The following is a 70282-nucleotide window of genomic DNA, read 5'->3' as shown; positions in this document are numbered from 1 at the left end:
CATTTCAATGGACAATTAAAATATGTCCGCCTTCATCAGGAATATATTAGCTGTCTTCCCAGAAACTTCTGAAATTCAAACAAGGTTTGTTTTAGATTCCAGAAATAATTCATTTAGAACAAATGAAAACCATGTACAAACATTCTGAACCTAAAAAAGAAACAGAAATCATTGCTGTCTATACATTGCTCCAAAATCCGCACATCACATAATACTGCACTGCAAAAAGTTCCTACAGAACATCACAACAATACATTTGTATTACTCATGTATCAACAGATATTCATTAACTGACTATTTACAATGATTGATGTAAATTTGTACATCCGGATCCAATAGTCATGAATATTTCAAATGATATGTTATAATCTATACAAAACATAGCCATATGTATCCACTACTTTCAGTAATTTTATCTGGTTCATACTGGCTATTGGTTTATTCCAGCAAAAGTCCCACTATGTGAACTATTATTCATATCACACACATACCTTTGAAGAAACTTACTTTAGGGATGGGGAATATAGCCTCCTTCCTTGAACTAGTAGTCCGCTTTTAGTGAGACAAACAGTATCTGACTCGATCGTAGAATAATCACTGCAATACATAATATAAAGGGCGTAAGCATGTATGTGTCCATTAGCCCACATCATACATAAGAAGGGTAATATAAGGATATCTATATATAAATATACCTTATTGAGATATCCCATCGGTCATCTCTCCATATGTGGTTAGCCTAATGTAGATAAATTTGATGGACTAAAGTCATAATGGAAAGATCAAGCATTAGTCGCGACTCTCTTTATTTCTCAAACGATGTTCTTAATAATTCATCAAAAGATGTAGTACTTACATCCTTGTTAAGTCTCACTCCTTGTAGTTAAGAGTTCTGATAAATTTCCCAATGTGTTATATTATGTCGAGTTCAAAATCTACAAGAAAACGTATATATTCTCTTAGTTCTTCACAGTCGCCACACTTAATCACAAAGTTCAAATGAGGCCAAATAGTAATACTCACTTAAGAAGGCATACGAACATGATTAAAATACACGCGGTACGATGGCCACTTCTGAAAATCATGGACGTGTAGAGAATATCTACATCCGTTTCGTCATTTAAGAAACCTTTGGGGTATAAAAATAGATACCCATTAATCATTATTCTATCTTTGTTGTCGATCTACAAGTAGAGTAAGATAATGAGCCGCTCTACTTACTATTCAACTACGTTTTCGTTTATTCGAGGACTAAAGGCTTGAGAGCAATGTCCAGTCTCTCCTAGTTACTTCTATTTCGATATACAGCCTGTGTGAAAAAAAGTGTATCACAGGCTAGAATCACACGTGATATATAAACGGGTTCTATACTATAGTTACGCTATTTTTCTAGGGCCCAACCTTACCTCGAGTAAAACCTGTCTCAGCTTCCCGCGTGCCGATCCGGTGTTCAAGCGAGAAGAAACGCGTAACCGACGGAAAACGCGACTTAAGTACTAAAGTCGCGTACCGCCCAAGATCTCCAGCATAATGCGGAAGTAAACGTTTCATCGACAGCGTCGAAAGACAAAATTCGTCTACGTAGTAAAAAGAGGAAAGGGAACGCAAGATCGCATCTGCTCACCGTCCATTCAACATAGAAGAAAGACTCTCTCTATCCCCATAATGGCAAAACAAACCAAATTTGCAGACCAGTAATGATAGTGTCGGACATTAATTACATCATAAATAACGCCTACGTATGTTTCTGGAGAGAAATCTATCAAGACATTACTTTATTTAAGCAGCGGAGAATTACGAAAAAAACAGTTAAGATATTAATTACATAACGATAGCGCGATAAAGTGGACCAAAATAAGTACTGTGACTATGACCATTATATTCGGTCAACACAGTATTATGAATCCCTATACGTCCTATTGTTAATATTATCCTCAATAAATGAAAAAAACCTTATAAAAGGACAGATGGGAGCCGATCTCTCACTGGCAGATGTCTTTCTGCACCCTAATATAATGTGAATTCAAACAGGAACAAATATATCCCGAATATTAAAAACTATATCTAGATAAGGCTATATTTAGCAGTAAGGATCCCTTACTAGCAAGAAATAAACTAGTTTCCACCAATAATGCGTTCTCACTCTTCTCGTGAATTAAGTCCGTTTCTTACTGTATTTAAATAGGAAATATACCACTGCTCTCTGTTTTTGCGAACACTAACAATGTTGCCACCTCTCTTACCAATCTTAACCCTCTCCAGGATGAACCATTTAAAATCACATTCACCATGTTTCATCTCCAAAAAATGAGCAACAATAGGAGCGGTTATCTTTTTAGTTTTAATCGCTGACATGTGCTCCTGATATCTAATTTGTGCTTCTCTACCAGTTTCACCAACATAACAAAGCCCACAGGGGCACACAAGGAGATAGATATAAATGTTAATCCTACAGTTGTTATGGGTCTTACATTTTACAGTCATGTTGTTACAAGTAAATTCCGGTGCCACCCCACATTGATCACAGATATTACACATTCCACACTTGGTGGTTCCCACTACCTTTGTGTTATCCAATGTTCTTTGATGATCAACCACCTCATCTTTATATGTGTGTACTAGTAGGTCACGTAAGTTCTTATTCTTTTTGAATGCGAATAAAGGTTTCTCTAGGGCAGTCTCCTCATCATGATTCAAAATGTGGCAATGTCTATTGACCACATTTTTTATTTGATTACTTATGTGAGAAAATTTGCTCACAAAAACCAATTTATTAAGTGGGCTTTTCTCTTTCTTTGTTTTTTGAATCAGAGCTTCACCGTCATAAAATCTGGCCATCTTTAATGAGTGAGATAATAGTTTTTTCGGATATCCCCTATCCTTAAATTACTCTTTGAGTGTCTCCGCATGTTTATAGTAGTCGTTAATATCTGAACAATTCCTCCGTAAACGGAGGAATTGACTGAATGGGATGCTCTCTTTTTGGGATTTGGGGTGAAAACTTGAAAAATGAAGAAGGGTGTTTTTTGCCATGGGTATTGTTAATATTACGACTAATAGTACCCCATCAGAATTTCTAATAGAGATGTCAAGAAAGTCCACTTTGGTAGTGCTGTAACAGGAGGTAAATCTGAGATTCTGATCTCCCAAGTTAATCCATCTAAGGAACTCCTCTAACAACTTGATGGACCCCTCCCAAATAAAAAAGATATCATCAATGTAGCAGTACCAGCCCGCTAAATTTTCAAAAAATGGGGCCATCTCATTGTCTATATGCTTTGTCTCAAAATTCCCTACATACAAACAAGCCAGACTTGGGGCACATGTAGCTTCCATACTGGTCCCTTTCAGTTGTTTGAAATATTCATTTTTAAAAAGGAAGACATTATTTGTTAAAATTAGTCATACACACTCCACTATAAAGTCTTTGTTCGCACCTCCTAACTCTTGGTTAGACAGAAGATCATCAATGACCCTTACTGTATCAGCCTGGGGAATGTTCGTGTAAAGGGACTCAATGTACAGAGTAACCAGACACTTAGTCTCTTCACAGAACGGCAACCCCTCCACCATTGAAATAATGTGTGCAGAATCTCTTACATATGACTTTAGATTACACACCAAAGGCCTAAGGAAATGATTAATATATTTACTGATTGGCCTCATAGGAGGATCTAGTTTGTGTTTGTCTACTTTTGGAAGGCCATAAATGGCCGGGGTTTTGGGTTCTCGAATATTGGGGAATTTAAACTCCTCATCCCAAATATAACCATCATATCTAGCATTTGTTAAAAAGGTCAAACACTCTCGTGATATCCTTTTGAGGCAGCTAACATTAGTGTGAACATAATGTTCTTTTACCTCCAACAACTTAAGAATCCTTTCCTCATTTATGGCCTTCCAAAAGTACACAAACACAAACTAGATCCTCCCATGAGGCCAATTGTAAGCAGCATCGACTCATTGTTAGAGCCAATCAGTAAATATGTTGATCATTTCCTTAGGCCTTTGGTGTGTAATCTAAAGTCATATGTAAGAGATTCTGCACACATTATTTCAATGGTGGAGGGGTTGCCGTTCTGTGAAGAGACTCAGTGTCTGGTTACTCTGGGCATTGAGTCCCTTTACATGAACTTTCCCCAGGCTGATACAGTAAGGGTCATTGATGACCTTCTGTCTAACCAAGAGTTAGGAGGTGCGAACAAAGACTTTATAGTGGAGTGTGTATGACTAATTTTAACAAATAATGTCTTCCTTTTTAAAAATGAATATTTCAAACAACTGAAAGGGACCAGTATAGGGGCTACATTGTTCCCCAAGTCTGGCTTGTTTGTATGTAGGGAATTTTGAGACAAAGCATATAGACAATGAGATGGCCCCATTTTTTGAAAATGTAGCGGGCTGGTGCCGCTACATTGATGATATCTTTTTTATTTGGGAGGGGTCCATCGAATTGTTAGAGGAGTTCCTTAGTTGGATTAACTTGGGAGATTCAAATCTCAGATTTACCTCCTGTTACAGCACTACCAAAGTGGACTTTCTTGACATCTCTATTAGAAATTCTGAGGGGGTCCTATCAGTCGAACTATTCACAAAACCCATGGCAAAAAACACCCTTCTTCATTTTTCAAGTTTTCACCCCAAATCCCAAAAAGAGAGCATCCCATTCAGTCAATTCCTCCGTTTACGGAGGAATTGTTCAGATAATAACGACTACTATAAACATGCGGAGACACTCAAAGAGAAGTTTATGGATAGGGGATATCCGAAAAAACTATTATCTCACTCATTAAAGAGGGCCAAATTTTATGACCGTGAAGCTCTGATTCAAAAAACAAAGAAAGAGAAAAGCCCACTTAATAAAGTGGTTTTCGTGAGCAAATTTTCTCACATAAGTAATCAAATAAAAAATGAGGTCAATAGACATTGGCACATTTTGAATCATGATGAGGAGACTGCCCTAGAGAAACCTTTATTCGCATTCAAAAAGAATAAGAACTTACGTGACCTACTAGTACACACATATAAAGATGAGGTGGTTGATCATCAAAGAACATTGGATAACACAAAGGTAGTGGGAACCACCAAGTGTGGAATGTGTAATATCTGTGATCAATGTGTGGTGGCACCGGAATTTACTTGTAACAACATGACTGTAAAATGTATGACCCATAACAACTGTAGGAGTAAAAATGTTATCTATCTCCTTGTGTGCCCCTGTGGGCTTTGTTATGTGGGTGAAACTGGTAGAGAAGCACGAATTAGATTTCAGGAGCACAGGTCAGCGATTAAAACTAAAAAGATAACCGCTCCTATTGTTGCTCATTTTTTGGAGATGAAACAGGGTGAATGTGATTTTAAATGGTTCATCGTGGAGAGGGTTAAGATTGGTAAGAGAGGTGGCAACATTGTTAGTGTTCGCAAAAGCAGAGAGCAGTGGTATATTTCCTATTTAAATACAGTAAGAAACGGACTTAATTCACGAGAAGAGTGGGAACGCATTATTGGTGGAAACTAGAGTATTTCTTGCTAGTAAGAGATCCTTACTGCTAAATATATCCTTATCTAGATGTAGTTTTTAATATTCGGGATATATTTGTTCCTGTTTGAATTCACATTATATTAGGGTGCAGAAAGACATCTGCCAGTGAGAGATCGGCTCCCATCTGTCCTTTTATAAGGTTTTTTTTCATTTATTGAGGATAATATTAACAATAGGACGTATAGGGATTCATAATACTGTGTTGACCGAATATAATGGTAATAGTCACAGTACTTATTTTGGTCCGCTTTATCGCGCTATCGTTATGTAATTAATATCTTAACTGGTTTTTTCGTAATTCTCCGCTGCCTAAATAAATTAATGTCTAGATAGATTTCTCGCCAGAAACATACGTAGGCGTTATTTATGATGTAATTAATGTCCGACACTATGATTAGTGGTCTGAAAATTTGGTTTGTTTTGCCATTATGGGGATAGAGAGAGTCTTTCTTCTATGTTGAAGGGGCAGTGAGCAGATGCGATCTTGCGTTCCCTTTCCTCTTTTTACTACGTAGACGAATTTTGTCTTTCGTCGCTGTTGATGAAACGCTTACTTCCGCATTATGCTGGAGATTTTGGGCGGTACGCGACTTTAGTATTTAAGTCGCGTTTTCCGTCGGTTACGTGTTTCTTCTCGCTTGAACACCGGTTCTGTACGCGGGAAGCTGAGACAGGTTTTACTCGAGGTAAGGTTGGGCCCTAGAAAAATAGTGTAACTATAGTATAGAACCCGTTTATATATCACTTGTGATTCTAGCCTGTGATACACTATTTTTCACAGAGGCTGTATATCGAAATAGAAGTAACTAGGAGAGACTGGACATTGCTCTCAAGCCTTTAGTCCTCGAATAAACGAAAACGTAGTTGAATAGTAAGTAGAGCGGCTCGATATCTTACTCTACTTGTAGATCGACAACAAAGATAGAATAATGATTAATGGGTATCTATTTTTATACCCCAAAGGTTTCTTAAATGACGAAACGGATGTAGATATTCTCTACACGTCCATGATTTTCGGAAGTGGCCATCGTACCGCGTGTATTTTAATCATGTTCGTATGCCATCTTAAGTGAGTATTACTATTTGGCCTCATTTGAACTTTGTGATTAAGTGTGGCGACTGTGAAGAACTAAGAGAATATATACGTTTTCTTGTAGATTTTGATCTCGACATAATATAACACATTGGGAAAATTATCAGAACTCTTAACTACAAGGAGTGAGACTTAACAAGGATGTAAGTACTACATTTTTTGATGAATTATTGAGAACATCGTTTGAGAAATAAAGAGTGTCGCGACTAATGCTTGATCTTTCCATTATGACTTTAGTCCATCAAATTTATCTACATGAGGCTAACCACATTTGGAGAGATGACCGATGGGATATCTCACTAAGGTATATTTATATATAGATATCCTTATATTACCCTTCTTATGTATGATGTGGGCTAATGGACACATACTTGCTTACACCCTTTATATTATGTATTTCAGTGATTATTCTGTGATCGAGTCAGATACTGTTTGTCTCGCTAAAAGCGGACTACTAGTTCAAGGAAGGAGGCTATATTCCCCATCCCTTAAGTCAGTTTCTTCAAAGGTATGTGTGTGATATGAATAATAGTTCACATAGTGGGACTTTTGCTGGAATAAACCCATAGCCAGTATGAACCAGATAAAATTACTGAAAGTAGTGGATACATATGGCTATGTTTTGTATAGATTATAACATATCATTTGAAATATTCATGACTATTGGATCCGGATGTACAAATTTACGTCAATCATTGTAAATAGTCAGTTAATGAATATCTGTTGATACATGAGTAATACAAATGTATTGTTGTGATGTTCTGTAGGAGCTTTTTGCAGTGCAGTATTATGTGATATGCGGATTTTGGAGCAATGTATAGACAGCAATGATTTCTGTTTCTTTTTTAGGTTCAGAATTTTTGTACATGGTTTTAATTTGTTCTAAATGAATTATTCCTGGAATCTAAAACAAACCTTGTTTGAATTTCAGAAGTTTCTGGGAAGACAGCTAATATATTCCTGATGAAGGCGGCCATATTTAAATTGTCCGTTGAAACGTGTTGAAACAAAGGGAGAAGTACAATACACATTGATTAAGGATTATTCTGACTGTTGTGGAATATTAACCCTTTTTGTACCTCCTTTTTAGGGCTCCGCCTACGTCAAACCCTGCGTCAGCAGGGGAGGCGGAGCTCCGAGCTCTTATGTTATAAAAAAAAAAAAGTTTCTTTAGGGGTCCTGGAAAGACACATTCCTTAGTTTTTTGTTATCTGAATGTTCATTGGTCGTCGCGGTGCTGTTTTTGTAGTAGTCTTGATGCCATAGGGCATTAGGCGGCCATGTTGGCATATTCTCGGCGTTTTCACGCACGGCCGTCATAAATATCAATTAGGAGCTGTCAGGGAGGTGCTTTAATGGAATCCAGATGCTGTGTGCGCGTTCACGATTCTGCAGTGCAGATGCCGCCTCCGGGCGGGCTTCGTGTAACCTTGTTCTTAAGTGCTGCTTTGAAAAGGAACGATTAATGTATAACTAGTAAAGTTCACATTCAACCTCAAGATGATTAAAGAGGTGAACATGTCCTTGCAAGTAGGTTTACGTTTAGAAATTTTTACTAGATGTTGCATTCGAAATAAAAGAATGTGTTTAATCCATTCCTCCTCGCTGGTCCTTATGCTCTAGTTCACATAGTTTGACCTTCAAACGACACAGTGTGTCTCTTTTGGCCCTATTGTACATGTTCAGCCTCTACCCAGATTCCCCTCCGTCCCCAGCATAAATCTGCATTCATTTGCATATTTTCAGAAGTAAAAAGGTTAGGATCCTAATAAAAATCTGCATGCTGCCTACTGCCCTTTATCTATAGCTGCAGAATGAAATCACACACCAGAGAAAGACATCCAACTGTACTAAGCTGCAATAGCTCAGTGGGTAGGGGGGCAGTAACAGGGGAATGTGCTGCCGGTAGTTTAGAGGCTGACTTCGAGTTAGGGTTGTGTTAGACTTTAATCCTACCCCAGGCTGTTATTGAGCTAACGGAAAACATCCGTTTGCACCCCTGATGGACTGCGTGACTGGCTGGGCCAATCAAAGACCTATGAAATGCGTGCATTAACTGTTGTCTGCATGTATAAGGGGCATTCCTGGGGCGCGGAAGTGCAGAGCAGGGACATTATGCAGACAAGGCAGTGGGAATGTGTGCCGTGTGGCAATGAACAGAACGATTGTTGTGACCCTCACAGCTCAGAGTCTGCTGGACATAACAGCCTAGGCTAATAGACTTGCACGCCCATCACTCGCCTTCGCCTTTCGTTCTGGGTGCAAGGGAGCAATTATCGGGAGTTAACGCCCACAGCAGAGCTCAATAACACTGTCTGTCCCAGAGCGTCAATTCAGTGGTAGGTGTCCACGATATATATGTTTAATATGTATGCTGCTCAGCGTCATCTCCGGGATTTTTGTAGCCCTGGGCAACTAAGTTATATTTTGAGGCGCTCTGTTCGGAACAATGTTGAATTTAGGACTCATTTGGTGCAAACTGAAATGAGCAGAATGATAAAAAAATATTCAACTATTTTCAACTTTCAGAAATGGAATCACATAAAAACTGATGTTATATACATTGCCATATGTCCCAAAAATCCTAAAGATTCCACTAGAGCAGGAGAGAAGTTGAGAGAAATAAACAGAGAGCGAGAGAGCAAGAGAGAGAGAGAAAGAAAGAGAGAGATCGATCACCATCCCAGAGGGGGATTCATAACTGGGGGCCCAGGGCAAGTGTCCATTTTGCCTATGCCTTACAACGCCTCGGCAGCTTGCCTCGGTTTTTCTGTCGTCATGATCGAGGACATCATGCCATTTGAGTGTGCTCTCTCTAAATGTAGCGTGCATCGACAACCTGCTAGGGGGCGCACATGAGCAGTCTGCCTCCCTACTAGCAACGAATGCACAATATGCCTATTGTTGAAGCCTGCATAACGTGCTCAACAGCTGATTGCTCCCGATGCACACTGCAGCAACATTCTGCAAACTGCATTGGCAGCAGCTGACTGACGAAACTGCTTTATGTCGGCCCTCTTTGCAAAGTAGTCTTTAATTAGTGTTTGAAAATGTAACAATGCGGTTCCTAACTCACTATTTGCCAATTAATTTGCAAAGAAATCCTTGCTGAGAGAAACCGCAACACCCTCTGTAAAGTAGTCCGTACATCCCACAGAGTAGTGAGTGCAGAGTAGTGAGTGCAGAGTAGTGAGTGCAGAGTAGTGAGTAGTGAGTGCAGAGTAGTGAGTAGTGAGTGCAGAGTAGTGAGTGCAGAGTAGTGAGTAGTGAGTGCAGAGTAGTGAGTGCAGAGTAGTGAGTGCAGAGTAGTGAGTAGTGAGTAGTGAGTGCAGAGTAGTGAGTGCAGAGTAGTGAGTAGTGAGTGCAGAGTAGTGAGTAGTGAGTGCAGAGTAGTGAGTGCAGAGTAGTGAGTAGTGAGTGCAGAGTAGTGAGTGCAGAGTAGTGAGTGCAGAGTAGTGAGTGCAGAGTAGTGAGTAGTGAGTAGTGAGTGCAGAGTAGTGAGTAGTGAGTGCAGAGTAGTGAGTGCAGAGTAGTGAGTAGTGAGTGCAGAGTAGTGAGTGCAGAGTAGTGAGTGCAGAGTAGTGAGTAGTGAGTGCAGAGTAGTGAGTGCAGAGTAGTGAGTAGTGAGTGCAGAGTAGTGAGTAGTGAGTGCAGAGTAGTGAGTGCAGAGTAGTGAGTAGTGAGTGCAGAGTAGTGAGTGCAGAGTAGTGAGTGCAGAGTAGTGAGTGCAGAGTAGCGAGTGCAGAGCAGTGAGTAGTGAGTAGTGAGTGCAGAGTAGTGAGTGCAGAGTAGTGAGTAGTGAGTGCAGAGTAGTGAGTGCAGAGTAGTGAGTGCAGAGTAGTGAGTAGTGAGTGCAGAGTAGTGAGTAGTGAGTGCAGAGTAGTGAGTAGTGAGTGCAGAGTAGTGAGTGCAGAGTAGTGAGTAGTGAGTAGTGAGTGCACAGTAGTGAGTAGTGAGTGCAGAGTAGTGAGTAGTGAGTGCAGAGTAGTGAGTGCAGAGTAGTGAGTGCAGAGTAGTGAGTGCAGAGTAGTGAGTGCAGAGTAGTGAGTAGTGAGTAGTGAGTGCAGAGTAGTGAGTGCAGAGTAGTGAGTAGTGAGTAGTGAGTGCAGAGTAGTGAGTAGTGAGTGCAGAGTAGTGAGTGCAGAGTAGTGAGTAGTGAGTGCAGAGTAGTGAGTGCAGAGTAGTGAGTGCAGAGTAGTGAGTGCAGAGTAGTGAGTAGTGAGTGCAGAGTAGTGAGTACAGAGTAGTGAGTGCAGAGTAGTGAGTAGTGAGTAGTGAGTGCAGAGTAGTGAGTAGTGAGTGCAGAGTAGTGAGTGCAGAGTAGTGAGTAGTGAGTGCAGAGTAGTGAGTGCAGAGTAGTGAGTGCAGAGTAGTGAGTAGTGAGTAGTGAGTGCAGAGTAGTGAGTAGTGAGTGCAGAGTAGTGAGTGCAGAGTAGTGAGTGCAGAGTAGTGAGTAGTGAGTGCAGAGTAGTGAGTGCAGTGTAGTGAGTAGTGAGTTCAGAGTAGTGAGTGCAGAGTAGTGAGTGCAGAGTAGTGAGGGCAGAGTAGTGAGGGCAGAGTAGTGAGGGCAGAGTAGTGAGGGCAGAGTAGTGAGGGCAGAGTAGTGAGGGCAGAGTAGTGAGTAGTGAGTGCAGAGTAGTGAGTAGTGAGTGCAGAGTAGTGAGTAGTGAGTGCAGAGTAGTGAGTGCAGAGTAGTGAGTGCAGGGTAGTGAGTAGTGAGTGCAGAGTAGTGAGTGCAGAGTAGTGAGTAGTGAGTGCAGAGTAGTGAGTGCAGAGTAGTGAGTAGTGAGTGCAGAGTAGTGAGTGCAGAGTAGTGAGTGCAGAGTAGTGAGTAGTGAGTAGTGAGTGCAGAGTAGTGAGTGCAGAGTAGTGAGTAGTGAGTGCAGAGTAGTGAGTAGTGAGTGCAGAGTAGTGAGTGCAGAGTAGTGAGTAGTGAGTGCAGAGTAGTGAGTGCAGAGTAGTGAGTGCAGAGTAGTGAGTGCAGAGTAGTGAGTAGTGAGTAGTGAGTGCAGAGTAGTGAGTAGTGAGTGCAGAGTAGTGAGTGCAGAGTAGTGAGTAGTGAGTGCAGAGTAGTGAGTGCAGAGTAGTGAGTGCAGAGTAGTGAGTAGTGAGTGCAGAGTAGTGAGTGCAGAGTAGTGAGTAGTGAGTGCAGAGTAGTGAGTAGTGAGTGCAGAGTAGTGAGTGCAGAGTAGTGAGTAGTGAGTGCAGAGTAGTGAGTGCAGAGTAGTGAGTGCAGAGTAGTGAGTGCAGAGTAGCGAGTGCAGAGCAGTGAGTAGTGAGTAGTGAGTGCAGAGTAGTGAGTGCAGAGTAGTGAGTAGTGAGTGCAGAGTAGTGAGTGCAGAGTAGTGAGTGCAGAGTAGTGAGTAGTGAGTGCAGAGTAGTGAGTAGTGAGTGCAGAGTAGTGAGTAGTGAGTGCAGAGTAGTGAGTGCAGAGTAGTGAGTAGTGAGTAGTGAGTGCACAGTAGTGAGTAGTGAGTGCAGAGTAGTGAGTAGTGAGTGCAGAGTAGTGAGTGCAGAGTAGTGAGTGCAGAGTAGTGAGTGCAGAGTAGTGAGTGCAGAGTAGTGAGTAGTGAGTAGTGAGTGCAGAGTAGTGAGTGCAGAGTAGTGAGTAGTGAGTAGTGAGTGCAGAGTAGTGAGTAGTGAGTGCAGAGTAGTGAGTGCAGAGTAGTGAGTAGTGAGTGCAGAGTAGTGAGTGCAGAGTAGTGAGTGCAGAGTAGTGAGTAGTGAGTGCAGAGTAGTGAGTACAGAGTAGTGAGTGCAGAGTAGTGAGTAGTGAGTAGTGAGTGCAGAGTAGTGAGTAGTGAGTGCAGAGTAGTGAGTGCAGAGTAGTGAGTAGTGAGTGCAGAGTAGTGAGTGCAGAGTAGTGAGTGCAGAGTAGTGAGTAGTGAGTAGTGAGTGCAGAGTAGTGAGTAGTGAGTGCAGAGTAGTGAGTGCAGAGTAGTGAGTAGTGAGTGCAGAGTAGTGAGTGCAGAGTAGTGAGTGCAGAGTAGTGAGTAGTGAGTGCAGAGTAGTGAGTGCAGAGTAGTGAGTGCAGAGTAGTGAGTGCAGAGTAGTGAGGGCAGAGTAGTGAGGGCAGAGTAGTGAGGGCAGAGTAGTGAGTAGTGAGTGCAGAGTAGTGAGTAGTGAGTGCAGAGTAGTGAGTAGTGAGTGCAGAGTAGTGAGTGCAGAGTAGTGAGTGCAGAGTAGTGAGTAGTGAGTGCAGAGTAGTGAGTGCAGAGTAGTGAGTAGTGAGTGCATAGTAGTGAGTAGTGAGTGCAGAGTAGTGAGTGCAGAGTAGTGAGGGCAGAGTAGTGAGGGCAGAGTAGTGAGGGCAGAGTAGTGAGGGCAGAGTAGTGAGTGCAGAGTAGTGAGTGCAGAGTAGTGAGTGCAGAGTAGTGAGTGCAGAGTAGTGAGGGCAGAGTAGTGAGGGCAGAGTAGTGAGTAGTGAGTGCAGAGTAGTGAGTAGTGAGTGCAGAGTAGTGAGTGCAGAGTAGTGAGTAGTGAGTGCAGAGTAGTGAGTGCAGAGTAGTGAGTAGTGAGTGCAGAGTAGTGAGTAGTGAGTGCAGAGTAGTGAGTGCAGAGTAGTGAGTAGTGAGTGCAGAGTAGTGAGTAGTGAGTGTAGAGTAGTGAGTGCAGAGTAGTGAGTGCAGAGTAGTGAGGGCAGAGTAGTGAGGGCAGAGTAGTGAGGGCAGAGTAGTGAGGGCAGAGTAGTGAGTAGTGAGTGCAGAGTGGTGAGTAGTGAGTGCAGAGTAGAGAGTAGTGAGTAGTGAGTGCAGAGTAGAGAGTAGTGAGTAGTGAGTGCAGAGTAGAGAGTAGTGAGTAGTGAGTGCAGAGTAGTGAGTAGTGAGTAGTGAGTGCAGAGTAGAGAGTAGTGAGTAGTGAGTGCAGAGTAGTGAGTAGTGAGTAGTGAGTGCAGAGTAGTGAGTGCAGAGTAGTGAGTGCAGAGTAGTGAGGGCAGAGTAGTGAGGGCAGAGTAGTGAGGGCAGAGTATTGAGTGCAGAGTAGTGAGTAGTGAGTGCAGAGTAGTGAGTAGTGAGTGCAGAGTGGTGAGTAGTGAGTGTGCAGAGTAGTGAGTGCAGAGTGAGTGTGCAGAGTAGGGAGTGCAGAGTGAGTGTGCAGAGTGAGTGCAGAGTAGTGAGTAGTGAGTGCAGAGTAGTGAGTAGTGAGTGCAGAGTAGTGAGTAGTGAGTAGTGAGTGCACAGTAGTGAGTAGTGAGTGCAGAATAGTGAGTGCAGAGTAGTGAGTGCAGAGTAGTGAGTGCAGAGTAGTGAGTGCAGAGTAGTGAGTGCAGAGTAGTGAGTAGTGAGTAGTGAGTGCAGAGTAGTGAGTGCAGAGTAGTGAGTAGTGAGTGCAGAGTAGTGAGTAGTGAGTGCAGAGTAGTGAGTGCAGAGTAGTGAGTAGTGAGTGCAGAGTAGTGAGTGCAGAGTAGTGAGTAGTGAGTGCAGAGTAGTGAGTGCAGAGTAGTGAGTGCAGAGTAGTGAGTAGTGAGTGCAGAATAGTGAGTGCAGAGTAGTGAGTGCAGAATAGTGAGTGCAGAGTAGTGAGTGCAGAGTAGTGAGTGCAGAGTAGTGAGTGCAGAGTAGTGAGTGCAGAGTAGTGAGTAGTGAGTAGTGAGTGCAGAGTAGTGAGTGCAGAGTAGTGAGTAGTGAGTGCAGAGTAGTGAGTAGTGAGTGCAGAGTAGTGAGTGCAGAGTAGTGAGTAGTGAGTGCAGAGTAGTGAGTGCAGAGTAGTGAGTAGTGAGTGCAGAGTAGTGAGTGCAGAGTAGTGAGTGCAGAGTAGTGAGTGCAGAGTAGTGAGTAGTGAGTGCAGAGTAGTGAGTGCAGAGTAGTGAGTGCAGAGTAGTGAGTAGTGAGTAGTGAGTGCAGAGTAGTGAGTAGTGAGTGCAGAGTAGTGAGTGCAGAGTAGTGAGTAGTGTGTGCAGAGTAGTGAGTGCAGAGTAGTGAGTGCAGAGCAGTGAGTAGTGAGTAGTGAGTGCAGAGTAGTGAGTAGTGAGTGCAGAGTAGTGAGTGCAGAGTAGTGAGTAGTGAGTGCAGAGTAGTGAGTGCAGTGTAGTGAGTAGTGAGTTCAGAGTAGTGAGTGCAGAGTAGTGAGTGCAGAGTAGTGAGGGCAGAGTAGTGAGGGCAGAGTAGTGAGGGCAGAGTAGTGAGGGCAGAGTAGTGAGGGCAGAGTAGTGAGGGCAGAGTAGTGAGTAGTGAGTGCAGAGTAGTGAGTAGTGAGTGCAGAGTAGTGAGTAGTGAGTGCAGAGTAGTGAGTGCAGAGTAGTGAGTGCAGGGTAGTGAGTAGTGAGTGCAGAGTAGTGAGTGCAGAGTAGTGAGTAGTGAGTGCAGAGTAGTGAGTAGTGAGTGCAGAGTAGTGAGTGTAGAGTAGTGAGGGCAGAATAGTGAGGGCAGAGTAGTGAGGGCAGAGTAGTGAGGGCAGAGTAGTGAGGGCAGAGTAGTGAGTGCAGAGTAGTGAGTGCAGAGTAGTGAGTGCAGAGTAGTGAGGGCAGAGTAGTGAGGGCAGAGTAGTGAGTGCAGAGTAGTGAGTAGTGAGTAGTGAGTGCAGAGTAGTGAGTGGTGAGTGCAGAGTAGTGAGTGCAGAGTAGTGAGTAGTGAGTGCAGAGTAGTGAGTGCAGAGTAGTGAGTAGTGAGTGCAGAGTAGTGAGTAGTGAGTGCAGAGTAGTGAGTGCAGAGTAGTGAGTAGTGAGTGCAGAGTAGTGAGTAGTGAGTGCAGAGTAGTGAGTGCAGAGTAGTGAGTGCAGAGTAGTGAGGGCAGAGTAGTGAGGGCAGAGTAGTGAGGGCAGAGTAGTGAGGGCAGAGTAGTGAGTAGTGAGTGCAGAGTGGTGAGTAGTGAGTGCAGAGTAGTGAGTAGTGATTGCAGAGTAGAGAGTAGTGAGTAGTGAGTGCAGAGTAGAGAGTAGTGAGTAGTGAGTGCAGAGTAGTGAGTAGTGAGTAGTGAGTGCAGAGTAGAGAGTAGTGAGTAGTGAGTGCAGAGTAGTGAGTAGTGAGTAGTGAGTGCAGAGTAGTGAGTGCAGAGTAGTGAGTGCAGAGTAGTGAGTGCAGAGTAGTGAGGGCAGAGTAGTGAAGGCAGAGTAGTGAGGGCAGAGTAGTGAGGGCAGAGTAGTGAGTAGTGAGTGCAGAGTAGTGAGTAGTGAGTGTGCAGAGTAGTGAGTGCAGAGTGAGTGTGCAGAGTAGGGAGTGCAGAGTGAGTGTGCAGAGTAGTGAGTAGTGAGTGCAGAGTGAGTGTGCAGAGTAGTGAGTAGTGAGTGCAGATTAGTGAGTGCAGAGTAGTGAGTGCAGAGTAGTGAGTGCAGAGTAGTGAGTAGTGAGTGCAGAGTAGTGAGTAGTGAGTGCAGAGTAGTGAGTGCAGAGTAGTGAGTGCAGAGTAGTGAGTGCAGAGTAGTGAGTAGTGAGTGCAGAGTAGTGAGTGCAGAGTCAGTGTGCAGAGTAGTGAGTAGTGAGTGCAGAGTAGTGAGTGCAGAGTCAGTGTGCAGAGTAGTGAGTAGTGAGTGCAGAGTAGTGAGTGCAGAGTCAGTGTGCAGAGTAGTGAGTAGTGAGTGCAGAGTAGTGAGTGCAGAGTGGGTGTGCAGAGTAGTGAGTGCAGAGTGCAGAGTAGTGAGTGCAGAGTGGGTGTGCAGAGTAGTGATTGCAGAGTAGTGAGCGTGCAGGGTGAGCAGTGTGTGAGCGTGCAGGGTGATCAGTGTGTGAGCGTGCAGGATGATCAGTGTGTGTGCGTGCAGGGTGATCAGTGTGTGAGCGTGCAGGGTGATCAGTGTGTGAGCGTGCAGGGTGATCAGTGTGTGTGCGTGCAGGGTGAACAGTGTGCGAGTGTGCAAGGTGAACAATTCCAATCCAAACCACATAATTCCATTACACACCACATGCATACACTCCATAACACATGGCTAAAAGACATTGCCATTTACAATGCCATTAGCTCTAACTCAAATAAATCCGAGCCCGGTTGCATTTCTAATGCTTGTTTAACAATAGGAAGTGTTCACAATGAAACTTTGTATATAATTTGTTCCTTTTTTATATTGACTGTGTTCCCAATCATTTTAAGCATTTACTTTGATCTTTTTTTTTTATTGTTTTTAAAAGAGTAGTGAGTGCAGAATAGTGAGTGCAGAGTAGTGAGTAGTGAGTGCAGAGTAGTGAGTGCAGAGTAGTGAGTGCAGAGTAGTGAGTGCAGAGTAGTGAGTGCAGAGTAGTGAGTAGTGAGTAGTGAGTGCAGAGTAGTGAGTGCAGAGTAGTGAGTAGTGAGTAGTGAGTGCAGAGTAGTGAGTAGTGAGTGCAGAGTAGTGAGTGCAGAGTAGTGAGTAGTGAGTGCAGAGTAGTGAGTAGTGAGTGCAGAGTAGTGAGTGCAGAGTAGTGAGTGCAGAGCAGTGAGTAGTGAGTAGTGAGTGCAGAGTAGTGAGTAGTGAGTGCAGAGTAGTGAGTGCAGAGTAGTGAGTGCAGAGTAGTGAGTAGTGAGTGCAGAGTAGTGAGTGCAGAGTAGTGAGTAGTGAGTTCAGAGTAGTGAGTGCAGAGTAGTGAGTGCAGAGTAGTGAGGTCAGAGTAGTGAGGGCAGAGTAGTGAGGGCAGAGTAGTGAGTAGTGGGTGCAGAGTAGTGAGTAGTGAGTGCAGAGTAGTGAGTAGTGAGTGCAGAGTAGTGAGTGCAGAGTAGTGAGTGCAGGGTAGTGAGTAGTGAGTGCAGAGTAGTGAGTAGTGAGTGCAGAGTAGTGAGTGTAGAGTAGTGAGGGCAGAGTAGTGAGGGCAGAGTAGTGAGGGCAGAGTAGTGAGGGCAGAGTAGTGAGGGCAGAGTAGTGAGTGCAGAGTAGTGAGTGCAGAGTAGTGAGTGCAGAGTAGTGAGTAGTGAGTAGTGAGTGCAGAGTAGTGAGTAGTGAGTGCAGAGTAGTTAGTGCAGAGTGGTGAGTAGTGAGTGCAGAGTAGAGAGTAGTGAGTAGTGAGTGCAGAGTAGAGAGTAGTGAGTAGTGAGTGCAGAGTAGAGAGTAGTGAGTAGTGAGTGCAGAGTAGTGAGTAGTGAGTGCAGAGTAGAGAGTAGTGAGTAGTGAGTGCAGAGTAGTGAGTAGTGAGTAGTGAGTGCAGAGTAGTGAGTGCAGAGTAGTGAGTGCAGAGTAGTGAGGGCAGAGTAGTGAGGGCAGAGTAGTGAGGGCAGAGTATTGAGTGCAGAGTAGTGAGTAGTGAGTGCAGAGTAGTGAGTAGTGAGTGCAGAGTGGTGAGTAGTGAGTGTGCAGAGTAGTGAGTGCAGAGTGAGTGTGCAGAGTAGGGAGTGCAGAGTGAGTGTGCAGAGTGAGTGCAGAGTAGTGAGTAGTGAGTGCAGAGTAGTGAGTAGTGAGTGCAGAGTAGTGAGTGCAGAGTAGTGAGTAGTGAGTAGTGAGTGCACAGTAGTGAGTAGTGAGTGCAGAATAGTGAGTGCAGAGTAGTGAGTAGTGAGTGCAGAGTAGTGAGTGCAGAGTAGTGAGTGCAGAGTAGTGAGTGCAGAGTAGTGAGTGCAGAGTAGTGAGTGCAGAGTAGTGAGTGCAGAGTAGTGAGTAGTGAGTAGTGAGTGCAGAGTAGTGAGTGCAGAGTAGTGAGTAGTGAGTGCAGAGTAGTGAGTAGTGAGTGCAGAGTAGTGAGTGCAGAGTAGTGAGTAGTGAGTGCAGAGTAGTGAGTGCAAAGTAGTGAGTGCAGAGTAGTGAGTAGTGAGTGCAGAGTAGTGAGTAGTGAGTGCAGAGTAGTGAGTGCAGAGTAGTGAGTAGTGAGTGCAGAGTAGTGAGTGCAGAGTAGTGAGTGCAGAGTAGTGAGTGCAGAGTAGTGAGTGCAGAGTAGTGAGTGCAGAGTAGTGAGTGCAGAGTAGTGAGTAGTGAGTAGTGAGTGCAGAGTAGTGAGTAGTGAGTGCAGAGTAGTGAGTGCAGAGTAGTGAGTAGTGTGTGCAGAGTAGTGAGTGCAGAGTAGTGAGTGCAGAGCAGTGAGTAGTGAGTAGTGAGTGCAGAGTAGTGAGTAGTGAGTGCAGAGTAGTGAGTGCAGAGTAGTGAGTAGTGAGTGCAGAGTAGTGAGTGCAGAGTAGTGAGTGCAGAGTAGTGAGTAGTGAGTGCAGAGTAGTGAGTGCAGTGTAGTGAGTAGTGAGTTCAGAGTAGTGAGTGCAGAGTAGTGAGTGCAGAGTAGTGAGGGCAGAGTAGTGAGGGCAGAGTAGTGAGGGCAGAGTAGTGAGGGCAGAGTAGTGAGGGCAGAGTAGTGAGTAGTGAGTGCAGAGTAGTGAGTAGTGAGTGCAGAGTAGTGAGTAGTGAGTGCAGAGTAGTGAGTGCAGAGTAGTGAGTGCAGGGTAGTGAGTAGTGAGTGCAGAGTAGTGAGTGCAGAGTAGTGAGTAGTGAGTGCAGAGTAGTGAGTAGTGAGTGCAGAGTAGTGAGTGTAGAGTAGTGAGGGCAGAATAGTGAGGGCAGAGTAGTGAGGGCAGAGTAGTGAGGGCAGAGTAGTGAGGGCAGAGTAGTGAGTGCAGAGTAGTGAGTGCAGAGTAGTGAGTGCAGAGTAGTGAGGGCAGAGTAGTGGGGGCAGAGTAGTGAGTGCAGAGTAGTGAGTAGTGAGTAGTGAGTGCAGAGTAGTGAGTGGTGAGTGCAGAGTAGTGAGTGCAGAGTAGTGAGTAGTGAGTGCAGAGTAGTGAGTGCAGAGTAGTGAGTAGTGAGTAGTGAGTGCAGAGTAGTGAGTAGTGAGTGCAGAGTAGTGAGTGCAGAGTAGTGAGTGCAGAGTAGTGAGTAGTGAGTGCAGAGTAGTGAGTGCAGAGTAGTGAGTGCAGAGTAGTGAGGGCAGAGTAGTGAGGGCAGAGTAGTGAGGGCAGAGTAGTGAGGGCAGAGTAGTGAGTAGTGAGTGCAGAGTGGTGAGTAGTGAGTGCAGAGTAGAGAGTAGTGAGTAGTGAGTGCAGAGTAGTGAGTAGTGAGTGCAGAGTAGAGAGTAGTGAGTAGTGAGTGCAGAGTAGAGAGTAGTGAGTAGTGAGTGCAGAGTAGTGAGTAGTGAGTAGTGAGTGCAGAGTAGAGAGTAGTGAGTAGTGAGTGCAGAGTAGTGAGTAGTGAGTAGTGAGTGCAGAGTAGTGAGTGCAGAGTAGTGAGTGCAGAGTAGTGAGTGCAGAGTAGTGAGGGCAGAGTAGTGAAGGCAGAGTAGTGAGGGCAGAGTAGTGAGGGCAGAGTAGTGAGTAGTGAGTGCAGAGTAGTGAGTAGTGAGTGTGCAGAGTAGTGAGTGCAGAGTGAGTGTGCAGAGTAGGGAGTGCAGAGTGAGTGTGCAGAGTAGTGAGTAGTGAGTGCAGAGTGAGTGTGCAGAGTAGTGAGTAGTGAGTGCAGAGTAGTGAGTGCAGAGTAGTGAGTGCAGAGTAGTGAGTGCAGAGTAGTGAGTAGTGAGTGCAGAGTAGTGAGTAGTGAGTGCAGAGTAGTGAGTGCAGAGTAGTGAGTGCAGAGTAGTGAGTAGTGAGTGCAGAGTAGTGAGTGCAGAGTCAGTGTGCAGAGTAGTGAGTAGTGAGTGCAGAGTAGTGAGTGCAGAGTCAGTGTGCAGAGTAGTGAGTAGTGAGTGCAGAGTAGTGAGTGCAGAGTCAGTGTGCAGAGTAGTGAGTAGTGAGTGCAGAGTAGTGAGTGCAGAGTGGGTGTGCAGAGTAGTGAGTGCAGAGTGCAGAGTAGTGAGTGCAGAGTGGGTGTGCAGAGTAGTGATTGCAGAGTAGTGAGCGTGCAGGGTGAGCAGTGTGTGAGCGTGCAGGGTGATCAGTGTGTGAGCGTGCAGGGTGATCAGTGTGTGTGCGTGCAGGGTGATCAGTGTGTGAGCGTGCAGGGTGATCAGTGTGTGAGCGTGCAGGGTGATCAGTGTGTGTGCGTGCAGGGTGAACAGTGTGCGAGTGTGCAAGGTGAACAATTCCAATCCAAACCACATAATTCCATTACACACCACATGCATACACTCCATAACACATGGCTAAAAGACATTGCCATTTACAATGCCATTAGCTCTAACTCAAATAAATCCGAGCCCGGTTGCATTTCTAATGCTTGTTTAACAATAGGAAGTGTTCACAATGAAACTTTGTATATAATTTGTTCCTTTTTTATATTGACTGTGTTCCCAATCATTTTAAGCATTTACTTTGATCTTTTTTTTATTGTTTTTAAAAGAGTAGTGAGTGCAGAATAGTGAGTGCAGAGTAGTGAGTAGTGAGTGCAGAGTAGTGAGTGCAGAGTAGTGAGTGCAGAGTAGTGAGTGCAGAGTAGTGAGTGCAGAGTAGTGAGTAGTGAGTAGTGAGTGCAGAGTAGTGAGTGCAGAGTAGTGAGTAGTGAGTAGTGAGTGCAGAGTAGTGAGTAGTGAGTGCAGAGTAGTGAGTGCAGAGTAGTGAGTAGTGAGTGCAGAGTAGTGAGTAGTGAGTGCAGAGTAGTGAGTGCAGAGTAGTGAGTGCAGAGCAGTGAGTAGTGAGTAGTGAGTGCAGAGTAGTGAGTAGTGAGTGCAGAGTAGTGAGTGCAGAGTAGTGAGTAGTGAGTGCAGAGTAGTGAGTGCAGAGTAGTGAGTAGTGAGTGCAGAGTAGTGAGTGCAGAGTAGTGAGTAGTGAGTTCAGAGTAGTGAGTGCAGAGTAGTGAGTGCAGAGTAGTGAGGTCAGAGTAGTGAGGGCAGAGTAGTGAGGGCAGAGTAGTGAGGGCAGAGTAGTGAGGGCAGAGTAGTGAGGGCAGAGTAGTGAGTAGTGAGTGCAGAGTAGTGAGTAGTGAGTGCAGAGTAGTGAGTAGTGAGTGCAGAGTAGTGAGTGCAGAGTAGTGAGTGCAGGGTAGTGAGTAGTGAGTGCAGAGTAGTGAGTAGTGAGTGCAGAGTAGTGAGTGTAGAGTAGTGAGGGCAGAGTAGTGAGGGCAGAGTAGTGAGGGCAGAGTAGTGAGGGCAGAGTAGTGAGGGCAGAGTAGTGAGTGCAGAGTAGTGAGTGCAGAGTAGTGAGGGCAGAGTAGTGAGGGCAGAGTAGTGAGTGCAGAGTAGTGAGTAGTGAGTAGTGAGTGCAGAGTAGTGAGTAGTGAGTGCAGAGTAGTTAGTGCAGAGTAGTGAGTAGTGAGTGAAGAGTAGTGAGTGCAGAGTAGTGAGTAGTGAGTAGTGAGTGCAGAGTAGTGAGTGCAGAGTAGTGAGTGCAGAGTAGTGAGTAGTGAGTGCAGAGTAGTGAGTAGTGAGTGCAGAGTAGTGAGTGCAGAGTAGTGAGTGCAGAGTAGTGAGGGCAGAGTGGTGAGTAGTGAGTGCAGAGTAGAGAGTAGTGAGTAGTGAGTGCAGAGTAGTGAGTAGTGAGTGCAGAGTAGAGAGTAGTGAGTAGTGAGTGCAGAGTAGAGAGTAGTGAGTAGTGAGTGCAGAGTAGTGAGTAGTGAGTAGTGAGTGCAGAGTAGAGAGTAGTGAGTAGTGAGTGCAGAGTAGTGAGTAGTGAGTGCAGAGTAGTGAGTGCAGAGTAGTGAGTGCAGAGTAGTGAGTGCAGAGTAGTGAGGGCAGAGTAGTGAAGGCAGAGTAGTGAGGGCAGAGTAGTGAGGGCAGAGTAGTGAGTAGTGAGTGCAGAGTAGTGAGTAGTGAGTGTGCAGAGTAGTGAGTGCAGAGTGAGTGTGCAGAGTAGGGAGTGCAGAGTGAGTGTGCAGAGTAGTGAGTAGTGAGTGCAGAGTGAGTGTGCAGAGTAGTGAGTAGTGAGTGCAGAGTAGTGAGTGCAGAGTAGTGAGTAGTGAGTGCAGAGTAGAGAGTAGTGAGTAGTGAGTGCAGAGTAGAGAGTAGTGAGTAGTGAGTGCAGAGTAGTGAGTAGTGAGTAGTGAGTGCAGAGTAGTGAGTAGTGAGTAGTGAGTGCAGAGTAGTGAGTGCAGAGTAGTGAGTGCAGAGTAGTGAGGGCAGAGTAGTGAAGGCAGAGTAGTGAGGGCAGAGTAGTGAGGGCAGAGTAGTGAGTAGTGAGTGCAGAGTAGTGAGTAGTGAGTGTGCAGAGTAGTGAGTGCAGAGTGAGTGTGCAGAGTAGGGAGTGCAGAGTGAGTGTGCAGAGTAGTGAGTAGTGAGTGCAGAGTGAGTGTGCAGAGTAGTGAGTAGTGAGTGCAGAGTAGTGAGTGCAGAGTAGTGAGTGCAGAGTAGTGAGTAGTGAGTGCAGAGTAGTGAGTAGTGAGTGCAGAGTAGTGAGTGCAGAGTAGTGAGTGCAGAGTAGTGAGTAGTGAGTGCAGAGTAGTGAGTGCAGAGTCAGTGTGCAGAGTAGTGAGTAGTGAGTGCAGAGTAGTGAGTGCAGAGTCAGTGTGCAGAGTAGTGAGTAGTGAGTGCAGAGTAGTGAGTGCAGAGTCAGTGTGCAGAGTAGTGAGTAGTGAGTGCAGAGTAGTGAGTGCAGAGTGGGTGTGCAGAGTAGTGAGTGCAAAGTGCAGAGTAGTGAGTGCAGAGTGGGTGTGCAGAGTAGTGATTGCAGAGTAGTGAGCGTGCAGGGTGAGCAGTGTGTGAGCGTGCAGGGTGATCAGTGTGTGAGCGTGCAGGGTGATCAGTGTGTGTGCGTGCAGGGTGATCAGTGTGTGAGCGTGCAGGGTGATCAGTGTGTGAGCGTGCAGGGTGATCAGTGTGTGTGCGTGCAGGGTGAACAGTGTGCGAGTGTGCAAGGTGAACAATTCCAATCCAAACCACATAATTCCATTACACACCACATGCATACACTCCATAACACATGGCTAAAAGACATTGCCATTTACAATGCCATTAGCTCTAACTCAAATAAATCCGAGCCCGATTGCATTTCTAATGCTTGTTTAACAATAGGAAGTGTTCACAATGAAACTTTGTATATAATTTGTTCCTTTTTTATATTGACTGTGTTCCCAATCATTTTAAGCATTTACTTTGATCTTTTTTTTATTGTTTTTAAAAGAGTAGTGAGTGCAGAATAGTGAGTGCAGAGTAGTGAGTAGTGAGTGCAGAGTAGTGAGTGCAGAGTAGTGAGTGCAGAGTAGTGAGTGCAGAGTAGTGAGTGCAGAGTAGTGAGTGCAGAGTAGTGAGTAGTGAGTAGTGAGTGCAGAGTAGTGAGTGCAGAGTAGTGAGTAGTGAGTAGTGAGTGCAGAGTAGTGAGTAGTGAGTGCAGAGTAGTGAGTGCAGAGTAGTGAGTAGTGAGTAGTGAGTGCAGAGTAGTGAGTAGTGAGTGCAGAGTAGTGAGTGCAGAGTAGTGAGTAGTGAGTGCAGAGTAGTGAGTGCAGAGTAGTGAGTGCAGAGCAGTGAGTAGTGAGTAGTGAGTGCAGAGTAGTGAGTAGTGAGTGCAGAGTAGTGAGTGCAGAGTAGTGAGTAGTGAGTGCAGAGTAGTGAGTGCAGAGTAGTGAGTGCAGAGTAGTGAGTAGTGAGTGCAGAGTAGTGAGTGCAGAGTAGTGAGTAGTGAGTTCAGAGTAGTGAGTGCAGAGTAGTGAGTGCAGAGTAGTGAGGTCAGAGTAGTGAGGGCAGAGTAGTGAGGGCAGAGTAGTGAGGGCAGAGTAGTGAGGGCAGAGTAGTGAGGGCAGAGTAGTGAGTAGTGAGTGCAGAGTAGTGAGTAGTGAGTGCAGAGTAGTGAGTAGTGAGTGCAGAGTAGTGAGTGCAGAGTAGTGAGTGCAGGGTAGTGAGTAGTGAGTGCAGAGTAGTGAGTGCAGAGTAGTGAGTAGTGAGTGCAGAGTAGTGAGTGTAGAGTAGTGAGGGCAGAGTAGTGAGGGCAGAGTAGTGAGGGCAGAGTAGTGAGGGCAGAGTAGTGAGGGCAGAGTAGTGAGTGCAGAGTAGTGAGTGCAGAGTAGTGAGGGCAGAGTAGTGAGGGCAGAGTAGTGAGTGCAGAGTAGTGAGTAGTGAGTAGTGAGTGCAGAGTAGTGAGTAGTGAGTGCAGAGTAGTTAGTGCAGAGTAGTGAGTAGTGAGTGAAGAGTAGTGAGTGCAGAGTAGTGAGTAGTGAGTAGTGAGTGCAGAGTAGTGAGTGCAGAGTAGTGAGTGCAGAGTAGTGAGTAGTGAGTGCAGAGTAGTGAGTAGTGAGTGCAGAGTAGTGAGTGCAGAGTAGTGAGTGCAGAGTAGTGAGGGCAGAGTAGTGAGGGCAGAGTAGTGAGGGCAGAGTAGTGAGGGCAGAGTAGTGAGTAGTGAGTGCAGAGTGGTGAGTAGTGAGTGCAGAGTAGAGAGTAGTGAGTAGTGAGTGCAGAGTAGTGAGTAGTGAGTGCAGAGTAGAGAGTAGTGAGTAGTGAGTGCAGAGTAGAGAGTAGTGAGTAGTGAGTGCAGAGTAGTGAGTAGTGAGTAGTGAGTAGAGAGTAGTGAGTAGTGAGTGCAGAGTAGTGAGTAGTGAGTAGTGAGTGCAGAGTAGTGAGTGCAGAGTAGTGAGTGCAGAGTAGTGAGTACAGAGTAGTGAGTGCAGAGTAGTGAGTAGTGAGTGCAGAGTAGTGAGTAGTGAGTGCAGAGTAGTGAGTGCAGAGTTGTGAGTGCAGAGTAGTGAGTGCAGAGTAGTGAGTAGTGAGTGCAGAGTAGTGAGTGCAGAGTCAGTGTGCAGAGTAGTGAGTAGTGAGTGCAGAGTAGTGAGTGCAGAGTCAGTGTGCAGAGTAGTGAGTAGTGAGTGCAGAGTAGTGAGTGCAGAGTCAGTGTGCAGAGTAGTGAGTAGTGAGTGCAGAGTAGTGAGTGCAGAGTGGGTGTGCAGAGTAGTGAGTGCAGAGTGCAGAGTAGTGAGTGCAGAGTGGGTGTGCAGAGTAGTGATTGCAGAGTAGTGAGCGTGCAGGGTGAGCAGTGTGTGAGCGTGCAGGGTGATCAGTGTGTGAGCGTGCAGGGTGATCAGTGTGTGTGCGTGCAGGGTGATCAGTGTGTGAGCGTGCAGGGTGATCAGTGTGTGAGCGTGCAGGGTGATCAGTGTGTGTGCGTGCAGGGTGAACAGTGTGCGAGTGTGCAAGGTGAACAATTCCAATCCAAACCACATAATTCCATTACACACCACATGCATACACTCCATAACACATGGCTAAAAGACATTGCCATTTACAATGCCATTAGCTCTAACTCAAATAAATCCGAGCCCGATTGCATTTCTAATGCTTGTTTAACAATAGGAAGTGTTCACAATGAAACTTTGTATATAATTTGTTCCTTTTTTATATTGACTGTGTTCCCAATCATTTTATGCATTTACTTTGATCTTTTTTTTTAATTGTTTTTAAAAGAGTAGTGAGTGCAGAATAGTGAGTGCAGAGTAGTGAGTAGTGAGTGCAGAGTAGTGAGTGCAGAGTAGTGAGTGCAGAGTAGTGAGTGCAGAGTAGTGAGTGCAGAGTAGTGAGTAGTGAGTAGTGAGTGCAGAGTAGTGAGTAGTGAGTGCAGAGTAGTGAGTAGTGAGTGCAGAGTAGTGAGTGCAGAGTAGTGAGTGCAGAGTAGTGAGTAGTGAGTGCAGAGTAGTGAGTAGTGAGTGCAGAGTAGTGAGTGCAGAGTAGTGAGTAGTGAGTGCAGAGTAGTGAGTGCAGAGTAGTGAGTGCAGAGTAGTGAGTGCAGAGTAGTGAGTAGTGAGTGCAGAGTAGTGAGTGCAGAGTAGTGAGTGCAGAGTAGTGAGTAGTGAGTAGTGAGTGCAGAGTAGTGAGTAGTGAGTGCAGAGTAGTGAGTGCAGAGTAGTGAGTGCAGAGTAGTGAGTGCAGAATAGTGAGTGCAGAGCAGTGAGTAGAGAGTAGTGAGTGCAGAGTAGTGAGTAGTGAGTGCAGAGTAGTGAGTGCAGAGTAGTGAGTAGTGAGTGCAGAGTAGTGAGTGCAGAGTAGTGAGTGCAGAGTAGTGAGTGCAGAGTAGTGAGTAGTGAGTGCAGAGTAGTGAGTGCAGAGTAGTGAGTAGTGAGTTCAGAGTAGTGAGTGCAGAGTAGTGAGTGCAGAGTAGTGAGTGCAGAGTAGTGAGTAGTGAGTAGTGAGTGCAGAGTAGTGAGTAGTGAGTGCAGAGTAGTGAGTGCAGAGTAGTGAGTGCAGAGTAGTGAGTGCAGAATAGTGAGTGCAGAGCAGTGAGTAGAGAGTAGTGAGTGCAGAGTAGTGAGTAGTGAGTGCAGAGTAGTGAGTGCAGAGTAGTGAGTAGTGAGTGCAGAGTAGTGAGTGCAGAGTAGTGAGTGCAGAGTAGTGAGTGCAGAGTAGTGAGTAGTGAGTGCAGAGTAGTGAGTGCAGAGTAGAGAGTAGTGAGTAGTGAGTGCAGAGTAGTGAGTAGTGAGTGCAGAGTAGAGAGTAGTGAGTAGTGAGTGCAGAGTAGTGAGTAGTGAGTAGTGAGTGCAGAGTAGTGAGTGCAGAGTAGTGAGTGCAGAGTAGTGAGGGCAGAGTAGTGAGGGCAGAGTAGTGAGGGCAGAGTATTGAGTGCAGAGTAGTGAGTAGTGAGTGCAGAGTAGTGAGTAGTGAGTGCAGAGTGGTGAGTAGTGAGTGTGCAGAGTAGTGAGTGCAGAGTGAGTGTGCAGAGTAGGGAGTGCAGAGTGAGTGTGCAGAGTGAGTGCAGAGTAGTGAGTAGTGAGTGCAGAGTAGTGAGTAGTGAGTGCAGAGTAGTGAGTGCAGAGTAGTGAGTAGTGAGTAGTGAGTGCACAGTAGTGAGTAGTGAGTGCAGAATAGTGAGTGCAGAGTAGTGAGTAGTGAGTGCAGAGTAGTGAGTGCAGAGTAGTGAGTGCAGAGTAGTGAGTGCAGAGTAGTGAGTGCAGAGTAGTGAGTGCAGAGTAGTGAGTGCAGAGTAGTGAGTAGTGAGTAGTGAGTGCAGAGTAGTGAGTGCAGAGTAGTGAGTAGTGAGTGCAGAGTAGTGAGTAGTGAGTGCAGAGTAGTGAGTGCAGAGTAGTGAGTAGTGAGTGCAGAGTAGTGAGTGCAAAGTAGTGAGTGCAGAGTAGTGAGTAGTGAGTGCAGAGTAGTGAGTAGTGAGTGCAGAGTAGTGAGTGCAGAGTAGTGAGTAGTGAGTGCAGAGTAGTGAGTGCAGAGTAGTGAGTGCAGAGTAGTGAGTGCAGAGTAGTGAGTGCAGAGTAGTGAGTGCAGAGTAGTGAGTGCAGAGTAGTGAGTAGTGAGTAGTGAGTGCAGAGTAGTGAGTAGTGAGTGCAGAGTAGTGAGTGCAGAGTAGTGAGTAGTGTGTGCAGAGTAGTGAGTGCAGAGTAGTGAGTGCAGAGCAGTGAGTAGTGAGTAGTGAGTGCAGAGTAGTGAGTAGTGAGTGCAGAGTAGTGAGTGCAGAGTAGTGAGTAGTGAGTGCAGAGTAGTGAGTGCAGAGTAGTGAGTGCAGAGTAGTGAGTAGTGAGTGCAGAGTAGTGAGTGCAGTGTAGTGAGTAGTGAGTTCAGAGTAGTGAGTGCAGAGTAGTGAGTGCAGAGTAGTGAGGGCAGAGTAGTGAGGGCAGAGTAGTGAGGGCAGAGTAGTGAGGGCAGAGTAGTGAGGGCAGAGTAGTGAGGGCAGAGTAGTGAGTAGTGAGTGCAGAGTAGTGAGTAGTGAGTGCAGAGTAGTGAGTAGTGAGTGCAGAGTAGTGAGTGCAGAGTAGTGAGTGCAGGGTAGTGAGTAGTGAGTGCAGAGTAGTGAGTGCAGAGTAGTGAGTAGTGAGTGCAGAGTAGTGAGTAGTGAGTGCAGAGTAGTGAGTGTAGAGTAGTGAGGGCAGAATAGTGAGGGCAGAGTAGTGAGGGCAGAGTAGTGAGGGCAGAGTAGTGAGGGCAGAGTAGTGAGTGCAGAGTAGTGAGTGCAGAGTAGTGAGTGCAGAGTAGTGAGGGCAGAGTAGTGGGGGCAGAGTAGTGAGTGCAGAGTAGTGAGTAGTGAGTAGTGAGTGCAGAGTAGTGAGTGGTGAGTGCAGAGTAGTGAGTGCAGAGTAGTGAGTAGTGAGTGCAGAGTAGTGAGTGCAGAGTAGTGAGTAGTGAGTAGTGAGTGCAGAGTAGTGAGTAGTGAGTGCAGAGTAGTGAGTGCAGAGTAGTGAGTGCAGAGTAGTGAGTAGTGAGTGCAGAGTAGTGAGTGCAGAGTAGTGAGTGCAGAGTAGTGAGGGCAGAGTAGTGAGGGCAGAGTAGTGAGGGCAGAGTAGTGAGGGCAGAGTAGTGAGTAGTGAGTGCAGAGTGGTGAGTAGTGAGTGCAGAGTAGAGAGTAGTGAGTAGTGAGTGCAGAGTAGTGAGTAGTGAGTGCAGAGTAGAGAGTAGTGAGTAGTGAGTGCAGAGTAGAGAGTAGTGAGTAGTGAGTGCAGAGTAGTGAGTAGTGAGTAGTGAGTGCAGAGTAGAGAGTAGTGAGTAGTGAGTGCAGAGTAGTGAGTAGTGAGTAGTGAGTGCAGAGTAGTGAGTGCAGAGTAGTGAGTGCAGAGTAGTGAGTGCAGAGTAGTGAGGGCAGAGTAGTGAAGGCAGAGTAGTGAGGGCAGAGTAGTGAGGGCAGAGTAGTGAGTAGTGAGTGCAGAGTAGTGAGTAGTGAGTGTGCAGAGTAGTGAGTGCAGAGTGAGTGTGCAGAGTAGGGAGTGCAGAGTGAGTGTGCAGAGTAGTGAGTAGTGAGTGCAGAGTGAGTGTGCAGAGTAGTGAGTAGTGAGTGCAGAGTAGTGAGTGCAGAGTAGTGAGTGCAGAGTAGTGAGTGCAGAGTAGTGAGTAGTGAGTGCAGAGTAGTGAGTAGTGAGTGCAGAGTAGTGAGTGCAGAGTAGTGAGTGCAGAGTAGTGAGTAGTGAGTGCAGAGTAGTGAGTGCAGAGTCAGTGTGCAGAGTAGTGAGTAGTGAGTGCAGAGTAGTGAGTGCAGAGTCAGTGTGCAGAGTAGTGAGTAGTGAGTGCAGAGTAGTGAGTGCAGAGTCAGTGTGCAGAGTAGTGAGTAGTGAGTGCAGAGTAGTGAGTGCAGAGTGGGTGTGCAGAGTAGTGAGTGCAGAGTGCAGAGTAGTGAGTGCAGAGTGGGTGTGCAGAGTAGTGATTGCAGAGTAGTGAGCGTGCAGGGTGAGCAGTGTGTGAGCGTGCAGGGTGATCAGTGTGTGAGCGTGCAGGGTGATCAGTGTGTGTGCGTGCAGGGTGATCAGTGTGTGAGCGTGCAGGGTGATCAGTGTGTGAGCGTGCAGGGTGATCAGTGTGTGTGCGTGCAGGGTGAACAGTGTGCGAGTGTGCAAGGTGAACAATTCCAATCCAAACCACATAATTCCATTACACACCACATGCATACACTCCATAACACATGGCTAAAAGACATTGCCATTTACAATGCCATTAGCTCTAACTCAAATAAATCCGAGCCCGGTTGCATTTCTAATGCTTGTTTAACAATAGGAAGTGTTCACAATGAAACTTTGTATATAATTTGTTCCTTTTTTATATTGACTGTGTTCCCAATCATTTTAAGCATTTACTTTGATCTTTTTTTTATTGTTTTTAAAAGAGTAGTGAGTGCAGAATAGTGAGTGCAGAGTAGTGAGTAGTGAGTGCAGAGTAGTGAGTGCAGAGTAGTGAGTGCAGAGTAGTGAGTGCAGAGTAGTGAGTGCAGAGTAGTGAGTAGTGAGTAGTGAGTGCAGAGTAGTGAGTGCAGAGTAGTGAGTAGTGAGTAGTGAGTGCAGAGTAGTGAGTAGTGAGTGCAGAGTAGTGAGTGCAGAGTAGTGAGTAGTGAGTGCAGAGTAGTGAGTAGTGAGTGCAGAGTAGTGAGTGCAGAGTAGTGAGTGCAGAGCAGTGAGTAGTGAGTAGTGAGTGCAGAGTAGTGAGTAGTGAGTGCAGAGTAGTGAGTGCAGAGTAGTGAGTAGTGAGTGCAGAGTAGTGAGTGCAGAGTAGTGAGTAGTGAGTGCAGAGTAGTGAGTGCAGAGTAGTGAGTAGTGAGTTCAGAGTAGTGAGTGCAGAGTAGTGAGTGCAGAGTAGTGAGGTCAGAGTAGTGAGGGCAGAGTAGTGAGGGCAGAGTAGTGAGGGCAGAGTAGTGAGGGCAGAGTAGTGAGGGCAGAGTAGTGAGTAGTGAGTGCAGAGTAGTGAGTAGTGAGTGCAGAGTAGTGAGTAGTGAGTGCAGAGTAGTGAGTGCAGAGTAGTGAGTGCAGGGTAGTGAGTAGTGAGTGCAGAGTAGTGAGTAGTGAGTGCAGAGTAGTGAGTGTAGAGTAGTGAGGGCAGAGTAGTGAGGGCAGAGTAGTGAGGGCAGAGTAGTGAGGGCAGAGTAGTGAGGGCAGAGTAGTGAGTGCAGAGTAGTGAGTGCAGAGTAGTGAGGGCAGAGTAGTGAGGGCAGAGTAGTGAGTGCAGAGTAGTGAGTAGTGAGTAGTGAGTGCAGAGTAGTGAGTAGTGAGTGCAGAGTAGTTAGTGCAGAGTAGTGAGTAGTGAGTGAAGAGTAGTGAGTGCAGAGTAGTGAGTAGTGAGTAGTGAGTGCAGAGTAGTGAGTGCAGAGTAGTGAGTGCAGAGTAGTGAGTAGTGAGTGCAGAGTAGTGAGTAGTGAGTGCAGAGTAGTGAGTGCAGAGTAGTGAGTGCAGAGTAGTGAGGGCAGAGTGGTGAGTAGTGAGTGCAGAGTAGAGAGTAGTGAGTAGTGAGTGCAGAGTAGTGAGTAGTGAGTGCAGAGTAGAGAGTAGTGAGTAGTGAGTGCAGAGTAGAGAGTAGTGAGTAGTGAGTGCAGAGTAGTGAGTAGTGAGTAGTGAGTGCAGAGTAGAGAGTAGTGAGTAGTGAGTGCAGAGTAGTGAGTAGTGAGTGCAGAGTAGTGAGTGCAGAGTAGTGAGTGCAGAGTAGTGAGTGCAGAGTAGTGAGGGCAGAGTAGTGAAGGCAGAGTAGTGAGGGCAGAGTAGTGAGGGCAGAGTAGTGAGTAGTGAGTGCAGAGTAGTGAGTAGTGAGTGTGCAGAGTAGTGAGTGCAGAGTGAGTGTGCAGAGTAGGGAGTGCAGAGTGAGTGTGCAGAGTAGTGAGTAGTGAGTGCAGAGTGAGTGTGCAGAGTAGTGAGTAGTGAGTGCAGAGTAGTGAGTGCAGAGTAGTGAGTAGTGAGTGCAGAGTAGAGAGTAGTGAGTAGTGAGTGCAGAGTAGAGAGTAGTGAGTAGTGAGTGCAGAGTAGTGAGTAGTGAGTAGTGAGTGCAGAGTAGTGAGTAGTGAGTAGTGAGTGCAGAGTAGTGAGTGCAGAGTAGTGAGTGCAGAGTAGTGAGGGCAGAGTAGTGAAGGCAGAGTAGTGAGGGCAGAGTAGTGAGGGCAGAGTAGTGAGTAGTGAGTGCAGAGTAGTGAGTAGTGAGTGTGCAGAGTAGTGAGTGCAGAGTGAGTGTGCAGAGTAGGGAGTGCAGAGTGAGTGTGCAGAGTAGTGAGTAGTGAGTGCAGAGTGAGTGTGCAGAGTAGTGAGTAGTGAGTGCAGAGTAGTGAGTGCAGAGTAGTGAGTGCAGAGTAGTGAGTGCAGAGTAGTGAGTAGTGAGTGCAGAGTAGTGAGTAGTGAGTGCAGAGTAGTGAGTGCAGAGTAGTGAGTGCAGAGTAGTGAGTAGTGAGTGCAGAGTAGTGAGTGCAGAGTCAGTGTGCAGAGTAGTGAGTAGTGAGTGCAGAGTAGTGAGTGCAGAGTCAGTGTGCAGAGTAGTGAGTAGTGAGTGCAGAGTAGTGAGTGCAGAGTCAGTGTGCAGAGTAGTGAGTAGTGAGTGCAGAGTAGTGAGTGCAGAGTGGGTGTGCAGAGTAGTGAGTGCAGAGTGCAGAGTAGTGAGTGCAGAGTGGGTGTGCAGAGTAGTGATTGCAGAGTAGTGAGCGTGCAGGGTGAGCAGTGTGTGAGCGTGCAGGGTGATCAGTGTGTGAGCGTGCAGGGTGATCAGTGTGTGTGCGTGCAGGGTGATCAGTGTGTGAGCGTGCAGGGTGATCAGTGTGTGAGCGTGCAGGGTGATCAGTGTGTGTGCGTGCAGGGTGAACAGTGTGCGAGTGTGCAAGGTGAACAATTCCAATCCAAACCACATAATTCCATTACACACCACATGCATACACTCCATAACACATGGCTAAAAGACATTGCCATTTACAATGCCATTAGCTCTAACTCAAATAAATCCGAGCCCGGTTGCATTTCTAATGCTTGTTTAACAATAGGAAGTGTTCACAATGAAACTTTGTATATAATTTGTTCCTTTTTTATATTGACTGTGTTCCCAATCATTTTAAGCATTTACTTTGATCTTTTTTTTATTGTTTTTAAAAGAGTAGTGAGTGCAGAATAGTGAGTGCAGAGTAGTGAGTAGTGAGTGCAGAGTAGTGAGTGCAGAGTAGTGAGTGCAGAGTAGTGAGTGCAGAGTAGTGAGTGCAGAGTAGTGAGTAGTGAGTAGTGAGTGCAGAGTAGTGAGTGCAGAGTAGTGAGTAGTGAGTAGTGAGTGCAGAGTAGTGAGTAGTGAGTGCAGAGTAGTGAGTGCAGAGTAGTGAGTAGTGAGTGCAGAGTAGTGAGTAGTGAGTGCAGAGTAGTGAGTGCAGAGTAGTGAGTGCAGAGCAGTGAGTAGTGAGTAGTGAGTGCAGAGTAGTGAGTAGTGAGTGCAGAGTAGTGAGTGCAGAGTAGTGAGTAGTGAGTGCAGAGTAGTGAGTGCAGAGTAGTGAGTAGTGAGTGCAGAGTAGTGAGTGCAGAGTAGTGAGTAGTGAGTTCAGAGTAGTGAGTGCAGAGTAGTGAGTGCAGAGTAGTGAGGTCAGAGTAGTGAGGGCAGAGTAGTGAGGGCAGAGTAGTGAGGGCAGAGTAGTGAGGGCAGAGTAGTGAGGGCAGAGTAGTGAGTAGTGAGTGCAGAGTAGTGAGTAGTGAGTGCAGAGTAGTGAGTAGTGAGTGCAGAGTAGTGAGTGCAGAGCAGTGAGTGCAGGGTAGTGAGTAGTGAGTGCAGAGTAGTGAGTAGTGAGTGCAGAGTAGTGAGTGTAGAGTAGTGAGGGCAGAGTAGTGAGGGCAGAGTAGTGAGGGCAGAGTAGTGAGGGCAGAGTAGTGAGGGCAGAGTAGTGAGTGCAGAGTAGTGAGTGCAGAGTAGTGAGGGCAGAGTAGTGAGGGCAGAGTAGTGAGTGCAGAGTAGTGAGTAGTGAGTAGTGAGTGCAGAGTAGTGAGTAGTGAGTGCAGAGTAGTTAGTGCAGAGTAGTGAGTAGTGAGTGAAGAGTAGTGAGTGCAGAGTAGTGAGTAGTGAGTAGTGAGTGCAGAGTAGTGAGTGCAGAGTAGTGAGTAGTGAGTGCAGAGTAGTGAGTAGTGAGTGCAGAGTAGTGAGTGCAGAGTAGTGAGTGCAGAGTAGTGAGGGCAGAGTGGTGAGTAGTGAGTGCAGAGTAGAGAGTAGTGAGTAGTGAGTGCAGAGTAGTGAGTAGTGAGTGCAGAGTAGAGAGTAGTGAGTAGTGAGTGCAGAGTAGAGAGTAGTGAGTAGTGAGTGCAGAGTAGTGAGTAGTGAGTAGTGAGTGCAGAGTAGAGAGTAGTGAGTAGTGAGTGCAGAGTAGTGAGTAGTGAGTGCAGAGTAGTGAGTGCAGAGTAGTGAGTGCAGAGTAGTGAGTGCAGAGTAGTGAGGGCAGAGTAGTGAAGGCAGAGTAGTGAGGGCAGAGTAGTGAGGGCAGAGTAGTGAGTAGTGAGTGCAGAGTAGTGAGTAGTGAGTGTGCAGAGTAGTGAGTGCAGAGTGAGTGTGCAGAGTAGGGAGTGCAGAGTGAGTGTGCAGAGTAGTGAGTAGTGAGTGCAGAGTGAGTGTGCAGAGTAGTGAGTAGTGAGTGCAGAGTAGTGAGTGCAGAGTAGTGAGTAGTGAGTGCAGAGTAGAGAGTAGTGAGTAGTGAGTGCAGAGTAGAGAGTAGTGAGTAGTGAGTGCAGAGTAGTGAGTAGTGAGTAGTGAGTGCAGAGTAGTGAGTAGTGAGTAGTGAGTGCAGAGTAGTGAGTGCAGAGTAGTGAGTGCAGAGTAGTGAGGGCAGAGTAGTGAAGGCAGAGTAGTGAGGGCAGAGTAGTGAGGGCAGAGTAGTGAGTAGTGAGTGCAGAGTAGTGAGTAGTGAGTGTGCAGAGTAGTGAGTGCAGAGTGAGTGTGTAGAGTAGGGAGTGCAGAGTGAGTGTGCAGAGTAGTGAGTAGTGAGTGCAGAGTGAGTGTGCAGAGTAGTGAGTAGTGAGTGCAGAGTAGTGAGTGCAGAGTAGTGAGTGCAGAGTAGTGAGTAGTGAGTGCAGAGTAGTGAGTAGTGAGTGCAGAGTAGTGAGTGCAGAGTAGTGAGTGCAGAGTAGTGAGTAGTGAGTGCAGAGTAGTGAGTGCAGAGTCAGTGTGCAGAGTAGTGAGTAGTGAGTGCAGAGTAGTGAGTGCAGAGTCAGTGTGCAGAGTAGTGAGTAGTGAGTGCAGAGTAGTGAGTGCAGAGTCAGTGTGCAGAGTAGTGAGTAGTGAGTGCAGAGTAGTGAGTGCAGAGTGGGTGTGCAGAGTAGTGAGTGCAAAGTGCAGAGTAGTGAGTGCAGAGTGGGTGTGCAGAGTAGTGATTGCAGAGTAGTGAGCGTGCAGGGTGAGCAGTGTGTGAGCGTGCAGGGTGATCAGTGTGTGAGCGTGCAGGGTGATCAGTGTGTGTGCGTGCAGGGTGATCAGTGTGTGAGCGTGCAGGGTGATCAGTGTGTGAGCGTGCAGGGTGATCAGTGTGTGTGCGTGCAGGGTGAACAGTGTGCGAGTGTGCAAGGTGAACAATTCCAATCCAAACCACATAATTCCATTACACACCACATGCATACACTCCATAACACATGGCTAAAAGACATTGCCATTTACAATGCCATTAGCTCTAACTCAAATAAATCCGAGCCCGATTGCATTTCTAATGCTTGTTTAACAATAGGAAGTGTTCACAATGAAACTTTGTATATAATTTGTTCCTTTTTTATATTGACTGTGTTCCCAATCATTTTAAGCATTTACTTTGATCTTTTTTTTATTGTTTTTAAAAGAGTAGTGAGTGCAGAATAGTGAGTGCAGAGTAGTGAGTAGTGAGTGCAGAGTAGTGAGTGCAGAGTAGTGAGTGCAGAGTAGTGAGTGCAGAGTAGTGAGTGCAGAGTAGTGAGTAGTGAGTAGTGAGTGCAGAGTAGTGAGTGCAGAGTAGTGAGTAGTGAGTAGTGAGTGCAGAGTAGTGAGTAGTGAGTGCAGAGTAGTGAGTGCAGAGTAGTGAGTAGTGAGTGCAGAGTAGTGAGTAGTGAGTGCAGAGTAGTGAGTGCAGAGTAGTGAGTGCAGAGCAGTGAGTAGTGAGTAGTGAGTGCAGAGTAGTGAGTAGTGAGTGCAGAGTAGTGAGTGCAGAGTAGTGAGTAGTGAGTGCAGAGTAGTGAGTGCAGAGTAGTGAGTAGTGAGTGCAGAGTAGTGAGTGCAGAGTAGTGAGTAGTGAGTTCAGAGTAGTGAGTGCAGAGTAGTGAGTGCAGAGTAGTGAGGTCAGAGTAGTGAGGGCAGAGTAGTGAGGGCAGAGTAGTGAGGGCAGAGTAGTGAGGGCAGAGTAGTGAGGGCAGAGTAGTGAGTAGTGAGTGCAGAGTAGTGAGTAGTGAGTGCAGAGTAGTGAGTAGTGAGTGCAGAGTAGTGAGTGCAGAGCAGTGAGTGCAGGGTAGTGAGTAGTGAGTGCAGAGTAGTGAGTAGTGAGTGCAGAGTAGTGAGTGTAGAGTAGTGAGGGCAGAGTAGTGAGGGCAGAGTAGTGAGGGCAGAGTAGTGAGGGCAGAGTAGTGAGGGCAGAGTAGTGAGTGCAGAGTAGTGAGTGCAGAGTAGTGAGGGCAGAGTAGTGAGGGCAGAGTAGTGAGTGCAGAGTAGTGAGTAGTGAGTAGTGAGTGCAGAGTAGTGAGTAGTGAGTGCAGAGTAGTTAGTGCAGAGTAGTGAGTAGTGAGTGAAGAGTAGTGAGTGCAGAGTAGTGAGTAGTGAGTAGTGAGTGCAGAGTAGTGAGTGCAGAGTAGTGAGTAGTGAGTGCAGAGTAGTGAGTAGTGAGTGCAGAGTAGTGAGTGCAGAGTAGTGAGTGCAGAGTAGTGAGGGCAGAGTGGTGAGTAGTGAGTGCAGAGTAGAGAGTAGTGAGTAGTGAGTGCAGAGTAGTGAGTAGTGAGTGCAGAGTAGAGAGTAGTGAGTAGTGAGTGCAGAGTAGAGAGTAGTGAGTAGTGAGTGCAGAGTAGTGAGTAGTGAGTAGTGAGTGCAGAGTAGAGAGTAGTGAGTAGTGAGTGCAGAGTAGTGAGTAGTGAGTGCAGAGTAGTGAGTGCAGAGTAGTGAGTGCAGAGTAGTGAGTGCAGAGTAGTGAGGGCAGAGTAGTGAAGGCAGAGTAGTGAGGGCAGAGTAGTGAGGGCAGAGTAGTGAGTAGTGAGTGCAGAGTAGTGAGTAGTGAGTGTGCAGAGTAGTGAGTGCAGAGTGAGTGTGCAGAGTAGGGAGTGCAGAGTGAGTGTGCAGAGTAGTGAGTAGTGAGTGCAGAGTGAGTGTGCAGAGTAGTGAGTAGTGAGTGCAGAGTAGTGAGTGCAGAGTAGTGAGTAGTGAGTGCAGAGTAGAGAGTAGTGAGTAGTGAGTGCAGAGTAGAGAGTAGTGAGTAGTGAGTGCAGAGTAGTGAGTAGTGAGTAGTGAGTGCAGAGTAGTGAGTAGTGAGTAGTGAGTGCAGAGTAGTGAGTGCAGAGTAGTGAGTGCAGAGTAGTGAGGGCAGAGTAGTGAAGGCAGAGTAGTGAGGGCAGAGTAGTGAGGGCAGAGTAGTGAGTAGTGAGTGCAGAGTAGTGAGTAGTGAGTGTGCAGAGTAGTGAGTGCAGAGTGAGTGTGTAGAGTAGGGAGTGCAGAGTGAGTGTGCAGAGTAGTGAGTAGTGAGTGCAGAGTGAGTGTGCAGAGTAGTGAGTAGTGAGTGCAGAGTAGTGAGTGCAGAGTAGTGAGTGCAGAGTAGTGAGTAGTGAGTGCAGAGTAGTGAGTAGTGAGTGCAGAGTAGTGAGTGCAGAGTAGTGAGTGCAGAGTAGTGAGTAGTGAGTGCAGAGTAGTGAGTGCAGAGTCAGTGTGCAGAGTAGTGAGTAGTGAGTGCAGAGTAGTGAGTGCAGAGTCAGTGTGCAGAGTAGTGAGTAGTGAGTGCAGAGTAGTGAGTGCAGAGTCAGTGTGCAGAGTAGTGAGTAGTGAGTGCAGAGTAGTGAGTGCAGAGTGGGTGTGCAGAGTAGTGAGTGCAAAGTGCAGAGTAGTGAGTGCAGAGTGGGTGTGCAGAGTAGTGATTGCAGAGTAGTGAGCGTGCAGGGTGAGCAGTGTGTGAGCGTGCAGGGTGATCAGTGTGTGAGCGTGCAGGGTGATCAGTGTGTGTGCGTGCAGGGTGATCAGTGTGTGAGCGTGCAGGGTGATCAGTGTGTGAGCGTGCAGGGTGATCAGTGTGTGTGCGTGCAGGGTGAACAGTGTGCGAGTGTGCAAGGTGAACAATTCCAATCCAAACCACATAATTCCATTACACACCACATGCATACACTCCATAACACATGGCTAAAAGACATTGCCATTTACAATGCCATTAGCTCTAACTCAAATAAATCCGAGCCCGATTGCATTTCTAATGCTTGTTTAACAATAGGAAGTGTTCACAATGAAACTTTGTATATAATTTGTTCCTTTTTTATATTGACTGTGTTCCCAATCATTTTAAGCATTTACTTTGATCTTTTTTTTATTGTTTTTAAAAGAGTAGTGAGTGCAGAATAGTGAGTGCAGAGTAGTGAGTAGTGAGTGCAGAGTAGTGAGTGCAGAGTAGTGAGTGCAGAGTAGTGAGTGCAGAGTAGTGAGTGCAGAGTAGTGAGTGCAGAGTAGTGAGTAGTGAGTAGTGAGTGCAGAGTAGTGAGTGCAGAGTAGTGAGTAGTGAGTAGTGAGTGCAGAGTAGTGAGTAGTGAGTGCAGAGTAGTGAGTGCAGAGTAGTGAGTAGTGAGTAGTGAGTGCAGAGTAGTGAGTAGTGAGTGCAGAGTAGTGAGTGCAGAGTAGTGAGTAGTGAGTGCAGAGTAGTGAGTGCAGAGTAGTGAGTGCAGAGCAGTGAGTAGTGAGTAGTGAGTGCAGAGTAGTGAGTAGTGAGTGCAGAGTAGTGAGTGCAGAGTAGTGAGTAGTGAGTGCAGAGTAGTGAGTGCAGAGTAGTGAGTGCAGAGTAGTGAGTAGTGAGTGCAGAGTAGTGAGTGCAGAGTAGTGAGTAGTGAGTTCAGAGTAGTGAGTGCAGAGTAGTGAGTGCAGAGTAGTGAGGTCAGAGTAGTGAGGGCAGAGTAGTGAGGGCAGAGTAGTGAGGGCAGAGTAGTGAGGGCAGAGTAGTGAGGGCAGAGTAGTGAGTAGTGAGTGCAGAGTAGTGAGTAGTGAGTGCAGAGTAGTGAGTAGTGAGTGCAGAGTAGTGAGTGCAGAGTAGTGAGTGCAGGGTAGTGAGTAGTGAGTGCAGAGTAGTGAGTGCAGAGTAGTGAGTAGTGAGTGCAGAGTAGTGAGTGTAGAGTAGTGAGGGCAGAGTAGTGAGGGCAGAGTAGTGAGGGCAGAGTAGTGAGGGCAGAGTAGTGAGGGCAGAGTAGTGAGTGCAGAGTAGTGAGTGCAGAGTAGTGAGGGCAGAGTAGTGAGGGCAGAGTAGTGAGTGCAGAGTAGTGAGTAGTGAGTAGTGAGTGCAGAGTAGTGAGTAGTGAGTGCAGAGTAGTTAGTGCAGAGTAGTGAGTAGTGAGTGAAGAGTAGTGAGTGCAGAGTAGTGAGTAGTGAGTAGTGAGTGCAGAGTAGTGAGTGCAGAGTAGTGAGTGCAGAGTAGTGAGTAGTGAGTGCAGAGTAGTGAGTAGTGAGTGCAGAGTAGTGAGTGCAGAGTAGTGAGTGCAGAGTAGTGAGGGCAGAGTAGTGAGGGCAGAGTAGTGAGGGCAGAGTAGTGAGGGCAGAGTAGTGAGTAGTGAGTGCAGAGTGGTGAGTAGTGAGTGCAGAGTAGAGAGTAGTGAGTAGTGAGTGCAGAGTAGTGAGTAGTGAGTGCAGAGTAGAGAGTAGTGAGTAGTGAGTGCAGAGTAGAGAGTAGTGAGTAGTGAGTGCAGAGTAGTGAGTAGTGAGTAGTGAGTAGAGAGTAGTGAGTAGTGAGTGCAGAGTAGTGAGTAGTGAGTAGTGAGTGCAGAGTAGTGAGTGCAGAGTAGTGAGTGCAGAGTAGTGAGTACAGAGTAGTGAGTGCAGAGTAGTGAGTAGTGAGTGCAGAGTAGTGAGTAGTGAGTGCAGAGTAGTGAGTGCAGAGTTGTGAGTGCAGAGTAGTGAGTGCAGAGTAGTGAGTAGTGAGTGCAGAGTAGTGAGTGCAGAGTCAGTGTGCAGAGTAGTGAGTAGTGAGTGCAGAGTAGTGAGTGCAGAGTCAGTGTGCAGAGTAGTGAGTAGTGAGTGCAGAGTAGTGAGTGCAGAGTCAGTGTGCAGAGTAGTGAGTAGTGAGTGCAGAGTAGTGAGTGCAGAGTGGGTGTGCAGAGTAGTGAGTGCAGAGTGCAGAGTAGTGAGTGCAGAGTGGGTGTGCAGAATAGTGATTGCAGAGTAGTGAGCGTGCAGGGTGAGCAGTGTGTGAGCGTGCAGGGTGATCAGTGTGTGAGCGTGCAGGGTGATCAGTGTGTGTGCGTGCAGGGTGATCAGTGTGTGAGCGTGCAGGGTGATCAGTGTGTGAGCGTGCAGGGTGATCAGTGTGTGTGCGTGCAGGGTGAACAGTGTGCGAGTGTGCAAGGTGAACAATTCCAATCCAAACCACATAATTCCATTACACACCACATGCATACACTCCATAACACATGGCTAAAAGACATTGCCATTTACAATGCCATTAGCTCTAACTCAAATAAATCCGAGCCCGATTGCATTTCTAATGCTTGTTTAACAATAGGAAGTGTTCACAATGAAACTTTGTATATAATTTGTTCCTTTTTTATATTGACTGTGTTCCCAATCATTTTATGCATTTACTTTGATCTTTTTTTTTAATTGTTTTTAAAAGAGTAGTGAGTGCAGAATAGTGAGTGCAGAGTAGTGAGTAGTGAGTGCAGAGTAGTGAGTGCAGAGTAGTGAGTGCAGAGTAGTGAGTGCAGAGTAGTGAGTGCAGAGTAGTGAGTAGTGAGTAGTGAGTGCAGAGTAGTGAGTAGTGAGTGCAGAGTAGTGAGTAGTGAGTGCAGAGTAGTGAGTGCAGAGTAGTGAGTGCAGAGTAGTGAGTAGTGAGTGCAGAGTAGTGAGTAGTGAGTGCAGAGTAGTGAGTGCAGAGTAGTGAGTAGTGAGTGCAGAGTAGTGAGTGCAGAGTAGTGAGTGCAGAGTAGTGAGTGCAGAGTAGTGAGTAGTGAGTGCAGAGTAGTGAGTGCAGAGTAGTGAGTGCAGAGTAGTGAGTAGTGAGTAGTGAGTGCAGAGTAGTGAGTAGTGAGTGCAGAGTAGTGAGTGCAGAGTAGTGAGTGCAGAGTAGTGAGTGCAGAATAGTGAGTGCAGAGCAGTGAGTAGAGAGTAGTGAGTGCAGAGTAGTGAGTAGTGAGTGCAGAGTAGTGAGTGCAGAGTAGTGAGTAGTGAGTGCAGAGTAGTGAGTGCAGAGTAGTGAGTGCAGAGTAGTGAGTGCAGAGTAGTGAGTAGTGAGTGCAGAGTAGTGAGTGCAGAGTAGTGAGTAGTGAGTTCAGAGTAGTGAGTGCAGAGTAGTGAGTGCAGAGTAGTGAGGGCAGAGTAGTGAGGGCAGAGTAGTGAGGGCAGAGTAGTGAGGGCAGAGTAGTGAGGGCAGAGTAGTGAGTAGTGAGTGCAGAGTAGTGAGTAGTGAGTGCAGAGTAGTGAGTAGTGAGTGCAGAGTAGTGAGTGCAGAGTAGTGAGTGCAGAGTAGTGAGTAGTGAGTGCAGAGTAGTGAGTGCAGAGTGTGAGTAGTGAGTGCAGAGTAGTGAGTGCAGAGTAGTGAGTGTAGAGTAGTGAGGGCAGAGTAGTGAGGGCAGAGTAGTGAGGGCAGAGTAGTGAGGGCAGAGTAGTGAGGGCAGAGTAGTGAGTGCAGAGTAGTGAGTGCAGAGTAGTGAGGGCAGAGTAGTGAGGGCAGAGTAGTGAGTGCAGAGTAGTGAGTAGTGAGTAGTGAGTGCAGAGTAGTGAGTAGTGAGTGCAGAGTAGTGAGTGCAGAGTAGTGAGTAGTGAGTGCAGAGTAGTGAGTGCAGAGTAGTGAGTAGTGAGTAGTGAGTGCAGAGTAGTGAGTAGTGAGTGCAGAGTAGTGAGTGCAGAGTAGTGAGTAGTGAGTGCAGAGTAGTGAGTAGTGAGTGCAGAGTAGTGAGTGCAGAGTAGTGAGTGCAGAGTAGTGAGGGCAGAGTAGTGAGGGCAGAGTAGTGAGTAGTGAGTGCAGAGTGGTGAGTAGTGAGTGCAGAGTAGAGAGTAGTGAGTAGTGAGTGCAGAGTAGTGAGTAGTGAGTGCAGAGTAGAGAGTAGTGAGTAGTGAGTGCAGAGTAGTGAGTAGTGAGTAGTGAGTGCAGAGTAGTGAGTGCAGAGTAGTGAGGGCAGAGTAGTGAAGGCAGAGTAGTGAGGGCAGAGTAGTGAGGGCAGAGTAGTGAGTAGTGAGTGCAGAGTAGTGAGTAGTGAGTGTGCAGCGTAGTGAGTGCAGAGTGAGTGTGCAGAGTAGGGAGTGCAGAGTGAGTGTGCAGAGTAGTGAGTAGTGAGTGCAGAGTGAGTTTGCAGAGTAGTGAGTCGTGAGTGCAGAGTAGTGAGTGCAGAGTAGTGAGTGCAGAGTAGTGAGTGCAGAGTAGTGAGTAGTGAGTGCAGAGTAGTGAGTAGGGAGTGCAGAGTAGTGAGTGCAGAGTAGTGAGTGCAGAGTAGTGAGTGCAGAGTAGTGAGTAGTGAGTGCAGAGTAGTGAGTGCAGAGTCAGTGTGCAGAGTAGTGAGTAGTGAGTGCAGAGTAGTGAGTGCAGAGTCAGTGTGCAGAGTAGTGAGTAGTGAGTGCAGAGTAGTGAGTGCAGTGTCAGTGTGCAGAGTAGTGAGTAGTGAGTGCAGAGTAGTGAGTGCAGAGTGGGTGTGCAGAGTAGTGAGTGCAGAGTGCAGAGTAGTGAGTGCAGAGTGGGTGTGCAGAGTAGTGATTGCAGAGTAGTGAGCGTGCAGGGTGAGCAGTGTGTGAGCGTGCAGGGTGATCAGTGTGTGAGCGTGCAGGGTGATCAGTGTGTGTGCGTGCAGGGTGATCAGTGTGTGAGCGTGCAGGGTGATCAGTGTGTGAGCGTGCAGGGTGATCAGTGTGTGTGCGTGCAGGGTGAACAGTGTGCGAGTGTGCAAGGTGAACAATTCCAATCCAAACCACATAATTCCATTACACACCACATGCATACACTCCATAACACATGGCTAAAAGACATTGCCATTTACAATGCCATTAGCTCTAACTCAAATAAATCCGAGCCCGATTGCATTTCTAATGCTTGTTTAACAATAGGAAGTGTTCACAATGAAACTTTGTATATAATTTGTTCCTTTTTTATATTGACTGTGTTCCCAATCATTTTATGCATTTACTTTGATCGTTTTTTTTTTATTGTTTTTAAATACTTGAATAAACTGTGCAAACTGAACCTATTTGCTTATAGAATTGTTTGTTATGTGATGCATTGCTCCAAATTGATATGTTTTATGTTTGAATAATTGTCTAGTTGTCGGATGGAATCAGTGTTTGTAAACTAAAGTGCCCAAAGGGAATTCATATTTGACATAAAGTCAGTTTTGGTACCCCATCCCTTTGGTTTCGGGTCCCTCTCTCTTTTATTAGAGATTCTGTGTACGGCCCTTTGTGGCTGGAGATTTCGCGTCTATTTAGACAAAAATTAAAATTGTAAAATGGCTATGGATCAGATTAAAACCTTTCGGTTTAGTGATGATCAGTTACATCGTAGTATCAATACTAAAAATGGAAATAAAATCACTGCTGTATCGGGTAAGGGAGAAAATTGGGGCAAATTGCTGAATTTAAAAAAGAAACTTATCCGTACAGAAGCTCATGCATACTTTTTAGTTGAGTATGTTAAATCGGGTACTATTCCCATTGCCTTACAGTTCCGTAATGAACCAGGCTTAATTATAGAAAATAGAACGTTTTTAGAAACATGGGCACTGATCTCGAACAGGTGCAGTAGAGACTGGTTGCTCCTTATTATTGAAACTGCTCAAGGGCTCATAATACTTGAGCAAGAAGCGATTGATAAATTAGAAACAGAGCTCAAAAACTGTCCTGCATTAGAGGAGGCCAAAAGAAAACTGGCCGATATTAATAAAGACGTACAAGGGTACAGTGACTACCTGTTAAACAAAAAAAACAACAAATTAAAGAAAGACATTGAATGTTTTTCTGAACAGAATGTATACCCCTATTTAAGAGAAAACTACTATCAGAACCGAAATGATGGTACCTGGGATAGACCACAAAATCGACAAATCTATTCCAGAGGGGGCAACAAGCAGGTTACGTTTTCCGATACATCGGGCTGCAGTAGTGAAGAGGAGGACTGCCACAATAATGAACCTGGCAAGAATGGACGTGACCAGGGGCATTTTTTAGAGTCATGCCCAAGGAGAGCCCAAAGATATAATGGAAATCAAGGGCGTGGCAAATTCAATCGTGGCCGTCAACAACAATTCAACCGGGCACCTCCTCAGCAGGAGTATATGAGTTCCCAGAGCAAACAGTACTGGAGACCAGCCAACTACCAGTAATTAATTGATCCAATAAAGAGCTGAGTAGTGTAGAGATAGGTATCCTTAGTAGAGGCTTTAGCTTTGTGCCTTCTACGTCTTTAGATAAATTTCAATTGGAGAAAGACCTTCGGTCATTTTTCAGAAAGATCAGGTTGAAACGTTTCTTTGAAAATAGAGAGAGTAGGGTCCATGAGAACATCTCTGGATTGAAATCCAAATCGACCTTCACGCCTACTTTGGGCATGGTGGGCAAAAACATTGAAGCGTTTGAGATAGCGGTCGAAAGTGGTATCCATAGACTCCTAGAAAATGATAAGAAACCTCCCACCTTTAATATATCTAAGGCTGAGAGAGAAGCATTGGATAAACTTAAAAATGACAACTCCCTTACTATAAAGCCTGCGGACAAGGGGGGAGGAGTAGTTGTCTTTGATACTGTAAATTATGAGGAAAGGATTCTTAAGTTGTTGGAGGTAAAAGAACATTATGTTCACACTAATGTTAGCTGCCTCAAAAGGATATCACGATAGTGTTTGACCCTTTTAACAAATGCTAGAGATGATGGTTATATTTGTGATGAGGAGTTTAAATTCCTCAATAATCTAGAACCCAAAACCCCGGCCATTTATGGCCTTCCAAAAGTACACAAACACAAACTAGATCCTCCTATGAGGCCAATTGTAAGCAGCATCGACACATTGTTAGAGCCAATCAGTAAATATGTTGATCATTTCCTTAGGCCTTTGGTGTGTAATCTAAAGTCATATGTAAGAGATTCTGCACACATTATTTCAATGGTGGAGGGGTTGCCGTTCTGTGAAGAGACTCAGTGTCTGGTTACTCTGGACATTGAGTCCCTTTACACGAACATTCCCCAGGCTGATACAGTAAGGGTCATTGATTATCTTCTGTCTAACCAAGAGTTAGGAGGTGCGAACAAAGACTTTATAGTGGAGTGTGTACGACTAATTTTAGCAAATAATGTCTTCCTTTTTAAAAATGAATATTTCAAACAACTGAAAGGGACCAGTATGGGGGCTACATTGTGCCCCAAGTCTGGCTTGTTTGTATGTAGGGAATTTTGAGACAAAGCATATAGACAATGAGATGGCCCCATTTTTTGAAAATGTAGCGGGCTGGTACCGCTACATTGATGATATCTTTTTTTATTTGGGAGGGGTCTATCGAATTGTTAGAGGAGTTCCTTAGTTGGATTAACTTGGGAGATTCAAATCTCAGATTTACCTCCTGTTACAGCACTACCAAAGTGGACTTTCTTGACATCTCTTTTAGAAATTCTGAGGGGGTCCTATCAGTCGAACTATTCACAAAACCCATGGCAAAAAACACCCTTCTTCATTTTTCAAGTTTTCACCCCAAATCCCAAAAAGAGAGCATCCCATTCAGTCAATTCCTCCGTTTACGGAGGAATTGTTCAGATATTAACGACTACTATAAACATGCAGAGACACTCAAAGAGAAGTTTAAGGATAGGGGATATCCGAAAAAACTATTATCTCACTCATTAAAGAGGGCCAGATTTTATGACTGTGAAGTTCTGATTCAAAAAACAAAGAAAGAGAAAAGCCCACTTAATAAAATGGTTTTTGTGAGCAAATTTTCTCACATAAGTAATCAAATAAAAAATTTGGTCAATAGACATTGGCACATTTTGAATCATGATGAGGAGACTGCCCTAGAGAAACCTTTATTCGCATTCAAAAAGAATAAGAACTTACGTGACCTACTAGTAAACACATATAAAGATGAGGTGGTTGATCATCAAAGAACATTGGATAACACAAAGGTAGTGGGCACCACCAAGTGTGGAATGTGTAATATCTGTGATCAATGTGTGCTGGCACCGGAATTTACTTGTAACAACATAACTGTAAAATGTAAGACCCATAACAACTGTAGGAGTATAAATGTGTGCCCCTGTGGGCTTTGTTATGTTGGTGAAACTGGTAGAGAAGCACGAATTAGATTTCAGGAGCACAGGTCAGCGATTAAAACTAAAAAGATAATCGCTCCTTTTGTTGCTCATTTTTTGGAGGTGAAACATGGTGAATGTGATTTTAAATGGTTCATCCTGGAGAGGGTTAAGATTGGTAAGAGAGGTGGCAACATTGTTAGTGTTCGCAAAAACAGAGAGCAGTGGTATATTTCCTATTTAAATACCGTAAGAAACGCACTTAATTCACGAGAAGAGTGGGAACGCATTATTGGTGGAAACTAGTTTATTTCTTGCTAGTAAGGGATCCTTACTGCTAAATATATCCTTATCTAGATGTAGTTTTTATTATTCGGGATATATTTGTTCCTGTTTGAATTCGCATTATATCAGGGTGCAGAAAGACATCTGCCAGTGAGAGATCGGCTCCCATCTGTCCTTTTATAAGGTTTTTTTCATTTATTGAGGATAATATTAACAATAGGACGTATAGGGATTCATAATACTGTGTTGACCAAATATATCATGGTCATAGTAACAGTACTTATTTTGGTCTGCTTTATCTCGCTATCGTTATGTAATTAATATCTTAACTGTTTTTTTCGTAATCCTCCGCTGCTTAAATAAATTAATGTCTTGATAGATTTCTCACCAGAAACATACGTAGGCGTTATTTATGATGTAATGAATGTCTGACACTATCATTAGTGGTCTGCAAATTTGGTTTGTTTTGCCATTATGGGGATAGAGAGAGTCTTTCTTCTATGTTGAAGGGACGGTGAGCAGATGCAATCTTGCGTTCCCTTTCCTCTTTTTACTACGTAGATGAATTTTGTCTTTCGTCGCTGTTGATGAAACGCTTACTTCCGCATTATGCTGGAGATTTTGGGCGGTACGCGACTTTAGTATTTAAGTCGCGTTTTCCGTCGGTTACGCGTTTCTTCTCGCTTGAACACCGGATCTGCACGTGGGAAGCTGAGACAGGTTTTACTCGAGGTAAGGTTGGGGCCTAGAAAAATAGTGTAACTATAGTATAGAACACGTTTGTATATCACGTGTGATTCTAGCCGGTGATACACTTTTTTTCACAGAGGCTGTATATCGAAATAGAAGTAACTAGGAGAGACTGGACATAGCTCTCAAGCCTTTAGTCCTCGAATAAACGAAAACGTAGTTGAATAGTAAGTAGAGCGGCTCATTATCTTACTCTACTTGTAGATCGACAACAAAGATAGAATAATGATTAATGGGTATCTATCTTTATAACCCAAAGGTTTCTTAAATGACGAAACGGATGTAGATATTCTCTACACGTCCATGATTTTCGGAAGTGGCCATCGTACCGCGTGTATTTTAATCATGTTCGTATGCCTTCTTAAGTGAGTATTACTATTTGGCCTCATTTGAACTTTGTGATTAAGTGTGGCGACTGTGAAGAGCTAAGAGAATATAAACGTTTTCTTGTAGATTTTGATCTCGACATAATGTAACACATTGGGAAAATTATCAGAACTCTTAACTACAAGGAGTGAGACTTAACAAGGATGTAAGTACTACATCTTTTGATGAATTATTAAGAACATCATTTGAGAAATAAAGAGAGTCGCGACTAATGCTTGATCTTTCCATTATGACTTTAGTCCATCAAATTTATTTACATGAGGCTAACCACATATGGAGAGATGACCGATGGGATATCTCAATAAGGTATATTTATATATAGATATCCTTATATTACCCTTCTTATGTATGATGTGGGCTAATGGACACATACATGCTTTCGCCCTTTATATTATGTATTGCAGTGATTATTCTGTGATCGAGTCAGATACTGTTTGTCTCGCTAAAAGCGGACTACTAGTTCAAGGAAGGAGGCTATATTCCCCATCCCTTAAGTCAGTTTCTTCAAAGGCATGTGTGTGATATGAATAATAGTTCACATAGTGGGACTTTTGCTGGAATAAACCCATAGCCAGTATGAACCAGATAAAATTACTGAAAGTAGTGGATACGTATGGCTATGTTTTGTATAGATTATAACATATTATTTGAAATATTCATGACTATTGGATCCAGATGTACAAATTTACGTCAATCATTGTAAATAGTCAGTTAATGAATATCTGTTGATACATGAGTAATACAAATGTATTGATGTGATGTTCTGTAGGAGCTTTTTGCGGTGCAGTATTATGTAATGTGCGGATTTTGGAGCAATGTATATACAGCAATGATTTCTGTTTCTTTTTTAGGTTCAGAATTTTTGTACATGGTTTTAATTTGTTCTAAATGAATTATTTCTGGAATCTAAAACAAACCTTGTTTGAATTTCAGAAGTTTCTGGGAAGACAGCTAATATATTCCTGATGAAGGCGGCCATATTTTAATTGTCCGTTGAAACGCGTTGAAACAAAGGGAGAAGTACAATACACATTGATTAAGGATTATTCTGACTGTTGTGGAACATTAACCCTTTTTGTACCTCCTTTTTTAACAATAGGAAGTGTTCACAATGAAACTTTGTATATAATTTGTTCCTTTTTTATATTGACTGTGTTCCCAATCATTTTATGCATTTACTTTGATCTTGTTTCTTTTTAATTGTTTTTAAATACTTGAGTAAACTGTGCAAACTGAACCTATTTGCTTATAGAATTGTTTGTTATGTAATGCATTGCTCCAAATTTATATGTTTTATGTTTGAATAATTGTCTAGTTGTCGGATTGAATCAGTGTTTGTAAACTAAAGTGCCCAAAGGGAATTCATATTTGACATAAAGTCAGTTTTGGTACCCCATCCCTTTGGTTTCGGGTCCCTCTCTCTTTTATTAGAGACTGTTACCAGGCATTCAAGATCTTCTCATGAAAAGGGCCATTTGTGCAGTTCCGGCTAGTCAGAGGGGTCTTGGTGTTTATTCCATCCTGTTTCTGGCGAGAAAGGTTTCTGGGCACTTCCATCAGGTGTTGGATTTGAAGAGGGTGAATTCTTGTATCCCTCATATTAAATTTAAGATGCTCTCTTTGCAGGAAATCTTTCCATTACTGGTTCAGGGGGAAGTGGTGGCTTTCTTGGATCTCCTGGATGACTACCTCCATGTGCCCATCCACCTGTCTTCTCAGCATTCCCTCCAGTTTTGCATGGGGGCAAGCACTTCCAGTTCCAGGCACTCTCCTTTGGTTTGCTTCTGCCCTGAGAGTTTTCACAAAGGTTCTGACCCTCTTGGTTGGGATCCTCCACAGGGAAAGGATTTGGGTATTCCCGTAGCTTGGTGACTGGCTGATCTCTGCCTCTTGTTTTTCTAAGGGGACTCTTCACGTCCAATGGGTCTGTGAGGTCCTTGCCAATCATGGGTTCCTGATCAACCACAATAAGTCCCATCTGGAGTCTACCCAGGACTTGCTGCTTATCGGGGGTTGCCTGGACATGGTCAGGGTGGTGGTTTTCTTGCCTCCGGAACAGTAGACTACATTGTGGAGGGACCTGGGCTGTCTCCTGGCTTTGTATTATGCCCTTTTCCATCAGTCGTGGAGGATGCTGGGGTTGATGTCGGCTACTACTAATGTGCTTCCCTGGGTGTGCCTACATTTTTGCCCCTTGGTGAACCATCTCTTGTTCCGGTGGGCACCTTGTTCCGCAGATTACAATCTGCCGGTGGGTATTTCTCCACAGATTCGGTCCAATCTGAGTTGTCTCATCTCTCCAAGGGTCTTCCGTTTATGGTCTCCCCTTCCTGGGTGGTTACGACTGATGCCAGCCGCCTGGGCTGGGGGCAACATTGGATTCCTGGTCTGTGCAGGGTCGGTGGGATTGCCTGCAGGTGGGATGCTCGTCCAACTTCCGGGAGAGGAAGGCCGTCCATCTGGCTAGTCTAGATTTGCCCCAGCCCTTCGGGGGCATCATGTTCTGATCAGTACAGACAATCAGGTGGTGATGGGCTACCTCAATCATCAGGGGGTTGCAGTGTCTGCTCCCTTTTGCTCCTGGCACAGGAGATCCTGTTCTGGGCGGAGAAGACGGTCTTGTCGCTCAGGGCGGTATATCTCCCAGGGAATGAGAACTGTGTGGTGGATTACCTGAGCAGGGTCATTCCTCACATGACTTCCATGTCCCTGATGGTGGCTGAGTTCCATCTGCTGCATGACCGATTTGGATGCCTGACTGTGGATTTGTTTGTGAACAAGTTCAATGCTTACCTGCCTCGCTTCTGTGCACTCCCCCCATGTGCGAGGGTGTGGCAACTGGATCCATTGTCGTTCCCTTGGCCGGACTCCCTGCTCTATGCCTTACCCCTGATTCCTTTGATTGCACAAGTTCTTTGCAATATTCACCAGGACAAGGTATGTGTTCTGTTGGTGGTGCCTGGCTGGGTTCGCCACCCTTGGTTTCCTCTTCTGAAGGAGATGGCCATCTGGGACTGCTGGGTGAGTCTTGATCTTCCGTACCCATGGCGGGGCACTCCACTTCCTGTGGGGGTGTTGCGTCGGCTTCATCTTCAGGCATGGTTCTTGAAAGGATGAGCCGGCTGTCTCGGGGTAGCTCCCTGGAGGTGGTGGAGTTGCTTCAGGGCTCCCGTCACCCGGCTACACTTCATTCCTATTCTCGCCATGGGGGTCCTTTTCTCGGTGGTGTGTTTCGAAGGGTTAGGACCCTTTGTCTGTGGGTACCTTGAGGGTGCTCAATCTCCTTTCCAATGGCTTTGCCTAGGACCTGGCCCCTTCGTCTTTGTGGGCTCAGTGGGTGCCTTGCAGACTTTTTGCAGCACTGTTGAATGCTTTGGATCCTTTGATGGCCTTGCTTCTTTGGAATCGCTTTTTGCAGGGTCCTAGGGCTATTTGCCTGATGCCATACTGGGCTCTTCCATTGGTGTTATGGACCCTTCAGGATGGTCCTTGGATATAACATTCCTCACCATGATGGTGGTATTTTTGGTGGCCATTGTCTCTGCTGGTCGGATGGGAGAGGTGTGTGCTTTCTGCATTCTCCTCCATTCTTGCGGTTCCTGCCAGACTATATTGTGTTGTGCCTGGATCATAAATTCCTGGCCAAGGTCCACTTGGTTGTCAAGTATTCCCGTGAGTTGGTATTGCCTTCTTTCCTTCCAGTCACTGGGTCTGAGGTGGAGTCTGCCGTCTCGCTGTTTGATGTCTGGCGTGCTGTGTTGTCGTATTTGTAGCGGACTGCATCTTTCTGCTGCTGTGACAATTTGTTTGTGAGATTGGTCCAGTCCAGTCTGGTCATAAGCCTTCCCTCTCCACCCTGAGAAGGTGGATAAAGCAGGCTATCCTGTTGGCCTACAGTCTCAGGGTTCTGAGGTGTCTGTCTGGGTTCAGGGTCGGTCTACTGGGCTCTGTCTGTCTCCTGGGCCTGGTTCAAGGGGGATCCCAATTTCATACTATTTATTAAGCCATTTGCGAAAACGTAGATTCACCTGATTTAGATTTTAGAGCAACCATTGTCCTACTTAGCTTGGTATACTCATGGGACTGATTTTCATTAGGTTCATTATTCTGCCTCTGCAAATCAAACAATACCAGTGTGTTGTCATTGAAGTTTGACATTATGACTTGAGTAGGCATCAACCTGTCAAATGGCTAAGCAGGTCAATCATAGTTTTTAAACCTATGTTGAATTTTTGGTTGCCTCGTAACAATGTTGAGAAGGTAATGTGCATTCTAAGCAATGCTTTATTTTATATAAGAATGAAGGACTTCAGGCCCCATTGAAAACTAGTTTAGCAAACTTACTTTGGGAATTGTGCCCAAATGTAATTCTGCTAGTTTCACTTCAAACCAACAGTTTGGACTTCTACTCTTTATTTAATCCAAACCACTGTACAAACATCTCCCCCACAGGGGAACGTGTTAGAGTGCCGGGCGATCATGTCTCGTATCTGTGCAACAGAGGGGTTGTAGTGTCCTTGCAGATGAGAGGACCCCATTGTTAACATGTAAACATTGGGAAGAATATTGTCTTTACTGAGAGGCAAGAGGGATGAGTTAGGAGTCTGCAGAACCTGACATGGCTGGCAGTAATTGCAGGTAACACGGTGGGTGGGTGCCTACTGGGGATTTAATGAGCATATCTTAGGAGAAATGTCTGATTAATCTATGAAGTATTGATTGCTAACGGGTTACGCAGTGATATGGTCCCATTGATCTGCACTTTAACCATAAACCAGGAAGTGGGTGGTAAAAGAAATAATTTTTTTTTTTTAAATCCTTCCAGATAATCTTAGCCAGGAAGGGTATCTCCAGAAGATGGAGCATTGCCTTTGAGGAAGGTCTGGTTGGGACAGTGTTATTCTTATTTAAGCAAGGAGCAGACTAATTCCTCAAATCCATGCTGACTGTCTCTGCAGCTCCTGATGTAGAAGAAGAAGGAGGGGAATTATTGATACTCATATTCCATAGTCTGCTGGCATGGCAGTATATTTCTGAGGCATGGTGGACTACAACTCCAGTACTACCAGCCTGGTAGTGTGAAAAAGTATAAGGAGAGGCTCCACTAATTTTGTTCAGGATTTGGAGAAACTTTAGACCTGTCACACCTCTACAAATTTATCATGAATCTTAGGCAAGAAGTGAAGGATTGTCTGACAAATGGAGGATCCAGCAAGGTCATAGGAGACGATCCCTCATACCAAACGACTTCAGACACTTTTTTTCCTTCACTTTTTGCCTGCATCACAGGAAAGGTCAGAAAACCATACTGAGAACGTTCTAGAACTGACAGAAAGGTTAGATTTACCCCAGTTTTGGAGCAAATCAAAGTGCAATTTAATGGAGAACCTTAGTCTTGAGATATAGTGGGTGACTGGAATCAGGCAGTAGGTAACATGGGGAAATGAAGATTCAAAAAGATGAGGATATAGGCTCCTAAACATAGACCACCAAAATCTTAACCTTATATGAATATCACCTTACCAAAAAATGGAACATGTTCTTAAATATACTCTCACTGAAAACAAGAAAATATGCTATGAATGGAGGTAGGATAGCGAATAAGCCCTATCCTTAAAACAATGAGGAGCAACCTTGACTCGATTTAGGAGTTAAATACAGGTAAAACAAATTGTACAGCTGTAGTTAAGTAAACACGAAACTTTTGTAATCTATATTTTGGATTATATGTTTATGCTCATATTTCTTTACATGGAAACCATTTTCAGATCCCTCTGACTAACATGTGATGTATTCACAGGACATTGTAGATATGTTAATTTCGCTTTAAACAGAAAGAAGGTCAATGCTCAGCTCCTTCTAAATCAGGAAAACAATCTGTAAGAAAGACCTAGGTTGTATATAGCCATTCAGTTGCAAGTCTTTTTTTTTCAACTTTGTGTTGTGTCAACTAGAAATGCTGGCAAAGACAATGGAGGTGAGATGTACAAAGCTATTTTGCAGTCCCAAATCCTGCAATTCACAAAATCACTTGAGTTACAAGCTCAAAGAGGCTTTTAAAAAAAAATAAACTAAGCCCCTGTTGCTACTCAGTACAGGTTTCCGATTCAGAAAATGGGTTTCAAAAGGAACAAAGAATTGCTATTTGGAAAGGTTTCTTTAGGATGTCCTTTCTAAATAGTGATTGGTTATGGTATTGATCCAGCGGCCTATAGAAAATATATCATAAACAACGCTACTCAACTTCATAACCTATAAACAAAATTCTATAATAAATTATGGACCCATTTATAAACCTGACATATTTTGGGCCTACTGAATCAGGTGGTCAGATTAAATCTATATACATATTATCTACAAACTATATACAACTTTATACATTTGCGGAAAGAATATTGTCATTAGAATAAAACCTAATCATTTAAACGACCACTATTGGCGACGTGATCTAGCTAATAGTAACCTACACTCCTGAATAACCAAGACCAGCTTGTTTGTCAAAAGTAAGATTTTATTTACTAAATTATGGTATATAAGTTGATAGTTTTATAAATGAATTTTATTAACATTAAAGCAAGCATGATTGTAAAGAAACGTGGGAAAAATACAATTTAAACAAGTAAATCAAAATTAAAGTGAATATATAAAGTTTAGCATTTCTAAAACCTAAGTCCCTAATTGAGCTAAATAGATAGAAATTAAAGTAAAGTTCTTTGAGGATTCTTACGTGCTCCACGCAATGTCCGACAGCACTTCACCCTCATCGGAAAGTCAGAAAACAGCAGCCAGCCCATCCCTAGGGGCATGACTTTTTATACCGTTCTACGCTAACTAAACTACGCAAAGGAAAGTTTTCAGAAATCTTCGACGTCCCATTGGCTGAGAGTGACAAGTGACATGTCACCCACATTTCAAAAGTTCCATTAGGTCACTTTTCTTAAGGACCATTGTCTTTTCTGAATGCAACCAGGAGCTTCCTAGGTTTGCAACAAATGTCTCATTGCTTCTAATTGACTTCCGCGGATGCCAAGTTAAGGGCTGACAAAATGTTCTTTTTCGACCTTGGCCATGTCCGACAGAATGATGATAGCACGTCAGTTTTTGCTTTGTGAACGCAGCTTTTGACGAACATTTTATTTCAGAATGGGCGTCTCATGACTTTTGCAGAAGTAAAAATTCAGCTTTTTGTAGCTCGAGCAGACTAGGCCCAAAAGCAGGCAACTTATGCTTTCTAGTATAAAACAAACACAAGAAAAGTATTAATGTAAGAAATAATGTAGATTCTGTATCCACCCCAAGATTTACTAATTAATTAACCCACCCGATTAATCAAATGTTACCTAGCCAATGCAAACAAATAAAGCAGCGTTTATATCTACCAGTTTTCAATAATCCATGAGACTTATATGCATCTAGAATAGTAGAAATGACATCACACAGACAAGGAAAAGCAAAACAAGCACATGCTTCTTTTAAGTTTGCAGCAGTTAGTAATGACAAAAACGAAAACAATAAATTATTTTATTATTTTGCACGAACAAAAAGATGCAACAATTATGCACGTTTATGAGCACACATGTTAGTCCCCCCATGTGTAAAGTTTAATCTAAGTTGTATTAGCACGACAAATCACAAATCATTAATATTATTATTCATGTTATGGAAATGTGACTTCACGAGTTTAAACAAAATTTTGTTTTCTATCTCGCTCCATCAACTCCCTCATCTGGTGATTAACAAATCACCACAACAGCACTCAAAATTTTGGTAATTTAAATTTCTATGAAATCGATTCAAATTCATTTGTATCATTAAACCTAAAAGTCTGTTTCTGCATAATCTTTGGAATTAGCATAACGCTCTCTATGTAACTCCTGTAATTCGATCTCCCTTTCTTCTTCTTTTCTAAGTTTATAGATTCTTTTCTTTTCTTTCAACTGTTTCTTTCTTTTATGTAACAAACAACCTATTTTGGTCAAAATAAAAATGAATACTATTATAATCAAAGGTGCCAAAATCTTGCCAAGAATTGAACTTCCGATATCATGAAACCAGTTTTTAATTGCTTGAAACCTTTTTGAAAGTTTCCCTGTAAAATCATCTTCTTCTAAAGGAATTATCTCTGAATGCATTTGTGTAATATTCTTAATATACATTTCAATATTCTTACTTTCGTCAGGTATATATGTACAACAATGTTGTACATGTAAAATGCCACAGACTCCTCCCTCTTTTGCTAGGAGTATGTCTAAAGCAAGGCGATCTTGAATTACCATGGATCTAATTGCAATAACTTCAACATTTACTAATTGAAACCCATCAGCTGTGTCAGTTGATAATCTATCAACTATAGTGGATAATTTTCTAATTCTCCCTGCATTTAAGGTTATACCAACAAAAGGTATTACTGCTTGAAAAATATCTCCCAGAACTTCAGTAAAAGTTTCTCTTTTAACTCTATTTACATAATTATGAATTTTAAACAATCCTTCTGAATCTCTGTCAACATGAAACACTTTAGGAAAAACAATTCCCACATAACAAGTTCCATACCAGTGGTCTGGAAGGTTGTAGTAGGCTTTGTCACCACAAACAAAATAAATCCCAGGAAATATAGGATCTTTTCCACCTTTGAATCCCCAACCTCCCAAAATCTGATAAGTATCTTCACAGTTACTTGCACCTACAAAGTAATTATCAAAAAGTGTATTATCTCTTCTAATGCAAAGCTTTCCACTAACTGGTTTGTCTATGTGAATTGCAATATTTTCAAGCATTTTGCCATTTAACTTCTCATCCTCTTTCTGCCAGAAATTTGACTTAGTCTGCTTGACTAATTCATTCCTCTTATAAATTGCTCTTCTCTCCTCTACCATATTCAAAAATGTCTTTCCTTCAGCACTTAATTTGCAAGTTAGATTATTTTTATAAGCATACTCATAAGTAAGTTCGTTAGTAACAAGGAAAAATTCTCTCATTTGCTTTGCTTTCTTATGCTTATTTAAAGCATTTTCAATCTTAATATTTGCAAAAATGTCATCATAATTTGAATAGTAATATTCTAAACGTCCAGTTTGATAAAATAAACTAGTTAACACACTACATGTTACAGCATAAGTGAGAGGAAGCATATTATATGTTACTCCCTCAGAAACAGAAGCAGGTAACTTAACGCAGACGTAGCAGTCTTTTGCATCCATTACTTTAACATATTCACTCAATAGCTTTGTGAATGTATTACTTGAAAAATCACCAATTGATTTATCTTGATGAATGTTAGGCTGATGATCAATAACTTTTGCAGACGCACTATGTTTAGTTTGGCTAACCAGAGCTTTGCTTGTTATGTTAACTTTGTGTAATTCTCTATTCATCTCCAAAGGGATAATCACAGCTAAAACCAACCAGAGCAGAATTAAAATGAGCAGACACACTAGAGTCATCTTACAGCATCTCTTAAAAACAGAACACTTTGAAGTGCTCTCCTTAACATAAGGCATTTTTGGTTAGTTTAGCCTCAAAATAAAATAAAAATAAATTTTAAAATTCTAAATTTATATTTACACCCCCCTTTTAAAATATATATATATATTTTTTTTTTTTAAAACCCTAAACAAGATTTCTTCGACCTTATGTCATACATATGTTTTCTTCAACTAAACAGTTTTTCTTCGACCTTGTGTCAACTAACAAATTTTCTTCAGCCTTTTGCCAATTTAATATTTCTGTACTTCAATCATTGTCACTAATTTCTTGGATTTCGTTTTCTTCTTCACTACTATCATATATGTCAATAACAGGTGGAATTACTAAGTAAGTCCACTCAGGAGACTTGTATTTTTGGTTTGGTCTTACTATTCTCTTCCCTTTTCTCGATATCACTTCAATTTTCCTTCCAACTCCAACTTCTTTTCCAGGACTCTTTTGACTACTGATTTCTTCAACTTGTTCTTTTGGTTTCTTGATCAATCTGACTCTCAATCTTCCACCAGGCCAGTAGTCTGCTTTTCTCACGTACTTCTTTTTTGGTTCAGAATTATTTGATTCTGACTTCCAAGTCCTTTTCTTTCTGTTTTCACTTTCACCATCCACGTCACTTTCTTCAGTTTCGTAGTCTGAAATTTCAATTGACTCAGGAACTTCTCTATTCGGCAATTTCACTCCTTCAGGAACTTCACTTTGTTTTCCATCACTGGTACTCGGTAATTCGTCTTCCTCCTCTTCTTCAATTACCTTCAACTTCCCAGATTTCGGATTTCTGTTCCTTACTTCAGAGTTTGTTCTCTGCCTTTCGATACTCTCCTGGTTTGAAACTTCTTTTTGTTCTGCTTCTTTGTCTTCGATATAGACAACCAAATCCTCAGTTATCTTTCCTTTTAACAGATTCTCTTCACCTTCAGAATCTATTTCAATAATTTCTAAGTCTTTTCTTGTTAAATTTCCATTCACTGGCACAGTTTCCAGATGTCGACTTTCTTGTCGATCTTCAGAATCTGGATTTATTTCACCTTCTGTTTCGCCTTCTGCTTCAGAATCAGAATCATCTGTGGTATCACTTTCAACATCAGAACTCTCAGGAGTTGGTACTGGAATAGTATGACTAGGATGAATCCAGCGTTTCAATCCTCTGCACTTTACAGCATTAGTAGTGATCAAAATTATCTGCCTAGGTTTCTGCCATCTAGGAGCTAGACAATTCCTTCTCCGATGTACTTTCGTTCTGACCCAATCGCCAGGTCTCAGATCATGTGTCAAAACCTTTTCATCTGATTGTGCTTCAGTTCCCACCTGATTAGACACAGAAGTTACCATATCAGATAACCTTTTACAGTAATCCAAAATAGCACTGTCATTTATGCTCAACAGTTTACCTACAGGTACAAAAGCTTGCCTCATAACTCTTCCCATTAAAATTTCATGAGGACTCAAACCTGTCTTTTTATCTGGTGTACTTCTTAATGACATCAAAACAAGTGGAAGAGCATCAGTCCACTTTACACCTGTTTCAAGACACATTTTTCCAATTCTGTTTTTAATTGTTCCATTAATTTGTTCTACCACTCCTGATGCCTCTGGTCTGTATGCACAGTGTATTTTCTGCTCAATGCTCAAAGCTTCGCAAATTAACTTCATCAGTTTGTTATCAAAATGGCTTCCTCCATCACTCTCAATAGTGACTGGAAAACCGTACCTTGGGATGATTTCTCTGAGCATTAGTTTTGCTACTGTAATTGAATCACAATGTCGTGTAGGGAAAGCCTCTACCCATCTTGAAAATAAGCAAACAATTACAAGCACATATTTCAAACAATTGTGTAAGGGCATTTCAATGAAATCCATTTGTAACCTGGTAAAGGGACCACCCTCTCGACCAATTATTCCTGTCCCCACCACTGATTTTCTGTTTGGATTCATTTGTTGGCATGACAAACACCTTTGACAAAAAGATTCTGCAATAGTTCTAAACTTAGTATTGAACCATGTTTCTCTAAAAAGTCTAACCATAGAATCTCTTCCCAGATGTGCTGGACCATGATATAATCTGGCCATGTCAGCAATCAAGCAATTTGGTAAGACTACTCTGCCATCTTTGTAAACCCACACTCCATCTTCTTCACGTGGTCTACAATCTGATCTTAACCATAAGTCTTTTTCTTCATCTTCTGCTTCATTTTGTAAATCTCTAATCTCATGCCATGTTTCTACAACTGTTGTTAGCATTAATGAATTTGAATCAGTTTCTTTACTCCTCTCCCGATTGTAAGAATAATTTTTCCTTGCGCAGTATTTAGCTGTTTCATCTGCGAAGGCATTTCCCTTGGAAATATAATCAATTCCTCTAGTGTGCGCTGCACACTTAACAATGGCGATTTCTTTTGGCAATTGTATTGCTTCAATTAATCTCCTAATGAAAACTGCATTTTTAATTGGTGATCCTGCTGATGTCATGTATCCTCTCTGTGACCAGAGTTGTCCATAATCATGCACAACTCCATACCCATACTGACTATCAGTAATGATGGTAACTCTTATATCCTTTGATATTTCACATGCACGAATTAAAGCAATTAATTCAGCCACTTGTGCTGAACGAACTCCTTCAAGACATGATGCTTCTTCGACATCCTTGACTGTACAAACTGAATATGAAGCTTTTAAGACACCTCCTTCGGATCTTAAGCATGAGCCATCTACAAAGTAGACGAAATCCGATTCAGACAAAGGTCTGTCTTTGATGTCTTTTCTTGGTTTAGTGCAGAATTCCATGACATCTAAACATTCATGTTCTGTTTCAATGTCATCAACAATTTCAGAATCAGGCAGTAATGTAGAAGGATTCAGATTTAAACATCTTGAAATCGAAACATTATCTGCTCCTAGTATGATTTTCTCATACTTTGTCAATCTGCTACTTGTTAAATGTTGAGTCTTACCTCTTGTCAGTAAAATTTCTACTGAATGAGGCACAAAAACTTTCACAGGAAATCCCATAATGATCCCCTCACTTTGTTCGAGGCTGATACTTGTAGCTGCAACTGCTTTCAAGCAACCTGGTAATGCTTTTGCAATTGGATCAAGAACTGCAGAGAAGTATGCAATAGGTTTCTTTAAATTTCCATGTCTCTGAATTAACACAGATAATGCACATCCTTCTCTCTCACTACAATACAGTTCGAAATCTTTCTCATAATTTGGCATACCTAAAGCAGGAGCTTGGCATAAGCTCTTTTTCAGGTTCTCAAAAGAATCCATCTCAGCATCATTGAGAATAATTGGATCTTTTACATCTGACTTTGTCAGTCTTTGTAGTGGTTTTGCAATTACTGAAAATCCACTTATCCATTGTCGACAGTAACCAACCATTCCCAAGAACATTCTGACCTGTCTTTGTGTTCTTGGTGGTAACATTGCTTGAATCATTTTTATTCTCTCTATTGTTACTTGTCTTTTTCCCTTTGCAATTCTGTGACCAAGATATTTTACTTCTTGTTTGCAAAACTGTAGTTTTGCTGGGGACACTTTATGTCCTTCTTCTGCAAGGCGATTTAACAGAATTATTGTGTCTGTTACACAATTTTCTCTTGTCTTTGCAGCTATTAACAAATCATCAATATACTGCACTAGCGTAGACCTACCAGGTAAGTCTAAGTCTTCTAATGATCTTTTTAACAATTCATTAAAGATTGAAGGACTTTCTGTATAGCCCTGTGGGATTCTTGACCATCCGAGGGTCTTACCTTGGAATCTGAAAGCAAAGATTTCATAACTGTCTGGATGTAAGGGAACAGTAAAGAATGCATTGCAAAGATCAATGACTGTATACCATTCAGCATCATGTGGAATCTGGAATAAAATTACTGCTGGATTTGGAACCACAGGACAACATGGAACGACAATTTGATTAACCTTTCTCAAATCTTGTACGATTCTAAATGTTCCGTTAGACTTTTTAACTCCCATAATTGGTGAATTACAAGGACTACTCTCCATTTCTTTTAATACACCTTGCTTGATTAAATTTTCAATTATAGGTGTAATACCTTCAATTGTTTCTGTTTTCATTTTATATTGTGGAATGTTTGGAAATTCTATTCCCTGTTTTAATGTAATCTTTACTGGATCTACGTTTTTCATCAGACCCATCTCATTTCCAGTAAAATCCCATATTTCAGATTTCACTGTTTCCTTGAGTTCTTCAGGTAAATCCTTTTCTTCAAATGCAGGAAACAATTTTGTTTCTTCTGCTTCCATCATCATCATTGTCATTCTGTATAAACCATCTTCCTCCATTGTTTGTAACTCAACTCCATCCGGAGAACAATATATTCTACAATTCATTTTACATAGGATGTCTCTGCCCAATAGATTCACTGGACTACTATTACAAACCACAAATCTGTGTTTGTCTCTGTAATTTCCAATTTCAACTGGTACTGGATCAGTTAAGTCAGTTTTAATTTGCTGATTACTTACTCCGACAACTTGAATGGTATCCCCAGAGAGAGGTAGGTTTTCAATTTCCACTGATCTAACAGTAGAACGGGTAGCACCAGTGTCCACTAGAAAAGTGATGTCTACATCATTAACTTTCCCGTTTACAAAAGGACCAGACTGGTCGATCTCAAGAGTGGCTCCAACAACACACTCTTCCTCCTCTCTCGGGCACCGTCAGCAATAATCATCAGAATCGCTGTCTTGACTTTCTGCTAATAAAAACTGTTGTGAAGCATTTTGCATTTGAACTCTTTGCTGCTTTTGCTGTTTTTGTGGTTTTATTACCTGTTCACTTCCCTGAAATCCCACGTTTGGATTATATTTTTGAACTCCCCCACAATTCGGAAAAGGTGGTTGTGGAAATTGGTCTTGACGATTATTCACCTGTTGCTGTTGCTGTTGCTGTAACTGTCGCTGAATATTTAATTCGTTTAACCCCTGTTGCATCTGTAGCTGTCGCTGCAGGTCAACACCATTCTGCATCTGTGGATTCAATAAGGGATTCTTTAAGTTTTTAGGAGGATGAGGACACTCGTCTCTCCAATGTCCAATTTCGCCACAATTAAAACAAGGTAATCTTTGTTTCAACTCCTCAATCTTTGGGCTAAATTTCTTTGGGAAATTATTATTTTTAAACTTTCCTTGTATCTGGTTTGTATTTCCAGTTTGAACAAAATTAGTGTTCTTATTACCCATGCTGGCAATCTGTTGCTCAGCCACCTTTACCTGAGCCCACATGGCTTTCTCCTTGAGCTTCTTCTGTTTTACTTCTATTTCATCGCTGCAATATTTAGCCTTTCTTAGAATATCATCTACAGATAGTGATTGCCATCCGACAATGCTATTTCTGATCATTTCTCCAATTTCAGGTTTTAGTCCATAAACAAATCTATAGACAAAATGGCTCATGTCCTTTTCATCTAGTTTTTCATAACCACTGTATTGTTTAAAGATTAGCAGTAGTCTTTCATAAAAAGAATGAACTGATTCTTTTGTTTCCTGTTCTGTCCTTTCTATTTTAACCCAATCGACTTCTTTGGGTGGAATTTTGTTTTTCATCCAAACAATCACTTTTTCATAAAAATCCATTACAAGTGGATTTGGAGCACCTGTTTCTTTAATTCGCTCAGGTTCTGTTTTTGGCCAACTAATCGATATTTTACATTCTGTCCAAAGATCTGATGGAACGACAATATCAAAAAATCCATCTAAATCAATCCACAGAACTTTTGACACTTTGATAAATCTATCGACTTGCCTGTACCACTCAACTGGTTTTTCCCTCAATTTCGGAAAGTCATTTGTAAATAACAGAATGTCCTGTCTCGACCAAGGGACATGAACATATCCTCCACCTGCAATTTCTCTCATTGGAAATTGTTTTGACAATTTTTCCAATCTTTCATCTTCCTTCTTTTTCGTCCATTTCACTCTCCATTTATTCAGTTCTCCTAGCTTTTTGATATAGACAATCAAATCTTTTATATGCACTATTCTTCCCATTGAGTTCAAACTCTCAATGTCACTTTCTGAAAAGTCTAATCTGTAATGCTTCGCAAAATTCTTTTGTTTGCTCACATCAATTTCAAGTTCTGCTGCTAGATCCTCTAGTTGATCATATTTATTTTTTGTTTTCCATTGTATGCTTTTGCAAATGAACAGTAGTTCATCATCTCGATAGTAATTTAAACTATCTGGACCGATTGTTCCAATTATTAATTCTTCGATATTCGCTTTTAATTTGGCCACATCAAGTTTTGGTGTGGTTACCCTGACTACAGGACTCCCTATATCTGATATAGCACCCATTGGTGTTTTTGGAGATAAATCCTCATTAAAGGTTAAATCAGGCATTCTCGATTTAGAAGAGTTTATTTCAGATAAGTCTGAATAAAATTTTTCAGCAGCCTTTTGAATTTCTGTATTTAAAGGAATAGTTAATCCAGTTTTGTTTATTTCCTTTTGGTCAAATACAGGCTGAACAGGACCAATCGTTACTGGAACTGTCACAGCTTCCATGCCTTTTGTCATTCTTTTTATTAATTCTTCTTTAGATCTTAAATATTCATTATAATCAACATCTTCAAAATTTCTTGCTTCTCTTGTATAATCTTTTGGAGCTTCTCTTGCTCTTGGAGCCATTGTAAAATGTCTACCTTCATTTCGAGCATTCTCGAATTCTGGTCTTCTAGGAGTTTCAATGATTTCACAATTATTTGGATAAAGTTTAGGAGCTTCATTAATTGGAGGTGCACTCGGTGAAGTTTCAGTAGAAACCACCGGAGTAGACCATGATCTAGGAGGTCTCAAAGGCTGATTCTTTCTAGCAGTTGTATATATTTCTTCCATAACTGCATCCTCAGATTCACTTTCCATAGATTTTCCTGTAGGAGTACCCATTACCATTTCCTGTATTAAATACAATCCTTCACTCATGTTTCCCTGTCTCCACATTCGCAATCTATCTTCATGAGTTTCTCTTCTCCAAGGAGGATTTTTAGAAGGTCTTTTAATTCCGCTAGCTTCTCTTTGTAATTGATACATCTCGTCTTCCCACTCAACTAAAGCTTCAAATTGAGTTGGTCTCGGTTTGGGAACAAGAGCGTTCATTTTCTCTCGTAAATTTCTCAAGACTTTTACATTAAATGAACCATCATCAGGCCAAGTTAAAACACCGTCGTTCTTAGTATAGCGTTTCCAACTATCGAACCATAAGACAGTATGATATCCATATTCACCTTCCATATACGCTGCAGGTGTTTTATACTTATGAAGTAGTTTACCACCTCGCGTTTCGATTTTCTTATCAGGTGAAAATAAATTCTTAAACTTCTGAAATAATGTTGGCTTTTTCTCAACATGTTTAAAATGATAACTCATTTTTAAAAGTTAAATCTAATTCACAAATTCGTTCGTAAAATATTTCCGGGATGTTCCGCAAAACAACCAATCCATGCGCGAAACACACCAACAAGCCAATGACAGTTGAGCTACGTCACTTTTCTGCTCAACCAATAAAATTGGAGTTTTTCTGAAGGACCAATCAGCTTACAGGTCGTCATAGACTCAAGAGCCAATCAGAATATAGTTTGTGACGTAGGTCACCCAATCCCAGCGCGGCTCTGTGACGTACACAGCAGCTGCGGTTTCTCGTTTCTCACTCCTGGCGCTTACCCCTCCTTCACAAAATCTTTTCACAGCGCCATTTTAAGAACACTTTTCAGTGTAAATTAATTCTTAACAATGACTATAAGGACAACATCTGTTCGTTTCACTATTTAGGATAGTTTACATACATTCAAGTATCCACACTTCGGAATAGACGGCGCTATTCACACTAAGGATAATATTCAATTGTCAGTAGAGTAACCCTTACCCCACCCTTCTAACACGTATAATTATGAACTCGCTTTGCTCTGAACGCACCGCGAAGTGACAGTTCTAAGAGTTCCACTTGAACATAAAATACAAATCAAACTCGCACTTTCACACTGAAAATTCCCTAATTTCAAACACACATGAAATCTGTACAGGACTCTCACCTGTTTATAGAGATCATGCACCGTTAGCAAAATAACGACGTTATCCGTACAGGGCTCTCACCTGTTTATAGATATGAAACATGTACCCGTACAGGACTCTAACCTGTTTATAGATAATCATGCACCGACGCTACTTTACCCTTCACTCAAGCTCGGATATAACTAATACTCTTATCACAGTGAGTTTTATGGAAGGCGCTTTGTCCCTATTCTCATGCTGCTTTAATTTCTTAGAAAACCCTCACTATACAAGATTCACACCTAGCCCTAAAACTGTGCTGCTCGGCGACAACACTATGGTACACGGCGATACCTCTTGTGATACTCGGCGATATCACTACAAACAGAACAGATGGCTTGCGTGACTAATTTCTCGCCACACAATCTATACCGGTATAGCTTACAGATAGTACGAAAAACGAACTCAATATGTGTTAAAACATCGATCCTATTTCCATACCATAACGTTTTAGTAACCCTTAGCAACCAACATATTACCTTGGTTACCCTTAGCAACCATCAATTTCTGCTACCAGAGAATTGATCCAGCGGCCTATAGAAAATATATCATAAACAACGCTACTCAACTTCATAACCTATAAACAAAATTCTATAATAAATTATGGACCCATTTATAAACCTGACATATTTTGGGCCTACTGAATCAGGTGGTCAGATTAAATCTATATACATATTATCTACAAACTATATACAACTTTATACATTTGCGGAAAGAATATTGTCATTAGAATAAAACCTAATCATTTAAACGACCACTATTGGCGACGTGATCTAGCTAATAGTAACCTACACTCCTGAATAACCAAGACCAGCTTGTTTGTCAAAAGTAAGATTTTATTTACTAAATTATGGTATATAAGTTGATAGTTTTATAAATGAATTTTATTAACATTAAAGCAAGCATGATTGTAAAGAAACGTGGGAAAAATACAATTTAAACAAGTAAATCAAAATTAAAGTGAATATATAAAGTTTAGCATTTCTAAAACCTAAGTCCCTAATTGAGCTAAATAGATAGAAATTAAAGTAAAGTTCTTTGAGGATTCTTACGTGCTCCACGCAATGTCCGACAGCACTTCACCCTCATCGGAAAGTCAGAAAACAGCAGCCAGCCCATCCCTAGGGGCATGACTTTTTATACCTTTCTACGCTAACTAAACTACGCAAAGGAAAGTTTTCAGAAATCTTCGACGTCCCATTGGCTGAGAGTGACAAGTGACATGTCACCCACATTTCAAAAGTTCCATTAGGTCACTTTTCTTAAGGACCATTGTCTTTTCTGAATGCAACCAGGAGCTTCCTAGGTTTGCAACAAATGTCTCATTGCTTCCAATTGACTTCCGCGGATGCCAAGTTAAGGGCTGACAAAATGTTCTTTTTCGACCTTGGCCATGTCCGACAGAATGATGATAGCACGTCAGTTTTTGCTTTGTGAACGCAGCTTTTGACGAACATTTTATTTCAGAATGGGCGTCTCATGACTTTTGCAGAAGTAAAAATTCAGCTTTTTGTAGCTCGAGCAGACTAGGCCCAAAAGCAGGCAACTTATGCTTTCTAGTATAAAACAAACACAAGAAAAGTATTAATGTAAGAAATAATGTAGATTCTGTATCCACCCCAAGATTTACTAATTAATTAACCCACCCGATTAATCAAATGTTACCTAGCCAATGCAAACAAATAAAGCAGCGTTTATATCTACCAGTTTTCAATAATCCATGAGACTTATATGCATCTAGAATAGTAGAAATGACATCACACAGACAAGGAAAAGCAAAACAAGCACATGCTTCTTTTAAGTTTGCAGCAGTTAGTAATGACAAAAACGAAAACAATAAATTATTTTATTATTTTGCACGAACAAAAAGATGCAACAATTATGCACGTTTATGAGCACACATGTTAGTCCCCCCATGTGTAAAGTTTAATCTAAGTTGTATTAGCACGACAAATCACAAATCATTAATATTATTATTCATGTTATGGAAATGTGACTTCACGAGTTTAAACAAAATTTTGTTTTCTATCTCGCTCCATCAGTATGTCTCAATGTTTTGTTCCTGAAATCTGGTTGTAAAATATGCAAAAGTTACCGACTCCCAGCTGGGGTGATAAATGTTTACAAAAGGAAGCAGGTCCCCTGAAACTCAATCCCCTTTGTGAATGTAAAAAAAAGGATTGTTGGGAAGTAGGCAGTGGTCCAAGGGCCCACGGCCAAGCCTGAGGCATACTAAAAAGAAAATATGTTTAAATTGAAACCTATTTGATATAGGGATAACAGCTACATTTAAAGAATAAAAAAAATATTTAAATGGGATCACAACATTGCGGTCTGCTGACCCAGCAGGCCACTATCACTAAGATGGAATCCAATTGTAGTGAGTCTAAATTTGTACCCTACCTCATGAACAGTAGCGGTTGGTGGTGGGAGTGCTGCTGGGCAGTGAAGTGGGGCAGGGGAGGGCCAGGGTGGGGGGTAGTAAACTATGGAATACGGCCAAATGCAGGTAAGTAAACATATAAATAAATAAAACAAATTTCGTTGCACGCACGGAATCGAATTTGGCGATGCAGTGCGTGCAATAAAAATTAGTTTTATTTATTTATACTCACACCACCAACTGCTACTGCTCATGAAAATTGACGAGGTAGGTCAAAGTGAGACTAGGGGTGTGCAAACTTTGCATGATTCTCTTTTATTTAATTGTGTGAAATGTCAGCAAAATTATGAAAAAATATGCATCATTATGCAAAAGTCAAAAGCAAAATTTCTTGCTATGTTGAAGTACTAAATTCCTGCTTGAATTAATTTTGCAAATTCAAAATTACTGAAATTATGCAATATTGTTCCGATGTAATATACATTTTGTCCAAGCCTAACTGTAACTCACCAGGATTCGGAACTCTGGGTCAGTTCATAGGTCAGTTTGTAAAATTATTTTCATTTGCAACAGTTGGTGCCGAATTTATGACCAATTTCTGCAAGTGGAAAGAGCAAGGAGTGCAATGAAAAAAAAGAAAGTACAGAAAGGTGCCAGGAGCCTTCAGGAAAAGTGTTATAACACACTTTTCTTAGGACCTAAGTCATAGGGAGACTACTGCGGGAAGCTCCAGCGCCTCTTTGGAGGTCGTCGCCATGGGCTTGGGCCCAGAGTGCACATGCTAAAAGGCCTCTGTCTCTCTGTTGAAGTTCAGTAAAAAAATTTTTATCTCCTTCTCTCCTTCTCTGTTCCTTTCACCCACATTCACACTGATTTTAACTGAGTTGATAAACACTCTGGTTGAAAATTGATGTCTTTTTATCACTGTGTTATCTCTGAATGAGTCAATTGCGGGAATTGTCCTGAATGCAGCCTCGGGGCACTATGTGGCCACACTGCTGTAGCAATAGTGCTTAATTTATCATCATCTGCCTTTAACCCGAATGAAGAGAGAGAAAGTAAAAAAACAGATAAATAACAATTGATGAAGTTCGGAAAACGTTGACAATGGGAGATAAGGAACGAAAGAGAACTTTCAAAAGGGAGATAAAGAGGCTTTCAATATATATGTTTATCTGAAGTCAGATCTCTTAGAACGATGAGTGTAGCAGCAATGTAGCATTTTTGTTTTTCTTCTTTTTCTTTGGAATTCAGTTCGTTTCTTGAGGCTTTATTTACAACAATCTTTTTACAGTCTTCATTGACCCTATTCTGTGTTCTAATACAATGTTATCCCTACTCTACTACTGCTACATCAGGCCTAGGTAGTCTTCTTAATTCTTCTTAGCAACTTATCAGTCTGTATTTCAATCTATTCGCACAGTTCAGTCAATGAGTTTGCCAACAATTGTTTTTTCTTTCTCAATAGCTTTTTTAAAATTAAAAGCCAAAGGTTTCATGGGGGTTCAGGCAATTCTCTCTTCCAGTCTAGCAACACTGATATTTGGACATTTAGCACTTGGCTCACGTAGTAGGTCCATTAAGGTGCGGAAAATCTTCGGTTAGGTACTCTTAATGTTTTGGATCTCCGTCATACCTGATCACTTTCTGTGTCACCTATACCACTTGACTCTTTCTTCAGTGATTGTAGGTGGTATTAATCAAATTGACACATTTGATTTTAACTTTTTTCTATTGTGTAATTTCTTGGCAATTCAGTTCTTTCTGGTTTCAATATAGTGCTTGTTCCTTCTCCTGGGTGTTCTTCCTGCTCTGGAAGTATCTCAACTGTCACCTTTGTTGGAGTATTTACTCCTCCTTCTACTCCAAGAGCTCCAGTGCCATTCAAGAATTGGATATTTTCATCTGTCTGCGGTTCTATACCCCTTTTTCCTTGCTGTTGTGCCACTTGTGTCACGTGTTCAATCAACTCAACTTGTGGTAGTGCAGTCATCAGCGTTCTCAGTTGTGGCTGTTAGGCCGCTATTTCTCCATATCGGTCTCTTGTTCTCTGGGTATGTGTAGCATGTACCCAGTTTGGTGCTCTGGCACATTTAACAGCAGTGTCTGTGACTAAAATCACCTGGTAGGGGCCATTCAACCTTGGCTCCAGACAGGAATTTATCACATGCTTCTTGAAGAGTAACCCATCACTTGGTTTAAGTCAGATTTAGAGCAATAACTTCAAAACTGTCGAGAAACACAAATAGAACACATCAGCCAATCCTTTGCAGTATTCGAGTACCATGTTCTGTTATGTCCACAAGAGCATTTGCAGGTACAACAGGCAGTCTCAGCGTTCATCCCATCAAAATCACATGAAAAGATAAATCTTTCTTCCTGTCAGGTGTACTTTGAAAGCTCATCAACACCAAAGGCTAAACATCAGGCCTTTTGCCAATTGAGACTTTATTGTTTTACTCAACCGCTCTACTGTCCCAGAAGCTTCTGCTCAATAGCTGCAATGCAACTTCTGCTCCACTTCTTATGCTGCACACAACCTTTTGAGGATCTCATTATTAAAATGAGTTCCTCGATCTGACTCCAGAGAAATTGTATTCCATACTGCAGTACCAGTTCTCTCAACAGCAGTTTAGTGAGACTGTCATTTCTCCATGTTGGGTAGGTTTCCACCTATCATAAGAAAATGCACACTATAATCAGAACTATCTCACCATATTACAAATAGGCATCTTGATAGAATCCATCCGCATTCTGTTGAAAGGACCACTTGATCTCCCTATGTGACTTTATGTAACTGGTGTACGTTACATTGTCAATTTAAAGTGCACGTCCTTATCATTTTTTTTTTAAATTCTACTCCTTTAGGGGTACAATAAATTGTGCAATTTAATTTCCACTACAAATCACTTCCAAATAGTTTTACACATAGAAACCTAGTGATTTTCTTCTAACAAGCCAATTCTTACAGGAACTTTACTAGAAACAAGATTGGAAAATCTGCTAGTTTATAATTCCTACAACTTTGATCTTCTTTCCCGAGAGTGGTAGGTCTAGGACCTCCGCTGTTCTAATGGGGGGGATTGGGTAGCACCTCCATCAATAAC

The sequence above is a fragment of the Lissotriton helveticus genome, chromosome 11, assembly GCF_964261635.1.
Source record: "Lissotriton helveticus chromosome 11, aLisHel1.1, whole genome shotgun sequence".
Lineage (NCBI taxonomy): Eukaryota > Metazoa > Chordata > Amphibia > Caudata > Salamandridae > Lissotriton > Lissotriton helveticus.
Note: the sequence above shows the minus strand (reverse complement) of the source record.